Source organism: Populus alba, chromosome 3, assembly GCF_005239225.2.
Source record: "Populus alba chromosome 3, ASM523922v2, whole genome shotgun sequence".
Taxonomy (NCBI): Eukaryota; Viridiplantae; Streptophyta; class Magnoliopsida; order Malpighiales; family Salicaceae; genus Populus; species Populus alba.
Window position 1 is genome coordinate 11,247,714 of NC_133286.1, and position 69,011 is coordinate 11,316,724.

Sequence of the window (69,011 nt, forward strand, 5' to 3'; positions counted from 1 at the left end):
AATCGTAGCCATGGTGTTAAATTTGTTGACTTTGTGGGTAAAGTAGCTCCAGTAAGGAGTCGCAATGACAAGCAACTTGTTTCCCATGATTCTAAGAGCAACAACTATAATTACAAACATACTTTCTCTGTTGAAATCTCTCCAATTTGCCGTGAGGATTTAGTCTGCTTGCCTCCAAGGGTTGCTGTTAGCTTGGGGAATCTAGGTCCTCTTGTGATCTGCTCAAAAGTGACAAATAGCATTGCTTTGTTAGATCCTTTCACCCTGAGACACTGCTTCTTGGATGCTGACCAGTACTGGAGAACACCCTTTAAGTCTCTTCTCACTAGCAGGCAACTTGTGGAGTATATTGTATTTGATGTGGACTTTGTTTCCCCCGAAGTTAATATTGGCGGGTCTAGATATGCTCTCGCTGATGCCACTGTTGCTCGCATGTCAGATTTTGGGAAGAATGATACCATGTTCAACATAAAAACGCACCTGGGGCATATTTTGAAGCCTGGTGATTATGCTCTTGGTTATGATTTACATGGAGCTAACAGTAATGACATGGAGCTTGACAAGTACAAAAATCTAGTCATTCCAGAAGCAATTTTGGTAAAGAAAAGCTATGAAGAGAAGCGCCAGAGGAAACGAGGGAAGCCTCGTTCCTGGAAGCTAAAGTCCCTCAATATGGAGGTTGATGACACGAGAGCTCGAGGTGACCAAGAGAAGGTGAACTCAGAGTATGAACAGTTCCTGAGAGATCTAGAAGAGAACCCGGAGTTGAGGTTCAATGTATCATTGTATCGTAACAAAGAATATCAGCCTTCTGAGATGGCATCTATGACTGATGGGGAAGATATACCTTCCATTCCGCTGGAGGAGTTGCTTGCTGATCTTGAGATAAATGACGCGGAAGATGAGGATGAAAGCATGAGGGAATGAATATTAAGTTTTGTTTATTTTTCTGGTTGGCTTGAAATCATCTTTTCATCAAGTAGATTTAAACTGTGCTAATCATGTCTTTGCTTTCACGTAATGTAGTTCTCTCAACAAATGATGCTTTGTAATTTGTTGTGTTTGTTAATTAGGGAATTTTTTGCTGTATTGACTATGCTTATGCTGAAATGATAGCAGAAGGGAGAATTTTTGGCTGTATTAACCTTTATTGTTTGAATTAGCCGATGATGCAAAACTGTTGCCTGATTTCTATTATTTTTAGTGGCAAATGGCTTAACCACATCTCGATAACCTGCTATGTTCTCTTTGTATTTCTATAGATTGTCTATGGAATGGAAGAATTCAGCTGAAAAATTTGGATTTCTCAGTCACGGTGGCACTTCGATGACAGTGGTTTGTGAAAAAACGATTCATCAACAAATCAGAATTTCTGCATTGATATGCTTTCTTAGTTTCTTACTGTCATTACAACATCTGCAGTGAAGGCTTCCTTCTCTGGATGCAACAGCCTAAGAATGTTGCCTTTAGTTTGAAAAACATGCTTGTTTGTTGCTGTCATTGCATATTAGCTTCAACGTTGCTGGAAAATCAGCCTGGATAACCTTGCTATTTACCTTTCCGTGTTAAAAAAAATTATCACCACCTTAGACTTAGATTTTAGTTTCTGCCTAGCCCTGTCTTAAAAAAAAAATGACAGATTAACTCTTTCATGCCCATAAATAAATGGCAAGAGCTTGAATTGAATCCACTGTAAAACTTTCTTTGAAATAGGATCTAGCAGTCCCCAGAATCAAGACAAGTCCATTACAAGAGCTTATAGCCCTATACATGAGAAGCGTCTTGGTTTTCTTTAGCATCGTTGATGCTCCAAAAATACTGAATCACTGTGATAGGACAACTCTCTGTCAGGTCCCATTTCCTATTTTTTGTGTGATAGGATGGACGAGTCAAAGCTTTTGCAAGTTCTCAATCTTAGAAACAATCTTTTGTTAGAAATAATTGATTGTTGGAGGCAGTGACAATATTTAGGCAACAACACTTTTACCAGTGACATTCCGAATTCACTACGAAACTACAGTTACCTTCAATCTTTGAGCCTTGAAAAGAACATCATTTCTGGTGGCATACCTTTGTCACTTGAAAATTGATCACAGTTACAAACCCTTGACTTTGCTGAAAATCAAGTAGCTGGTATTGATCCCTCATGGCTTGGAGAAAGGTTGTCTAATTTGAAGGTTATCATGCTATGGTCAAATAATCTTTATGCCTCCATCCCTGAAGAACTCTGTTATATAACTTGTTTACAAGTTTTAGACCTTTCTCACAACAAACTGTTCGGAAGCATACCTGGATGTGTTTAAGAAATCCAGTGCCATGATGACCAATGAGTAATTCTTCTGAAGAACACATACAATCTGATTTATACTACACTAGCAAGTATGAGGATGTATTGCTGGTTATGAAAGGGAAAATAAGCTATCATGGCACTCCCTTGTTGTTGTTGTACTCATCTTGCAGTTTCTCTTGAACCCACAAGTACAACCCATTGTCCCATATTCAAATTATATTTTTCAAAATAATAATAACAATAACACAACATTTACTCTTCTTTTATAATTATTTCTCTTACATTTGCGTTCCTAATACACCTCTTAAAATTATGGTTCATTATCAAATCCTAATGGACAATCACAAAATTTCATTTCGAGTATGGTTTATTTTCTTATGAATGTCAAGGAATGAAGCTATAAATTTTTTAAAGGAAGGAAACCGGTTTTGGCCATTAACGTGGATAAATTTTTCTATTTTGTCAATTTTGCCGAATCTGTCAGCAGAGGTGGCAGCTTGACCTCCTATAAGATTTGTTACTCATATTTGGAGATTTAAAGTTCCAAATTAAGTAAGGTCAAACTCGTTGGAAAGCTAACATCTCAAACTACAACTTCTATGAAGAAGACTTTCCCAGATTCTATTATTTTCGTGAATCTTATCGTGAATCAAGACGACGAATCTATCTAGTTTTCATTAATGGTTGAAATGTATCTCCAATTATCTCCAATCACCCATTTCCTCCTCTGATACATCCCTACCCATGCCATGTACATGGTAACCTTTCTCATTATGATTTCCTAAGGCCGTTTACACTAATTTAATAAATTCTTGTAAGGTGATTTAAGATCACCTCAAGAATATGCATGTTATTATACTTCCACAATTTCCTTCATCTTATAATTGTCCCTCAAGCATGCCTTAGACCATACGTATTGCCTAGGAACTCCTTTTCACTTTACCTAACTTACAAAACTGATTTACAAGTTCTCATATCATAAAATTATTTGGTCTCTTTATTAGTAAACTTTTTAAGACACCGAACTCATTCATTATCATTATATGAAATTTCAAAACTCCTCCTTCCCTTTCTAAACTTGTCTTGGCCGAACTTGGCTCAAAGGAAACTAAGTGTTCCTTCTCCTCTCTATGTGATAATTTTTTTTTTCTAGTTATTTTTCACCTCATAACAGCACATCCCAAGCAATTTGACAAAGAAAATCATAAGTTATACTCTTCTCATTTATTTACCTAATAGTTGGCCACCTTGTATCTCTGACCCATTCATTTTTCTTCGTTGTTCTTGCGTCATTTCACATTCAAGGTAACCTATAACACTTTAATTGATTCAATTCTAGACAATTTTGCATTTTTCTAAAATTGTGTTTAATTCAAGAAATTTGTACAATTTCAAACTGAATTTAAACTTAATTCGTAAGATTGAGTTTATGATTCCTTACTTGATGATAATCTAAATTCCACTCATTAATTGATTGAGAAATTTTAGCCCGTTTCTCTTACATGCAGCCAACCCCCACTCTTTTTTCTTCCTAATTTTTACACTTGTTTCTTGCCAATTCTCTTGTCAAGTGGTGTTTTCTCCTACCAATTTATTTATAGTTGTAAAATTTTCTTATGTTTTTGGTCTCTCCTTCTCTCAATTTAGATAGAAAATATGAAATTCTCCCCCCTTTTCTTAGTGTTGCTACCGGTGTTAAAGGAGAAAGAAATAGGGGTATTTATAGTCCATATTCCTTCTTAATTACACTGCGGCCTCAATTCTATTATTTTTCATAATTTGAGCCACCCTTTTTATGCCTTTCAAAATTAATAAATTTTTTGTAATTGTATTATTTCTATATTTATTTATCATTTCTATATTCTATCAATTTTTTTTGTATAATTTATTCTCAGGATTTCACGTACTAAAACTCAACTTACAAAATACAAATGTTGACAAGAGGAAAAAAAACACACTACCAAAGTTGCAACTTGAAAACTACCTGCGACAAGAAAATTAAAATGATGGGCAAAAAAAGAAGAAGAAAGCCAACTCTTAAATTTGCAAGTCAAAACGCAAGTAGTGATGGGCCTAAGAACCGTAAACCGTTATCGAGTTTAAAGAAAACAAAAGAAAGGAGCCCAGGAAAACATATAAATTTATGGGCCCAAAAGCCTCACCAGGAGACGCCACCGTTTGAAAACGGACGGTTATAAGCTTTATGGCCACTCCAATTAGGGTTTAAGGGAGGTTTTTATGTTTCTCAGTTGATTTTCTTTCAATCCTGTCAGTTTATTGCATAGAAGGCAAGAAGCCTTGCTGCGGGTGCGTATGGTTTCTGTTGGTTCAAAAGCTTTAGCATCAAGAAGAGACAGGACTTGCTGTAATTTGGTGGAAGATAACTTGATGGGCAGGGAGGATAAATCATATAATCAGGGCAGAAAGAAAAAGGGTATGGGCAGGAAGGCCAAGAATGACAGTTTTGGTTTTGATGCTGATAATTCCAACAAAAGTGTTTCTGGGCGGGCGACTGATGGAGCTGCGAAACCCAAAAAGTCATCAAAATATCAAAATACTTTCTCAGAGCCACAACCATCAATTGTAAGGTATGGTACCTTCTGCTTTACGTTTGTTTTATTTTTTTTGGCAATCTCTTTTCATTTCTCATGTTTTTTTTTTTGTCTTTTTTTACCGTTATGAGACTGTATCTGAGTAGTGGAATTTGCTTGTAGGAAACAGGTTGATCCTGAAACAACCAAATATTTTTCAGAGATTGTAAATCTGTTTGAAAGTGATGGCGTTGATTTGGAGGAGCGTCCGGTTATATGTGGCAATGCTCTTGAAGAAGCTAGAGGCAAAGAATTTGAGCTGGCAACTGATTATTATATAAGCCACACTCTGCAAATCCTACTCGAGGGCTGTAATGTGGACCATCTTTGCGATTTCCTCCGAGGCTGTGCAAAGGTCTTTCCTTTAATTTCAATGGATAGGTCCGGTTCGCATGTTGCTGAGACAGCTCTCAAGTCCTTAGCTATGCATCTTCAGGACGACGAGGCTTATTCTGTTATTGAAGAGACTCTAACTAATATATGCAAGGTATTAATTAGGTGACATTTTTACATTTATAACTTGATGCATTTAGATTCTTGTACCGGCAAACATGCTTCCTCTTTGTTCTTACTGTTTATCAATGTTGTGCGCATTTAGTTGTGGGTTTTCTCAACAATTATGGCTTTCACAGAGTGAATATTATTGTTCAGCTAAATGGCAAAAAATTGCCGATATCTTCTCCATAGTAGAAGTAAATGACTAAGTAGAGTATGGCTTTTAATGACACTTACTTTCCCTTTCAATATGATTTGATCTTTGTCAGGTAACTATAACCAATTCTGTAATAATGATATGTAATCGCTTTGGATCTCACGTTATTTTCTTTAATATATGATTTGATCCTTGTCAGGTAATTGTAGCTAGTCCTGTTGATATGATGTGTAACTGCTATGGATCTCATGTTTTCCGAAGTCTTCTTTGTCTTTGTGGAGGAGTGCCATTAGATTCCCCAGTGTTCCATCGAGCAAAACCATCAATGATTCTGGCAGAGCGTTTGAACCTCAGCATTTCTTCTGCCCCTGGGAACAATTTATCACATCATCATCAAGGATTTCCTGGTTTACTCAAGTTTCTTGTATCAGGAATGTTGAATTGTAGTGAAGAAGATGTGAAATACCTTCTAGTTGATCAGTACAGCAGTTTGGTTTTCCAGGCATGTTGGAAAGTTTCCCCTTGAATCTCCTTGTGCTGTATCTTTTTACACGAATTATTAATGCTGTATCAAAATAAGAAGATTAAGTGACTATTACTTGATTTAGGAGTTCTCAGCTGAGACGTACAGTCTCCAGAAGATTTGTCTGAGTTGTAAAAATTACCTTGCCAGTGTTCAACTAACTTTCTTAAGCTTAGAAAGCTATTCTTCTTTCTACTTTCGTTGTGTTCAGAGACTCTGTCACCCCCATGCCCTTTAGACACACTGCCACCTCCCATGATGAGTTGGTGTTAAGGAAGTTTGTCTTGTGTTTTTTGCACTTTGTTAAGTGACTTGAGCCCTGCAAATTCGTGTTTGCTGGTTTAATTTATTCATATGATTTAATTGTCTTAATAAAGTTCATGCTATTTAATTGGCATTTTGCTCTTGGCAGACAGCTTTGAAGTTATTTGCTGGGCATGATCAACAGTTGTTACAGATAATTCCGGTCCTACTCGACTGCAGAAAAGAAAATTTAACAGAAGGAAACTTCATAGAAATGACAGCAGTCGGTGACATTGTAGAATTAATGAAAGAAGCTGCGTATAGCCACCTAATGGAGGTGAGTAACATATTTAATTTTTAATGTGGTAAATCAGTGTGGTCCATTAATTAGACACATGCATCCTATGTATCATGTCATATTCTCAATTGCATCTGTATCAATGGGATTACTTGTTTTTACATTGTGCTCCTGGTGTGCCTGATTAAGGTGCATTTATTTCTACACTTTTCAAGTTTGAATCATAATGAAAAGATTCTACTAGAAACTCATCCTCATTATTTGTTTTTTACTGATACTAATAAACTTTCCATGATAACCAAATTGTTATACTAAAGATTTATCTTCTAGGTGCAATTTTTATCAAGTTCCCTGTAAACAATTTTAAAATGTCTAGTATCTGCAGGTGTCCTCTTATGAAATTGCTCTGCTGCTGTGAGTCCTGAAATACCATCAATTTTCTTATTTTTTTGTTTATATTATTCTACTATCTGGTTGGTGACACACTTAACCCCACCTGTCACTTATCTGAGTAAGCTATTCCATGGTAACAATAACATTTCTGCTTCCATAGGATTGCAAGTTCTGTTCATTGGGTTTTTTATTTTGTAAATAATTTTTTTAATGCTGTAATAAATGCTTAAGGACCAGTTATGTGAAGGGGTTCAGAATTTTGGATAATCACACATTATCGTCAAGGTTGTATGCTGTAATATGTGAACTTTTTTATTGTGCTGTTTCTCTCTAGATAGTAGCTATTTGTAAATTTGATTATTTTAAGTTTCCCAAATCTACAGGTAATCCTGGCAGTGAGTCCTGAAAGCTTGTATGATGAAATGTTCACAAAGATTTTCAGGAAATCTCTATTTGAGCTTTCATCCCATCAGTGTGGCAATTTTGTTGTTCAAGCCTTGGTTTCTCATGCAAGAGATCGGGAACAAGTATGTGTTATGAGATTGCATCTCTCTCAACTCAGCATGTAGTTCTTACTTCTCATCTTTTGAATGTTTGGCAAAATCTCAGCACACCTTACTTTTTTGCATCAAGATTAGGTTGTAATATTATGAGAAGTTCTTTTTCATGAGTTCAAGTTATTCTGGTATATGAACAGTGTCTTTGAGTTCTGATGCAGTATTTTTATCTTCTTGACTACTAGATGGAGTTTATCTGGGAGAAACTTGGTCCAAAATTTAGGGATCTTCTTGAAATGGGGAAGTCAGGAGTTATTGCATCTCTTATTGCTACAAGTCAAAGGCTTCACACACATGAACATGAGGTTTTTTACTCAAACACTATTTCTTGTTTGACATTTTTTATTTTGATACATGCATGTGTTAAGATCCTGCAATAATTATAGGAAATAAAAATTAAATATTTTGTCAAGTTGTTGAAAGCAATTTAGTAGATTTTTACACTTCCATATATTTAAAAAGAAAAGGAAAGAATCAAGATTATTATACATACACATACATAATCTAACAACGGCAGTCATTCATTCCTGTTGCTTGTTTGTAGGTCTGTAAGGCCCTTGCTGATGCAGTATGTTTGCCAAATGAGTCTCCTAGATCTGTTGTTGATCGAATATTGTTTCTTGAAAGTTACTTTGCTTGTGTGGAAAAATCCAATTGGAAGTGGCCAAGTGGTGCCAAGATCCATGTTATGGGCTCTCTGATTCTGCAGGCAGTTTTTAAATTTCAAAATGTAAGTTGTTTTTTGCCTCATTTCTGCATTTGTAATTGCTCAAGTCCATTACCATGCTGCAACTGATTGCCGCAAATATGTTTTATGTTTTGCTTTTATGAGCAAAAGAATAAAAATGACAGGGAAACAAAGCCATTGCTAGCTGTGCAATCTTAATGCTAAGGATCCACCATTTGCCTCTCAAATTTGATCTGTATTTTATGTGCGTGCAAGCATGTTGTGTGCTTGTGGTGTACTTCGACATTTAACATACATCTACAAATTTTACAGAACTGGGTCTCTAATTCTTGTCCTGCTCTCAAACTCAACCAGTAAACTTCCCTTTTTTCTCACAGCCACCACCACCACCGGCACTCACAAATTCTACATCCACATGCTCCATCATAGTTTAATGATTAGAAAGTGGTTGCGTTACCATTCATGCACAGTTGCTTCTGTGCTTTAGTTCTATTGATCTTGAGCTGGAGACTTGGCATAGATAGATTTACTAACGGACTTGGTTTTTTTGCCTTTGTTAATTAGTTTTGCTTTGAACTTCCAATCTTGAACCATCGGATCTGTTTCTCCTAATCCACCTTGATGTATTAGTTCATGGAATTCAATCTAATACAAATACAATCATAGTTTAATGATTAGAAAGTGGTTGCGTTACCATTCATGCACAGTTGCTTCTGTGCTTTAGTTCTATTGATCTTGAGCTGGAGACTTGGCATAGATAGATTTACTAACGGACTTGGTTTTTTTGCCTTTGTTAATTAGTTTTGCTTTGAACTTCCAATCTTGAACCATCGGATCTGTTTCTCCTAATCCACCTTGATATTTTAGTTCATGCAATTCAATCTAATACAAATACAATCGGTTTATTACTAATCTGCCTGTCCTTCTGTTAGAATTCATGAATCTGAGTATGCTGGTTTGAATCTTTGAAAATTTGAAATACCTGTTCTTGAATTTTCAAGGAAATATTTTTGTTTGTTTGTAATTGATTCTTGTAAAAAAGCCTCTGGCTGGGCAAACAGGAAAGTGAGTGTGGTGTTCTCTGCTCTGGTGTGGTTTATTTTCTTTACCAACTTAGAAGTCTGGCAGATTTGACATTGTTGTGGCTATTTAGGATTCAAGTTAGCTCAAAGCCTGTGAGGTTTGTCTTTCTTTAATTGCTTAGTTTTCTTATCGGCCCTTTGCTCGCTGAACTTTTATTCAGATTGTCTGTTCTTTGTTCTGTGCTTCAAAACAATTAAGTGTGTATTCTTTTATCAATACTTGCTGTAGCGTATAGTTAAGCTTATTTATTTGGGTACTTAACAGATCATTCTAACCAGGGGGAGGGTGGTAACTATATCCCCTGTAGGAAGAGGTATGTGAGGAACCAAACAATAAAGAAATTTCTGATGGTATGAAGTTGGGCAGGGTTAGGCATTGTCTGTCCCGGCCTACCCTGTTCTTTACCTTCCCCATGTTGTTTTGGCTCATGCTTTCATATTCTTGACTATATTCACACCCACATGCATTCATATGTGCATTGATATCTCTCATCAAAAACTTCTTCTGGAACTAGGTATATTAAAATCTCAAATGTGCTTATGATCTGGCTACTTAGAAGTTCATTACTGCAATTAATATTTGTATTTATCTTAGTTTATCATGGCCTGCTAGGAACTTCCAACGTGCTCAGTTAACTTAATTGGCTTCTAATGGAGATATTTGGCAATCTTTTCATTCCTTGTTTTAATGTTTCATATTTGGTATTTTTGCAGCAACTCATACAGCCTTATATAATGAGTCTCACATCCATGGAAGTTGACCATGTCCTTGAAGCTGCAAAGGATGTAGGGGGAGCTCGTACAATCGAAGCATTTCTAGATTCCGATGCATCTGGAAAACAAAAGCACAGGCTAATTAATAAGTATGTCATGCTACGGTATTGGTTGTTTTCTCCTTTTCAGGAGTTTTAATTTCTTCTTAGTTCCTTTATTTTTGGTTGAACAATAATTGAAGGAGTTGCTTTAGGAAAAAAAGGGTAACTTTGGGGTCAAAGTTTTATATTTTCCAGTCTAACCATGATAGAATTAGTTTCCAATTTTTGTAATTATTTTTCCCCTCGCGCCTTCTAGTGCTGTTGTTTTTCCTTTATTTTGGGAATGAAGTTAAACTAAGTACAGCCATTTTACCCTTGGGTGCCGTGTAATGCAAAGTCAATCTTGAGTGTACTAATTTCTTTGAAAATATCTGGTTTATATCTCAGTTTTTTGACTATCAAGGATTCAGAGATCAATCTTAGTTGGGAATCCAATATAGAACCCTTATTTTTCATCAATTCTGAATACTGAATTTTCTACTTAGCTGGTTATTCATTTCATTTCATTTTCTCTCTTTTTCCTTTTGTTTGATGTTGATTACTCTCTACTTCTGAAGGTTACGGGGACATTTTGGAGAGCTTGCAATGCACTCTTCCGGTTCATTTACTGTTGAAAAGTGCTTTAGTGCCAGTAATTTGTCACTAAGAGAAGCTATAGCATCAGACTTGTTATCTGTGCAAAATGAGCTTCCCAAGACCAAGCAAGGCCCTTACCTCTTGAGAAAATTAGATATTGATGGGTAAGCTACATGAAGTATTTTTGTTTTGAATATTGAGCTCCTAAGGTGATCAGTTCTCATATGAAATCTACTTGCCTTTTGCATTTGTTCAAGGGTAGTAAAAGCCATGATAAGATTTTTCTGGTTTGTCCTCACTTCAGTCAGGACCCTGTATTGTGATCTGAAATTAATTTACATGGGCAGTATGCAATAGGGAAAACAAGATGGATAGTTGATACTTATGAAGCATTTGGCATTTGTTGGCTGGTTTTGATGGTTGACTATTGTGTTTGATACTGGTTTCTTTTTGCCTTTTCTTTACTGTGTCAGATATGCTAACCGGCCTGATCAGTGGAGATCAAGACAGGCTTCAAAACAATCAACTTACAAAGAATTTTATGCTGCATTTGGATCTGGTGAGGCCAAGTCATCAAAAAGTGACTCCTTCCTTGCTGATACTTCCAAGAGCACATCACTCGCAATAGGAGTAAAGAATGTGAGGAAAGAGATTGATCATCATTTGGCCTCATCAGAGAAATATGCAAAGCATGCTGTGGTTGATGATGTCATGAAAGTAAAAAACAAGAAGCACGAGAAGGGTCATGGCGGTGCCTCTGATGAGAAAGCAACAGGGAGTGTAAATCAGAAACCTTTTCTGTCTGTTGACCTGAAGAAAAGCAAACGACACGGACAAGAGGAGCGATCAAAGGCTTCAAGAAAGAAGTTAAAAGTTTGATGGTATGAATTCTCTAATTCTGACACTTTTGTAAGGCCTCGCTTGATATAGTGTAGCAATTTAGTTGCAAAGATTGTTGAGTACTGGAGTGGAGGTGCAAGTTCTGTTACTTAATAGTATTTTTTATCTTGCTCTTAGCTTCAAATTTTGTCAGTATTGAGAGTATTTTGTTTTAGACTGGAATGTGTGAATCATAGACCTTTTCAAATAACAGATGAAATTATCATTTACTTTTACATATAAGAAATTGACGGGTTTACATATTACTGCAAAACTTAATTGTCTGTGCCTACGGTAGCAAAAAATTGTAAAATCGATACGAACTGCAATTACATTTGGTGGCTATTGTCAAAAACTCTAGTCTACATAAAAAGGGTGTTAAAGAATGAATGGAACACACGCAAACAGAAAAAAAAAAAAAAGAGCAGCTACACTCAATGCTGTCGCTTTGAATCTTCTGGTTTGTGATTCTTTCAGTCGCCTGGTTGAGGCTTGCACCTGGGACAAAAAAACAGGGTATTTAAATCAATTACCGGAAAACTGCAAATGGTGGAACAGGTCTTGAAACTGTTTGTTCTCGTGAGTTACTTGTTCTGTATGGGACTTGAATTGCTTGGAGGTATTCTTCTGAAGCTTGAAACAATTTTCTTAAATGGGTTCTTATTTGCTTGCAAATCTCTGAAAGCTTGTGAAGTTGAAGCCTTGTTTGATACTGAAGTGGTAGATGGTGGTGCCAAAGAACGACCCTCTGCTTGAGCTTTGTTTAACCAGGCGGATAGAAGTAGTGAAAGAAGAAGAGCAAGAGCAGCAAGCGCTCTAGAGCATGACTTCATTTTGTTGGTGGTTTGCTCTTTGTTATGCTACCTACTTGGTGAGTGAAGTGACAATGATTTCTGGTATGATATGATAGAATGAGACCATGTAGTAGTTCATATAAGTAGAAGTGATTTATAGCAAACTTGCTGATTTTTTCTTTCAAATTACCAGTAAAAATCCAAATTGGGATCTGATAACAGTGGGATCATGTGCTTTTCTTTGACTGTTACATGTTTAGTGACTCTGACCTGATTTTGGTGGTTTTGTAAAGCATGTGTAAGAAGGTCATGTGATTTATCACGTGATCTCAACACTAGTCCTTTTGGGGAAGCTAAAAGGATCAGTATTATATTGTGTGATCTCAACACTAGTGCTTCAGCCTCCAACTCCAAGGACAGTGACAATAGCAGAGTGTTGGATCTACAAATCTTAGAAACATGTTTGGTAACAGCTGTTCCTCGCACATAATTCAGCTGCAAATGCTCCAACGTTGTCGTCAGTTGCAAAAGCTTCATCATTCAATGGCGATGCTTTGCCAGCCATGCCCAGAATTTTGTTTAATCGAACACGTCTTAAATTTATCTTCATGATGTTGCGTCTGTACCCATTCTATTCTTGTTTTCTTAAGAGTGATTGCGTAAACAATTTTTTTAAATAATAAGAATAATAATGTGAGGAGATGATCTTTTCTATTTATAGGATAAACCCAACCCATGAGTATATAGAGTGAGTGTTTTATTCTTTTGTTTTAAAAATGTTTTTTATTTTTTATTTAAATATTTTTTCGTTTTTTTAAATTTTTTTAATATACTGATATTAAAAATAATTTTTTTAAAAATAAATTAAAAATATTATTTTAAAATATTTTTAAATAAAAAAATATTTTAAAAAACAATTACAATCTCAATTATTTTTTGGATTTTATAATACTCCTGCCATTTCTTTTGAAAGTCCATGCTAAGAATCCATTTCATCTCGTATTGACATCATCAAATGATAAAGATAGTTTGCTATTGAGTTTAAATATTTTTTAAAAAAATATTTTTATATTCTAATATTAAAATTGAATTTTAAAAAATAAAAACTATTATTTTAATATATTTTTAAATAAAAATATTTTAAAAATTAATTATTATTACATTCTCAAATACACTATGGAAGACTTGTAAAACACAGCACAACATGTTGCAATTACAAATTTTGCTCTTTTTTTTTTTTTGGATAAAGAAAATAATGAGAATATTGCGGCTTTTACACCTACATGTCTCTAAAGAAACTATCACCGATCACCACTTTTTGGTCGGAGGCTAAACTTAGGGTGGCTCGAGGGATTTGATTCTGCCTGGACGGGGACGAATCCAAGGGAAGCAGGCCGTTCTCTGATAATGGTAAAATTTGGTCCCTTTTCTTTATAGAATTTTGATTTAATCCTTGAGAATATGAAATATACGATCCTTCTCTCTTGAAGATCTATTTACAGCTTTAGCCCTCCAAAATATAAAATTGACTCCTCCAATAAAAATGTCACATCCTCCCCCTCTCCAATGCCAATGATCCTGGATTTGCTCCAATCTTGGAAACCAACAACAAATGTGAAACTTGAAATCCGAGATCGACAGAATGTTCTTCTTATTAATCCAATTAACCCCTTAAATACTAGGCATTTCCGAGTAATTATCTATTTATGTAAAAGCGAGAATTATTACATAACTATTCATATAAATTTTTTCATGTAGATAAAAAAAAATTAAAAAAAATAAATAAGCATCACTAGAAGAATACAAATTATTCCACTATACTAAAAAAAACCTTGAAAAACTTAATGGAGTTTCATTGTTTACATGAACAATGCAACTCTTTTTTTTTTTTTTGGTTAATTCACTCTTTTTTTTTTGGTTTCATTTTTTTTTTAATTTCATCTTAACATGCTTTTTTAACAATATTTCAGGTTGTTTTTAAATCGATCAATTTAACTGAATTGCATTGAAGCAACTCCTAAAAAGTTAAATTTAAAACCCACGCCAGGTAAGAAGTTAGGTCGAAATATTTTTTTAATGTTAAATGCATGTTTTTTCTTCTTGATTTCATCATCTGGATCAGGAGGTTTTTTTTCCTGTTATTTTTTTTTTAATTTCATCCTTATATTTTTTCAGTTGGTTATGTTGCTTTCAAACCGGTTATTATGACTGGGTCATATTGGGCTAAATTTCATATATTTTAATTTTAAACTTAGGCTACGTAAAGAGTCTGATCAGGAGATTTCAAAGTTGAATCGTATAACAAAGTTTAATAACAATGCAAAATAATTCTATATGATTTGGATTTTTTTTGTTATATTTAAAGATTTTTTTTATCCAACTCACAACAGAGCGACTGCATATAAACAAGTAATTATCATTTATATAAAATATTTTCTAACTCTAATTCTGTATCACATTATTGGTGACTTTTTATTTTTATTTTTTATTTTTTATTTATATACTTTCAAGTTATATTTTTATGTTATGATAAAGATTTATATTGAGATTAAATTTCTATTTGATGATTTATTAAATAAGTCTTTCATGTTCATAAATAAAAAATTATATCTAAAACTATCATTTACAACTATAAAAAAAACTAAATCCCATAGAAAAGTCACTATAAACCCCTTTATTGTATATTGTTCATTGGAATAGTATTGTGTAATTTTTTTATATAGTCCTTTAAGTTTTTTTTTCCAGTAATTATTTTTTTTCTTCAAATTCATTTTTAAAATTGTGAGAAATGGAATTTCAGACTCATGGTTCATTTTAATTAGCTTCCTATAGGTTTCTTGAAATGTTGAAAGAATATTCTAAGGTTAAATTTTTATTTGAATTAGCAAGATATGATTCAATTTTATCGATAAAAAATTTAAACTCCGGAGACCAAAATTTACAATTAAGAAAATGCAACCCATTTTTCTTCCATTTTATTATTCATGAGACATGCATTCTTTTAATTTTGGTCCCTAAAGTTTTTTTATTTTTTCATGTTTGATCCATTTTTTTGAGTTTTTTGCATTTTGATCCAAGCTTTATTTTATTCACGTTTCGCTCTTTTATTTAAAAGAGGAGAGAGTAACTGAAAAACAAGAGGAGTTAAAAAGTGAATCATTGTCCACATTATACTAATAAATAAATTATTTTTTTATATCAACGAGCTTCATATAATAAGAAAAGTTTTATCGAAGTGTTTTTTTTGTTATCTTACCGCAAAAAATAAATTGAGCCTCAATATTATTTTTTTAATTAGGATAATCTTTTAGTTTTTCAAAATATTAAAGGTCGTTTAAGGGTTAGATATAGATTTATTTAAGTTTATAAACTTTTGGTAGGTGTTTTCATGTGAAAAGGGGAGGTTATAATGGGTTTATGGATCAAGGGGTTAGACCTTGATTTTCTAGCATCTTCATGTGGCTGAAAAGTATCCAGTCAACGACATATTATTTGTCTTTTTTTTTTCTTCTAAAAAAAGATGGGAAGTTACATAACCAAGTATACTGGCCCACCCGCATACGCTTTTTGGTGGCCTTTAATTTTTTCCTTCATTTAAAAATATAAATAAAATATATTTATTAAAAATATATTTGGTGTGTTTGTTAAATACCATCCATGTTTTAAAAAAAAATAAAATTAATTTGATAGTTTTGAGCGTGTAAGTATTTTTATTACAATATAATTAAATAAAAAAATATTTTTAAAAAAATTATTAAAATTGAGTCTATGACAAATTAACCTAAGTATTTTTAAGTCAATTCAAAACAACATTATATCTATATTTTAAAGAAAAATAAAACAACTTATGAGGTTCACAAGGTCGTGTTTAGATCCATCAAGTTAACCGAATCACATTAAATCAACTCTTAAAAGATTTAATTTGAAACTTGAATTAAATAAAAAGCTAGATTAGATGGCACCCGAGTTAACTTGCCGAGTCAGAAGGTTAATAATATTGCCAAAACGTTCACCACATAGAAAGGCAAACAGTGCATTAATCTTATGTTTTTATATTTATTTGCATACAAAATATTGTAATAATATTTTATATATTTATTTTAAACATGTTTTTATGGTTATGGTAATAATTTTATTTATCTAAAATATAAATATCCTAGTGAAAAAAAAAGAGATGTAAATATGATAGATGAGTTTTAATTAGTGAGATATTTTTTATTCTTATTTTAAATAATCCAGTTTTTGTTTTATAGTAGTTATCATTGCTTTTCATTTTTATTAAATAAATAAATAAAATAATGCAATGAAGTTATATTTTTCTGAAATAAAAAAATAATAATCAGAAAAGAAGGGGTTATATAAGAAAGTTATCTTGTTTCAATGAAATTCAAATTACTTTTCTTCTTATATAAAAAAAATATTATCATCTAATTAAATTATAAATATTTGACACAATGTTTGATATCCTACTATGAATTTATCTCTCAACTTCATGACTTAATCTTTAGTTAACATTAACAATTTTTTTAATATTTATTTGCACATGTGATCCTTAATTTATTTTATTAAATATATCCATCAATTTGTTTTTTTAAAATTGATGTTAAAAATGCATGGGCAACAACTACACATTCTTTTTTATTTTTTTTGTAGTTAAAAAAACTTTAACTATGACAGCATAGCGTGGATCCGTTAGCTGGCTTACTCTAAAATCGAAACTCTAAGTAATAAATCCACAAAGCGTATAAGCTATATATATATATATATATAAACTTAATTATAAACTCTACTTTTTTTTAAATATAACTCAGTGATAATGATATATTTGAATAAGCTTATTATACGAGTCTGTGTATTTAATGGAATTTTATAGATATTTATCTCAAAATTTAAACTCATTCAATCAGAGAATAAAGCATATTTTCGTAATCGACGAATCAATTCTTTAAACTTTCCTTGCGTAAGTGTTTGTTTTTTAAATATATTAAAATATTTTTAAAAATATTTAATTTTGATATTAATATATTAAAATAATTTTAAAATATAAAAAAATTAATTTTTATAAAAATGTCTGTAAATCACAAAAATAAACTGCCAATTGTTTGTTACTGTTTCGGTGGTTTCCGTCATTTGATTCTCATAATCAAAGTTTTAAAAAGAAGAAGTTAGGTAACATTTCAATCCATCTCTTCTTCCTTCCTTCTCTTTTACTGTATACTATTATTATTATTATTATCAGATTATTTTGAGCTAGGTAGTTACGTAGGTAAGTTTCTGATTTGATCCCTCTTTTCTACTTCGGTCAATTATTGAACTAATAATCTATCTCCCTTCTTATTCTTTTATATATATATATATATTTTTTTTTTTCTTCTTTTTTATAATATTAACAGTAGTTTTTTCTATGATTCATTCTAGTTTTTACCCGATCAGTGGAAGTAGTTGATGATCTTATTAATTTAATTAATTTTCTTTTAACAGTATCCAGTTGCGGAACTTGAAACCAATTATATTAATTTATTATTGGAGGAGGAGGAGGAGGAGTAGGTAAGCTGATTCATGGCTGAGAAATCTTGTGTCAAGCGACTCCAGAAGGAATATAGAGCTCTCTGTAAAGTATATAATCCATTTTATCCTATTTTCCAATATCATCGTAGTGAAATAATAATGCGGCTAGAGCTAGAGTAAAGATTGGTACTGTCAATTGCTACCCATTTTTTATAAAAATGTTAGTTTGTCAATCTAGGGTTTTCATTTCTTTTGGAAACAGTGTCTCTCTTGTCATAGATGATTAGCTTTGTTTTCATACGCTGCTTTGTTTTGCATCTTTTTTTCGTTTAAGATCACATGGTTTTGATGTTTCGCTTACTGGGTTTTTAGTGATGGTTGAAATGCTTGAATGTCTCTGTAGTACCAATTGCCAACACTTAACTGCTCGATGAAACTTCATTTCACTTTTTTTTTTTTTTAATTTGACAATGATTTTTGTTGTTGTATAACAATGAATTTGCAGGAACCAGTCTCTCATGTTGTTGCCTGTCCTTCCCCAAGTGATATTCTCGAATGGCGTAAATTCTTATTTATCCTTGTTTCTTTCCTCTTTTGATTTTTTTCAAATGAAAATGTACATGTTTTTTTTTTTTTTTTTTTAATTCCTCTTAGCCTTTTCCACGATCTACTTGTGCTTACGAGTGGTGAACTAGAGTTATTGCTGTCTATATTTAGGATAAAGGAAATACAATAACCAATCATTTGTCTAGACTTGCTTCAAATGTAACTGAAGATTTGGCAGATATTGTAAGCAACACATGAAACACTGATTTTTGTGTCTTTGTACTCCTTCAAACTCAAAAGGTTATGTGGAAAAGTTGATGCAAAACACTTGTGAATGCTTTCCAGTTCATTACTGATTTGCTTGACTAGTTCAAAATCATGGAGTTGTAAATGCATGAAGATAATGTTAAAGGTTCCAGAAAGTTGCTCTTCATTCTTAAGATGAAGGGGTACAGATTTTACAGCCTTATCCAGTGATGTGGTGAGGTGTCATTTCTCCTACTGCAAGTATAGTTTGGTATTTGGAAGAATCCCACTATGAAATATCGCATTGTTATTTGGAATGGAGATGAGTTGATGACAGAAGGAAAGTGAAGAGATTACTTTCTCATGAAAACTTTAGCATTGTTACCAGATGATTTGAGATATGGTTCTTTCATTCATAGCACATAGTGACTCTGTTCTTAACTTCATTTTTGCTCTTTGTGTTTTGTTTTTATTTTGCTCTCTGTTGCCTTTTGTGATCATAATATTACCAATTTACTGATGTGTTTTGTTGCTATTGATGTTATGTAACTATTTTCAGATTATGTGTTGGAGGAATTGAAGGAACGCCTTTTGCAGGTTTGCTAATTATGTCATTGATGCATACAGAAACAGTGTGATTATCTTGCTCCCGAGTAAAATGTGGTGTCACTTGTTTTGTTATTCTAATTGGAAATTCTGACTTCCTTTTGATAAGGTGGATTTTTACTATGGAAAAATCAAGTTTCCTCCCGAGTATCCCTATAAACCTCCTGGAATCACGTAATGTGCTTTCTTGCTACTTAACTGTTTCCTGAATATCATCTTTTCAGTGTCTCTCTCATTTATTTATAGGATTGGGCTTCATTCTAATTTTTTTTGTGATGTTCATCTTTGTAGCATGATCACTCCCAATGGCCGATTCATGACTCAAAAGAAAATATGCTTATCCATGAGTGATTGTAAGTTCTTTAAGCTGCTATGCTTAGAAAAATTTTACTTTTGGCCATCTTGATAATTGGTTTTGCTTACCTTGATCTTATTGCTTTCCAGTTCATCCAGAGAGTTGGAACCCCATGTGGTCTGTATCAAGGTAAAACAGATGAAGGTTTATTAACTCTCTAAATAATAAAGAAACGGTTATTTTTTATCCTTGGTCTAACATTCTTCCTCATCACTGCAGCATACTTACGGGGCTTCTTTCTTTCATGGTGAGATAATTGTGGCTCTGAACTCCCTGAATACTTTAAACTTAGTAATTTGTTAGGACTGCTTCTTGCTTCAGAATCTATTTTGTTAATAATTACCAAATCTGCTTAATTAACTTGTAGCTAACCCATTTTTGTTTCGGCTTTCTTCCATTTAACTTGTTTGGGAAGTGTTCCGGGTGGGTAGCTGGCATTATCTTGTTGTTACCATAATTATGGTATGTTTCATGACAGGTGTTAAAACTATGTATTCGTTCCTCGGGAACCTGTAATTTGAGGCATTTTTAAGTTTTTATATTATTACTTTCCCTGGAGTACATTCTCAAACGAGGATGCATCTTTGCTATGCAGACTGACAACACTCCTACCACAGGAAGTGTGAACACTACTGCTGCTGAGAAGCGACACCTAGCAAAGGATTCTCTTGCTTTCAATTGTAAGAAGTAAGTACAGTGCACCACCTTTCCTATGTTTCCTTATAAATAAATAAATAAAAAAGAAACCCTTCTCCAATCACCACCTCAATAAATAAAGCTTCCTCTATCTGAGGATCCATTACCCCAATCACAAAGCATTTCTCTGCCCATTTTGCATACCTGGTTTATATATTGAGGTGGATTTGGATTATGATTGCTGGAATGGTGTAGATTTGGGATTGAGGCTCTGTTGTTGTTGCCCTTTATGCATACGTGTCTTTGATTTTGCATTTAAGCCATTGTCAGAATGTGCCCTCTTTTTTAACACCATGATTGTTACCTGTTCCTGCGAAGGCAGCTAGGATTCAATGTTTATCACTCATTTAAAGTTATGTTACTTTTCTCATGCCTCCTTAGCTTGCTTGAAAGTAGGATCTATCAATTTGTTTGAGTTCAAGAATTAAGCAATTAGTTATTTAAATTCCAATAAGATCTAATGCATGTCTCCATGACAGCACGGCATTCAAGAAATTGTTTCCCGAGTATGTAGAGAAGTACAAGCAGGAGCGACACGCCAGGCAGCTTGTTTCAGAGCAAGTGTCAGCACAGGTCCCACAAGAAGATAAATGCAGACTGAAGTTGGAAAAACTTGGTGATTCTTCAGTAGAAGATGCAAAGGGAGTAGATACCCCGAAGGATGCAAGAAGAAACAGGAAGCAGCCATTCCCAACCTGGATGATGTTGTTACTGGTTTCAATCTTTGGTGTTGTGATGGCACTGCCTCTACTTCAACTTTGAAATCTAGACCGGACAAAGGAAATTTTAGAAGGGTTAGTGGAAATTTTTGTCATGTCTACCAGAATCTTGTATAGAGAGGTCAATGCTGAGGATGCCCACTTGGGTCTCTTGACTGTCGCTAATATTACTGTTGGTGGTTTGTTATAGTGCTTGAAGTTTGCGTACTTCTGATGCTATTATAATGCCAATTTTGTTGGCGTTTGTGTTTGGCATGCCAGATTGGAGGTCAATGTTTTCTTGCTGTTTTGAAGTTCTTCTCATTGTCGCTTGAAAAACATCATCAATGCCATACGAAGTTCTGTTTCTCAGTCCAAAGTGAAACATTCTTGTATGCGCACTTGATTATCTATGATTCGTATTGATTCTGATTTGGCCAGAACTGTTGAATTACCATATTGTTCCTTTTGTTCTTCGTATGTGATGCTAACACTCTTAAATCTAACGATTCTTAGGATCTATGAGGGAAAAAGGTTTGCCTAGTAGCAAAATGTTGGGAATAATTTGAGCAAATGATACAAAGCATCCATCCATGATTCTGAGATATCTACACTAGATATTGCAGTCATGCTCAACCCAAAGAAACGTCTTTTTAGAAATCTAGGAGAGCCCAAATCACTCCGTGACGTGCGCCAGACATGGATACTTGACACCCCCCAAACCCCACAAAAGCATAAAAGGATTCTTTATATTTTCTTTCTCAAACGTAACAATTGCTTGTTTTTTTATACTATCATTATTGAATTTGTGGGATGAGCCTCTATCTCAACTTGCGTAATCTGTACTAGTGCTAAAAAGACTTGTTGGCTGGCTCCTCGACTGCTTCCACTGTCGTGCATATTGCCAGCTCTTCCAAGCTCATAGTCAAGGCTATGAATCAAGGGTGTTTGGTCCTCAAGTACGATAGCTGCGAGCAACAACCATTTACTTTGTGACGTTCCATCGCTGCCTGCCTTACTGAGCACGTTTAGAATTGTTAGGAAAGTAATCATCGGAATGATTCCATCTTATTACCTTCCTTTTCTCAAGGATTTGGTAGCTGCCCAGATTTTCTGCTGATTTTGAGTACTACTTTTGGTTAGGACCTCGGTGAATTCTCCAGCCAGCTTACCCACCTGTCCTTTCCGAGCTAATTATCAGCAGGAGGTTGCATTGCCATTTCAACCACCAAAAAGCTCTTGTTTCTTCTGTAAATACAACTTAATGAAGTGTCAGCCGGGCAGGTGGCCTTACCCTTCTTCAGTTCCTTTTCATTAGCATCTTCTCTGTGCTGCATCTATTTCCCTGCGCTGCCTCTCCTTACTAAAGAAATAACTCTAGGTGGACAATTATGCACTTCATCTTCTGTCTCTTGATATCGTTTAACTGCTTAGCTTCATGCCATCACCCTCTTTTACAAAATAAATTGATGGCTCACCTCTTTTGCTGGATGTTCTTTTTGTGATGCCTTTGATTGTGTTTGTGTAATTTAACCTTGAAAGGTTTGGTTTACGTTACTGACTCCAAAGATTTCCAGGCAAACATGAATAACTCTCCAATGTACCAAAACTACGAGGCGAGCGATCATGGTGCTTACGAGTTTGATCCTCAAGTTGACTTTACACAGGTAAGCAGCCTGTCTTGGCTTTTAACTAGTTCTCACCTTAGTTTCTAAACATAGAACTGAAACTAGTTATCAATTCGTGGAGTGTTTCAGATTTAGTGAGAAAGACAATACTTGTCTTCATGTCATTTGTATCCTTATCTCTAGTTTTGTAGTGAATCAAGTTCTATGATGTGATATTGGATCATAAAGGCGAGTGTCTCCGTGCTATAGCTCTTAATTGATCCACAAAACTGAACTTCTCATTAGCTGAACAAACTGTTTTAAGCATCTCCGAGCAGCTGTTTAGCATTGAACAGACAAGAGAGACTTTCTTAGAGCGCCTTCTAGTTTTTACTTTAACGTTACATGTTTACAACCATGATCAGTTCTTGGAAGAAGCAAGACAACATGCAAGAGAAATGAATCTACAGTCAATTTTACCACATCCAGAATCTGGAAAGGAAAGAGTGGAAGAAGAGAAAAAGAGCAAGAGGTCCTGGAAACAATCTCTCCTCAAATGGTGGAATGCTGAGAAGAAGACCAAGACCATCGTAGAACCAGCAAACAGCTCTAACATTTCAAATCCAAGAAAGGGTCATGTCTCCGGTCCTATATATGGAAGTGGCAGAGGAGATGAAGCCAGGCATCGGCGACAGACATCCGGGCCGCTGACTAATCTTTTCAACCGTTCCAAGAGCGTGGAGAACAAGAACCGTTATGTGTGTCTTGACCAACTTAACAATCCCCATGGTGTCAAGGCCTATGGACCTGTTTACCTGGTAACTTAGCATTCCGGCGACAAAAGCTTTGCACTGAAACTTCTTCACTCTCCGTAGTGAAGTAGCTCCTGGTTCGAAGGATGGTGACACCAAGTGTATTTGATCATTCGGAGAGGCAGAAACAACTAATATCTGGAATCCAAGTAAACAGCTTTAATTTGTGTACAGTGGATTATTTATAATAGAAAGAGATCGAGACCAGGACAACTTGTTAGTTTTATTCTATTATCTGTCTCCTTCTTTTTGCTTGCTTGTTTTTTTAGTCAAGACTGTGCAACCCAGATAAATATTGAAGTAAAAAACTTTCCAAGTAGCCAATTGAGCTGTCTGCCATGTATTAGCTTGTGTTTATCCAAATTGCATGGAAAAATAAAAAAAGAATCAATATCAACATGTGAAGATAATTTAAAATAAAAAAATAATTAAATTTTCAGCAGCTACAAACACTCGTAGATTGACCGTAGAGGTAGAAGTTTATCAATTTGAACGATACCCAGATGGCTTCCTTCTCATACTTTTTGAACTTCTTTCCACCTCCCAAGTGTCAACTTGAAGGAATTTCGACGGAAAGAAAAGGAGACCCAAAGGAAAAGAATTGCAAAATAAAGCAAAAGATGGGCACCTAAAAAGGACAGAAACCCAACTTATGTGGGGGTGATGCCCATCTGGCATATTTTTTGGATGCCAACTATTTGCGGTCAATATTTAGTTTCGGTGATGTTTGAAGTGACTATAATAATAATTTTTTTAAAATAGTTTTTATTTGAAAATATATTAAAATTATTTTTTTATATTTTTTAAAAATTATTTTTAAAATTAATACATTAAAATAATATAAAAATATATATAAAAAAAAAGTTGAAGCAAAGAAAAAAATAAAAAAAATTTAACTTTTTTTAAAAAACTCTTTTGAAATAAAAATAAATAAATAATGCAACATCCAATTCAATTTTTCAGTTCAAAATAGAGGTTGAAATTGTATTTGAGTCCGTTTTAAAAATATTTTTAATTTTAGAAAATATTAAATTAATATTTGTTTTTTTAGTAATAATTCATGAATGCCAACCATTTGGAGTGTTTCAACCAAATCAACTATTTTAGACTCTCTGATATTATAGTTGAAATTATATTTAAATATATATTAAAAATATGTTTAATTTGAAAAGTTATTAAATTGATGTTTTTTTAGTGTTTTTTAATAGTTTTGATATCAATAATAAAAAAATATTATAAAATTATTTTGATGTATTTTTAATTTAAAAAACACTCTAAATTTCAATACCAAATACATTTAGCCCCGCTTGGGATTGTTGTTTGACTATACCAAATACATTTTGCCTTTATTTGCTATTACTCCAAATATAAATTGATCAAAATTTATTTTTTCTTTTAAATAATTTATTTATATATTTACATTGTTTTGATATATTAATATAAAAATATTAAATAAAAAATAATTGTTATCATCCTCCCAATAAACCACACATTGTGAACAGAAAAAACAAAATCATCTGAAAAACAGAAGTTTTAGGAATCTTAAACATGTGATCGATATCTGTCTTGTTAATTTCAGCGAAAGCATTTTGAAAGACGAGTCCATATGAATTTTTGGTGAGATCTTACTATGCTTTTGCACTGCCTCGTACCTAGCTATCATATCCACAAACAGGGTTTTGGACAGATGATTGGCAAAGAAACCAGAAACACTCACTCAATGGATAGTTGATGATCTGTTCAAGCTAAAGAATGACGCTGCTTTGGTCAAAGGAGATTGGTAGCATCTTGCAATTCGCTGTTCATGGGCTCAACAACTCTATGCAATTTAGAGAACAGTAATACAAGTGGTTGTTCTAAGATGAGTTTGAAGGGAAGCTTCAACATCTCTGGAACCTTGCCCAACACTTGATGCAACCCAGTTCTGTGCAATATATTGATGATTTCATCTAAAATACATTCAACCCATGATGGCATGTGGATCATAAAGCTTAAACAAGGAACAAATGTACTAACAGCTCTATAACAGATGAATCAGCATTGGAACAGAGAATTTACAGAATTACATCTTCTGTAGAAAGAGATGCGGTGGTTCATCTGTTTAAGCAGAGAAGCCTGGTTGTAGACACAATTTTTGTGTACCTGAAATTAAATAAGCACACGTGTACAAATATATAATTTTATTAAATATATGAATGGGTACAACCTCTATGTAATATATTCTATCAAAAGAATATGGCAATCCTCTGATTCTTCCCTTGGATTTGATGTATGGTGACTTGATTTATTTGAGTAATCAAGCCAAGATTTGTGCTTTGCAAGAACACGAATTTGGGCGTGTATTGCGAAGCGAGATGTTGTGATTTGATGCTTTGAAGAGTACCTTGATTTGTCTTCAAAGTGTTGTTGAAGAACTCTTATGGGGCGTTTTGGCTTGATCCAACAGAGCTTCGTTCTTGTTAAACTTCAAGCGTAGATGAAGGAGGCTTGAGAACTCTTTGAGAGAGAGCTTCCTTGCTTGAAGAGAGAGAGAGAGAGAGAGAGTCTTTCAAGAAAATTTGTATCTCCTCTGGAATCTCCTCCCTTTAGGTTGAGGCCCTCTATTTATAGAGATCTGTAGGGGCTCTCAGGTCCTTTTCCAATGCCACGTGGCATAATTTTATTGGTTGGTCTTTATTGACGGAATCTTGACTTTATGACAAGATATCTTGAATATCTCATCTCAAGTGTCAACTTTTCATTGGCCAAGAAATATTTGAAGGCTCATTTGTTTTCCATGTCATTTATTTCAATTTTATTTTATCCTTTATTTTAAAGAATAAAATAACACGTGGTGAAATTTGATTGGTGGAAAATTTGTGTTTCTACAGATGCCCCCTCGAGACAAGTTCACTTACTTTTGGAACAAGTGGGTATGTCTCGAAAAATATGGCTGTGAGGGTTTTATATTTCCGACTAAAATTTGATTTGATCATATTAGATTTTCACAATAAACAGATAAATCTTATTGTGAAAATAAAATATAATAATCAAAAAAAATTGAAAATTTATGGATCAATCTTGATTGAGATTTATCAGATAAACATGATAGAATATTCAGGTCCAATTGCTCATTTGAAACTGCTGCATATGCAGGGCTAGACAAAATTTATCTTTATACCCGAATAGCAACAAACACTTTGACCGGGCTGCATGATTTTTTTCTTTTCACTGAAAATGGTCACTGTAGCATCTTGTTTTAAAAGATCTCGTTATTCTGAATCCAATAACGCAATCTGTTTGTGATTCCGAGTAGCGGTTAACAAGTTATGAATGATGAAAGTTGCAACTCCCTTTTCTCAATGCTTTGGGAACCGTGCCCCCATCCTTAATTAATTTCAACCTTTTGGAAGAATGTCCAGAGAGCAAAATAACTTTGCAACGTAAATTGCTTTGTGTAATTGACTTTCTTTCTAAATAAATTGTCCAACGTGAATTAATTACTAAGAAAGAGACCAACACAATTTCTTGTACTGGAAGCCGACTTTGCTTGCTCTCACAGAATAAGAAAAGACTTTGTTTTAGATTAGGAAAGAGTCACTGAGGTGGCTATAAAAGAACATTACATTGCTCTTTTCTTGTTACCCACCACGCAGCACTTCATGTTGCTTTTTTTTTTTTATTAACCGCGTAGCATCCACCAAGTAACCAAACGTCTTGCTTCAAAATCAATATCTAACTTGATGCTTTGCGAAGATTGTGTCAATATCTACGGGCAGAATTGGTGATATCATTAAACCGAGTGTGGTACTGCTCAAGTTTGGATTTAATTAACGGTGCAGCCTCAACCTAGCAATACTTCTGTTTCTTCACTAACAGTGCAGCCTCCACTTAGCAGCTCAGCATCATCGACGGTCTTAGCAGGTAGGCATAAACTCTTCAGTATTTGTTTTACAACCGCAAGTCCTTTATATATATATATATATATATATATATATATATATATTCAGGACACAATTCTGAGTTTGTGCAGGTGAAGTGAGCTTTAAACTTCTAACCAAAGCTCATGATGATAGTAATTCAAACTCCTCTCTTTTATAAAATGCATTTGCATCGTCTTCCTATTTTTTGACCGCATGGAGAAGAGTGAAATTATGCATGGCCTAGAATAAAAGCAAAAAAAAAGGAGTGATTGCTCAGCGAAATATTTCCAACAATTTGCCTAGTCTTAAGAGCTGACATGGAAAACTTGACAATCCGCAGTCCTCTATTCGTTGAATTACATAGTGACGCAGTGAAACTGCATTCGGCCATGTGTTATTTTATCTGCCATGGTTGAATTACATGGAGACGCAGAGACGGTGACTGCTCAGTGACTAGAAAGCAACTATTTTCTTTATGTTGACAGTAAAGGTGAACTCTAGATGCCGCAGCGACAACAACAGTTTTTTTTTTTTGAACTTCACCTTAGCAGGCTCCGGACAAGTTGTTTCAAGACTGTTGTTATCTAGATGAAAGAAATCCTTTCAAATCCTTGGAGCACTGCAGAGTTTCTTGATGGCACATCCAAAGAGAGAGCTTGTACTGGATTGGCATATTGTTGACATGCGTGTGTTAACCAAAAGCAACCCTTATCTGTTTCTGCAACTGCATGATGGATGGTGCAAACTTGTTATTGAAATAGACTTGACTAAGCCTGATTGAGTTATTGGTGTGCCTACCTGTTTCCATTAATTAACATCTATTCTTATTGCAGGGTTGCAGGTTTCTTTGGGTGATCTGAATTCTCTTGCCGTAATACTTTACAAGCATTGGTGCTTGACGAGTTGCTCCTTAAAGGTCACGGTTGCTGTTTTTTTTTTTTCATCAATTTTGGCCAATCATATATTTCTTAACATTGGAGCATCACTTTTCTTTGGCTCTTGATCAAGGTAAGTTCTTATTCTCTACCTTTTTTTTTTTCAAATATGCATCTAATTCATGCATTTTTATATGTCTTCCTTTTCTTTTTAGATGGTGCTTTTCAGGAATTCTTCTTCTTCTACTAAAAGATTCTTAGTGATTGATGAGAAGTATCGTCGGACAAGCCTTCACGTATATGAACCTGCCATTGGTCCATTTGCTAAGAAGCGGTCTTCCGAAAGCATCAAGCATTTGACTTCCTGGTCATTGGAGACTTCTTATGAACTTTATGGTCATGGTGGTTTGCCTCAATCAGTTTTACAACTTCAATCCTCCTTTCCACATTCAACAACTTTTCTAGCTGATCTGCCGTCATTAGACTATCATAAACGTGATGGAAATGCTACTTGCAAGGATTATTTCCCAATCTCCGATGCACTTGAGTATACTCCCAAGTATTGGAATGGACAGAAGATATTTTGAAACATTACGAGCCAATCCTCGAGAGGGCACATATTCGAGACACTATTTTTGCATCCCTTTTTACCTATGACTGGCAGATGAATGTTATCCTTTCTTTTTATAACCATTGGAATCCTGCTACCAACACGCTATCTACCCCGAATGGCGAGGAGTCTATATCTCTTTGGAGCTAAAATCATGTAGCGGCCTTCCTATTTTTGGCACTTTTATGATGAAGTCATCCCTTCTGCTGATGAACTTAATGAAGCTGACAAGAAAGGACGTTCTTTTCTTCCAAAGAGCTGCAAGTACCTATTCATCGCCTTTCATAAAGAATGTCAGACTATTGATGGTGACCATGTAATGACCCTTCAAGATTGGGTAGATTTCTGGTTTCGAGATGACTTGAGATACAAGGTACCTTTTTCTGTGGGCAAGTCTAGCGGATCCAATAAGACTAACTATCCTTCTGGCTCAATTGATAAGTCTCGTGTTCGCTTCAGCAAATTCATTCATCCTTTTAAGGAGCTTAATGTCCCTTCTCATATTCAGGATGAAGTTTATTTAGCGGCTTTTCTTTCATGTTGGCTATGCAAATTTGTATTTCCTAGCAAGGATGTTGGTTTCATTCGTCCTAGTACTTTCAAAGTAGCATCCATGATGGCAGCTGGAAGGCAATTCTCTCTTGCGATACCAGTTCTAGCAAGTATCTTCAAAGGTCTAAAGGAAGTCCAGTCTGCATTGAGTGTGACCGCACGAGACATCCCTTTTCCTATTCATTTTCTCAGCAGTTGGCTTGCAGAAAAAATTTGGCACCCATCAAACAACAATTAGTCCTACCAAGTTAGTTGGGATGACGAAATATGCCGGTGTGGGGTTGGCAAAACATTTCAATGAATCTCAAGCTCATGCTCTTTTCAGAGATCCCAAGAGAGTCATATTTCCTGCATTACTTCCCCTGGCTAAAGTTGGGGTCTTATATGATGATGGCAACTTGTCAATCCTCGAGAGTGACTACTTTATGTGTATTCGATCCGGCTATTTGACTCTTCGTTATGATGATACTTTTATTTTTGAATCTTACTGTCCTGATAGATTCAGTAGACAATTTGGGTTTTGCCAACATATTCCCCGTGACTTTGGAGGGAGAACTGGAGTCCCAACCTTGGAGGATGTATCTCAACTTTGGCATAGTTTTTACCAAACTCAAAACTCATTCCCAGTGCAAGCTTCCGTTGCCCCCAAATGATAAACTTCCTTTGGTAACTAAACGTTACATGGATTGGTGGACTCCAAGGTGGTCCAAAGTTTGTTCTCCAGAGATGAAAGATCATTCTTAAAAGTCCTGCTAATGTTGCCATAGTATCACGAAGGACAAAAGAAAAGAAGAATGACCCTCTTTTAACCAAAAAGAAACGATCTTCTCCTACCTATAAAAGAGACAAGCGGGTAGTTGATGTTGATTTAGGCAAGGAAGATGGTACACGAACATCTGCCCACATAAATAGGACACCACTTGTGATTCCTAGTGTAAAGAGAGTGAGTACTTCAAAAGATCATCTTAATAAGAAATCCTCTAACTCCTCAGGGACAAAGGAAAGGAGTGCACAATCCTTTTCTCCACAATTGGTAAATAAAATACTCGTCTCCTTTTTTTTTATATATGCCTTATTAATTCCCCTTTTTTTTTTATTGAGATGCTCATAAGGATATGCATGTAGCAGGAGGAGGAAGATAATGTTGAAGCGATCTTAAATGTTGATGATAGTGAGCATGAAAACAGTGATCATCATTGGAAACGTTTAAAACGTACAAAAAAAGTGTTCAATCCTTGCAGCTCGGGTTTTCTTCATGGAGTCCCTAGTGCATCAATCATGCCAGACAATATTGATGAACTGGTTTGACACTTTCCCTCTTTTTTTTTTTTTTTTTAATTCATGTTATTTGTCATATATTAACCCCCTTTTTGATATGTATGTCTCAGCTTGGTCAACAAGACTTGGGGAATGACTTTGATATGTATATTGGGCCAGAAATGAGTGTTGCTTCTGTTGCTAGCCCTAACCCTTTCAATATTTTAGCTGCTGGGATTGGAAACTCTCAACCTTCATTCAGTTTACCACATGAGCAGCCTAAACCACCTCAACCGATCTTTAATATAGCGACCAACTTGCATAATCTTGGACCTACTACTGCCTTTGAGTCTTCAGGAGTCACTAGGTATTGTGCTGATGACATAATAGGAGAGATAAGATCTGAATTTGCTGTCAAGTGTTGGGAGAGCATCAAAAATAAGATTGCTCGTACACCGATCCATTATATTCCTAACCTGGCTGGTGAAGTTGAGAAGATCCTCCTCACCATTGAAGATATAAAGGTTGATTGCTCTTCTATCAGAAGAATGGTGACCGAGGTGATTGAGGATGCTAAAAAGTTTATTCACTTAGAGTCTTCATTATCTCCTATGATGACATCAGAGCAACGAGCCTTAAATGTTGAAAAGCTTGAAGTGCAACTTAAAAATTCAGAAGCTTTTGAAGAGGAGGCATCTACATCCATTTCTATTACTCATGCTGAGATAACAAAAATAACAGGACAATTGATGGAGTTGCAGAGCAAGAAGACTGAGTTAGAGTCATCTCTCAAGGCGTGTGATGCAAAACTTTCTGAGAGACAAATCATCACCTCCGGCATTCGAGTAGAGATCACCACACTATCCTCTTCCCCTGTGATAAGTGAAACTGACGCAGTCATTCTTCAAAAATTAAAAGGATTGTTGGAGACCAAACAAAAGGAGATGGAAGAACATAACTGGAAACCGTAGTATGATAATGGTTTATTATGCTTTGGAAATTTTTTTGTTTTGGTAACATCGGCTTATGACTTTCTATTGAGGCTACATACTTTATGTAATAGAATTCTTCTTTCCATTAATAAAGTCTATATTTTGCCTTTGCTTGTGTCTTGTTACCTAGATTTCCATGTTACGATTGTGTTTTGAGGTTTATTTGTCCCTCTTCTCTACGTGAACAATCATATTAGTTCAAACAACTTTAAAGGGATGGTGTGACTGTACTTAGAATAATTTCTAAGTTGCCTACGTACCTTTATGGATAAAGGATCAAGTCACAACGTAGTTCAAAACCTTTTTTTTTTTTTTTTTGCATGACTGTACTTGGAATGAATTCCAAGTTGCCTACGTACCTTTGTGGATAAAAAGGATCAAGTCATAACGTAGTTCACATTTTTTTTTTGTCTTTTTTTTTTTTTTTGTGCCTTTCACAATTTTAGCTCGTGCGGGCCAGGAGCTACATCAGATTTCAAGCATAGTATCTTTTCAAGAATTTGCATTGATAGGCCCAATCCTCAATCCATTCTCATCAACAATCTTGTAAGCTCCATTGGTGTAGACTTCTTGAACCACATAAGGGCCATCCCATTTGGAGAGGAACTTGCTGCCCATGCGTTTTGACATGATTATCGGGCGTCGTACTGCCAAGACAAGATCCCTTCCTGAAAGGAGCGTGGTGTCGCACCTTCTTGTTGAAAGCTCTACAAAGTCGTGCTTTGATAACATTCTAGTTTGTTGTTGTGCCTCAAGACGTTTTTCATCTAAAGCTTCAAGCTCTTCAAGGCGTAGGCGAACATTGTCTTCATTGGAAAGTCCTTCTTGGATCGCAATTCTTAAAGATGGAATTTGACATTCTAGTGGAAGAACAGCTTCAACCCCATATACCAGGGAGTATGGAGTAGCTTGAGTTGGTGTTCGGAATGTAGTACGATAAGCCCATAGCGCCTCCCCAATTCTCTCATGCCAGTCCTTCTTCGAGCGATTCACCACCTTCTTGAGAATGTTGCATAAAGTCTTGTTAAAGGCTTCCGCCAAACCATTAGCCGGAGCATTGTACATAGAAGAGTTATGTTGTTTGAAACTGAACTGTGCACACAACTTGTTCATGGCTGTATTGTAGAATTCCTTTCCATTATCGGTTATGATGTGTCTTGGTACCCCATAACGGTAAATGATGTTTGTTCGGATGAAGCTTACAACTGTCTCTTTCTTGACCTCTCTTAATGCTACAGCTTCTGCCCACTTAGAGAAGTAATCTGTTGCAGCCAATATGTAAAGATGCCCCTCGGAGCTTTTCGGCAATGGTCCTACCACATCAAGTCCCCAAGCATCAAAGGGCCAAGAGGCAACTGTCGGGTGTAAAGGCTCGGGTGGGCTGGTGGATCAAATTAGCATGCAATTGACAACTTTGACATTTTCTAGCATAGTCTATGCAATCCTTCACCATTGTTGGCCAGTAATATCCCATTCTTTTTGATCCGGAAGTGAAGTTTAGGGCCTGATTGGTGTGCTCCACAAATCCTTGAGTGAGTTTCTTCTAGTGCTTTTGTTGCTTCTTCTTCTCCGAGACAGCGCAAAAAAATTCCGTCAAAAGAGCGTCGATAAAGAGTGCCTTGGAAGTATATGAAGCGAGAAGCTCTCCGCCTCACCTCTGTCTTATGGCGTAAGTCTTTAGGTAGTTTTCCATGTCTCAAAATAATCGATAAGCGGCTGACGCCAGTCTTCTCTTTCAATCTCGTAGACAGAAACCACGCCCACTTGTTCTTTCTCTTCTATGTCATGGCTTAGTGGTGGAACGACCCATCTTTGACATACAGGGACTTTTATCTCCTCACTACATGATGCTAGTGTTTGACGCCAGATTTGCCAAGGCATCGGCTTGCTTATTCTCTTTTCGTGGTACATGTTCTAAAGTGACACAATCAAGTGATGTTATCAGTTTAAGTGCATACTTGTGATATGGGATGAATTCTGGCTTCCTGACTTCATATAGTGAGAGGAGTTGTCTGATGACTAATTGAGAATCACCAAAAACTTTAAGGCGAGACATTTTATATTCACTGCCATTTCCAACCCAAGAATCAAAGCTTGATATTCAGCCATGTTATTAGAACAACATTTGGTAAGTGAAAAGGAGAAAGGCAAGACCTCCCCTTCTGGTGTGATGAATATAACCCCAGCACCGGCTCCATCTTGTCGTGCTGCGCCATCAAAGACATTTTCCATGGTTCTGATAGTTCAATAAACAGAACATCCTCATCGGGTAGGTCTTCAGAAAACTTCCATTCATCGGGAATAGGATGATCAGCCAGAAAATCAGCTAGTGCTTGCCCCTTGATAGCTTTTTGTGAGACGTAGACAATTTCAAATTCTTGAAGCAATAAAGCCCATTTTGCCAATCTTCCTGATAATACTGGTCTTGAGATGATGTACTTGAGGGGGTCAGCTTGGAGAGATTAATCTTACTGAATGCGCTTGGAGGTAATGCCTTAACTTCTTTATTGCAAACATCAATGCTAGACATGTCTTCTCTATTGGGGAATAATTCAGTTCAGCCCCATTTAATGTCCTACTAAGGTAGTAGAGAGCACTTTCCTTGCCTTCATCATTTTGTTGTGCCAACAACACTCCTAAGGAACGTATTTGAGCCGCAATATAGAGGATAAGTGGACGTCCCTGTACCGCGTGCTCGAAGGACAGGTGGGTTCAACAAGTATTCTTTTATCTTGTTGAAGGCATTAGTACAAGCTTTATCCCAATAGAATGATGTATCCTTCTTCATTAAGTGGGTGAATGGTTGACATCGGCCCGCTAAGTTAGAAATAAATCTCCGTATATAGGCCAACTTTCCTTGGAGACTCTTCAACTCATGGATGTTTCTTGGCTCCGGCATTTTTAGAATGGCCTCGATCTTAGACTGATCAATCTCAATTCCTCGATGTCGAACTATAAACCCTAGGAATTTTCCTGAGGACACACCAAATGCACATTTTAATGGGTTCATTTTTAGTTGGAATCGACGTAACCGTTCAAACACCAAACGAAGATCCTGCATATGATTTTTCCTTTTCTTTTGATTTCACCACGAGGTCATCAACATAGCATTCAAACATATTGGTGAAGCATATCGTCAAAAATCTTCTGCATCGCCCTTTGATAAGTGGCACCTGCATTCTTTAAGCCAAAAGGCATAACTTTATAACAATATATCCCTTTTGGAGTTCGAAAAGCCGTCTTCTCCTCATCTGCGGGTGCCATTCGAATTTGATTATAGCCAGATGAACCGTCCATGAAGGTTAATCTCCCATGACCCGTGGTAGCATCTACCATGATCTCAGTAATTGGAAGTGGAAAGTCATCTTTGGGACAAGCATTGTTAAGATCTCGAAAATCCACACAAACACGCATTTGGCCATTCTTTCTTTTTTACTGGCACGATATTTGAAATCCACGTAGGATACTTGACCTCACGAATGAAACCTGCTTGGATAAGTTTATTGACTTCAGCCTCAATCTGTGATATGAGTTCAGGACGAAAGCGACGCTGAGTTTGTTTTACAGGTCTAGCCCCATGTTTCACTGCTAGTTGGTGTACAACAACCCTTGGGTCTAAACCTGGCATTTCATCATAGGACCAAGCAAAGATATCTCGATATTCCATCAGAAGTTCCATGTAATTCGCTTCCTCTTCAGGTGATAAGTTTGCATTGATGAAGGTTGGTCGTGGGTTTTCAACAGTTCCTAAGTTAACCTCTTTAAGTTCGTCCATTGTAGGCTTATTTTCTGATTCAAGGGAAGATGGAGCTTCCTCAACATCTTCTTCGACGACAAACTTATCATTATCATCTTCTTCAATAGTGATGTGATTTGAAGTGAGACTCATTATTTCATCTTCTTCTTCTTCATTAGAGGGGTTTGTTATCACTATTGTGCGTGTTTTTCCTTTCAATGTCTCTTCAGCACTCACTACCCATTCACATTGTCTCTTCATGCGTGAAGGTATTTTGCTACGAAGAACCTTTGAATCACCCATCAAACTTGTCTCTTTTGACATGGATTGTCCAAGTCTTGCAAAGACTGGTGTGCGTTTTAGCACCCTTCCATTATTTTGGGTTCCAATCCTAGTAAAAACAGGAGCACGACTTGTAGTTCCACCAAGACGATCCCAGACTGAAGCTCTAAGAGGTGTCGACTGACTTTGTTGTTTGTCCTTCACTTCTTTCGCACTTATGTACCGTGAGGCTTCTTTATTAATATGAAAATACAGTGGTGTGGAAGACTCATATCCAAGACCAGCCCTCAAAGTTTTGCCAGAAGTTTTCTTCTCTCTCCATGCCTTTCTAGTCCTTGCAGAATCTTGTTTATCTTCAAGTTGAGTTGTATCACCATCCTTTGATATCTCGTTGATGTCCTCACGACTATAGCCAGCCCTTGCTAAAAGCTTGTAAGCGTTGGGATCAAAGCCATTTGACCGTTTATCAGGGAGTCCTGTAAGATTTATCACCACCGACTCAGTTTGATGAACAAACCCTTTTAGTAAAGGTTTTGAAACCTTGTTCAAGGCGAGATTAGTAGCTGGCAAGGTCAAGTTTTCAAGCTCTTTATTGATCTTTTCTTCATCCTTTGCAAAAGAAGACTGACCCTCTTTTCTTGCTGATACTGGAATATATCGGAGTGCCGCGGCTTTACGTGGTGGTTTATTGTCAACAAAGTTTTCTACCACCTTTTCTTTTCCTTTATTCTTTGTTGGCTGAGACACCCCTTCATTTGCAGATGACTTATGCCCTTTTGAGCTTTTAGAGTCAATTATTCCCTCTCCTAAGTGGTCAGGTGGTGATCGTAGTTCTTCCATCATATTTGACTTGAAATAGAATTTTGCGTCTGCAAAGTGAGCTTCAGCTATAGTGAAGGGATCGGTGTCTGCCATTATCTTTCTTACTTGTCCATCTCGGCAATACTTAAAACATTGGTGGAGTGTTGAGGATATGATACCATTTTCATGTATCCATGGTCGCCCAAGCAACATATTGTAGGTAGTTTTGGCATCTATGACATGGAAAAGTGCATTGGATTCATATCTTCCATGTGCATCGCAAGTCTTATCTTTCCTATAGCATTTTGCCCTCCTTGATTAAAACCTTGAATCATCAGATGACTTGGGAAGAGTTCATCCATAGGAATCCCTAGCTCTCTCATGGTCTTAAGAGGTAGTATATTGACCGCCGAGCCATCATCCACCAAGATGCGATTCACTATCTTTTCATCAACATATCCTTTAATGAAAAGAGGTCGGTTATGGAGTTTTGATCCAAGCAACAAGTCTTCATCGTTGAAGGATATCTCTGTTGTGCATACACCGTGAGATAAGTTTGAAGAGTCATCATGACTTTTCTTCATGACATAATCAATAGGCGTTTTCTCTTCATCAACATGATAGCAAGCAACAGGTACATTTTCAATTCTTTTCATTTCTGTTGGCATGTACTCATTCAATGTAACAGGCTTTCTTATACTTCGAGCTGAAAAACCCTCCTTTCTAACTAGTATGGATTTTTGCTGAGTCTTTTGGCGTATCGGCTCACCAATTAGCTTCCTCACCATTGAGCTCCTCATTCTTGTTGGCTTTGTCATTTGTATGTGTTTCCTCCTTCCTCTTCTACGTGTGACTAAAGTCCATCCTTCATCATCATAATTTTCAGACCATTTAGGCTTCAAGTCGTCAACTTGAGGTGTAAGGGTTATACATGGAGTTTGACTTGAGGATGCAGTGAAGCTCATCGGGAAAAATAGCATCAAGTCTTATAGGTTCATAGGAGCCAAAACTTATTGTAGAGAGTGAATGACATGGTCCTAAATTGACCGTGGTTGTGATATTAGAGGCTGCTATTTCATCATCAAAAACGATATCTCCATTCTCGTGTAACCTCATGATCTTGTCTTTCAACACAAAACACTTCTCTACGGGATGACTAATTAAGCGATGATATTTGCAATAATTTGGATTATCTACTTGGTTTTGCTTCTTCAGGGCGTTTCACCTCCGGCAACTCAATGATATTTGCCTCAAGCAGATCATCCAGCATCCTAGATATGTCTGAGTCAGGGAATGGATACACTTTTTCTTGTCGCTCTTTCAATGATGGTTTCTTTTCTTTCACCCTTTTTGAAAAGTAGTCGGCGTTGCATGATCATCCCTCTTAACTCCAGTTGGTACCCTTACAGCAGTCGAGTTAACTACTAAAGATTGCTTTCCCTCGACCTTCAGAGTGCTCTTTCCGAATCTACGACCTTCAGGCTTATTTCTTTTAGGCTCTTGCATAGGTAACAATGAACTTTCAGCCGCCGCAATGCTAAGTTCCATATCATGTGCACGAGTAGCCAATTCTTCAAAAGACTTTGGTTTGATGCCTTGTAGGATATATCGTAGTCCCCAATGCATCCCTTGAATACACATGTCTAGCGCAGAAGTTTCGGTGAGTCGATCTCTACAGTTGAGGCTAAGGTTTTCTCCACCGATGAATGTAGTCGATGACAGGCTCTTCCTTCCACTGACGTGCATTAGTGAGTTCAATCATGCTAACCACACGACGAGTGCTGTAAAAGCGGTTAAGAAACTCACGCTCCAACTGCTCCCAAGTATCAATCGAGCAAGATTCCAAGTCAGTGTACCAGTCAAAGGCATTACCTTTCAAGGAACGAACAAACTGTTTTACCATGAGATCACCATTAGTCCCGGCATTGTTGCAAGTCTCCACAAAGTGAGCTATATGTTGTCGAGGATTTCCCTTGCCATCGAACTGTTGAAACTTTGGTGGTTGGTAACTTAGAGGCATCTTTAACAGGTCGATTCTTTGGGTGTACGGCTTCGCATATGAATATGAGGGTTGAATTGAGCTTTCCACCTGGTCTGTGATGGCTTCCTTGATGAGTTCTTTCAGTTGATTTTGGTGAAGATGCCATCAGTAATACCACGTATATTCTTCACAGCTCCGATTGCAGACTCCTCGATGACATCTAGTTGATCTACTTGAAAAGCCTTGGTAGTTGAGGTTTGGCCTCTTTCGTTCAAGCTCTCAAGTTTGTTCATCAACTTTGCTATCTCGTGGTCTTTTGCCTTGAGTGAAGTCGAAAGCCCCCTCGACGAGTTTTGTCAAGTTAGCCACTTGATCTTCTAAAGATGTTGTCTCGGTCATCATCACTGACATGGTGCTAGAACCCGAAGCCTTACTTGGTGATCGACACGGAGAAGTTTCCATAGGTGAATTGTCAAAGTCGCCTTGAGTGCTGAAGACAATTTCGCGCGCCTCACTTGACTTTTGTAGTGGAGTTGCTTGTGGCTTCATCTTTGAGGCGACATCTTGTGCCCCTCTTGCATTCGAAGTTGATATCAACTTGAGAATCGGCCTAGTTCGTGCATACAACTCGACGATGGATTTTGTTTTCAATGGCGGGGTTGAAGGATCTTCAATAGTGTGTTGGGGACCTGAATCAATGGCCTTGTTGCTCTTCGAAGCGACAATGGTGATCATGTTCCTCGTAGTTGCCATTGAGAGTTTTGTTGAAAATTCTTTCTTTGAAGGGAAGAGATGAAAGGTAGAGATTCCCCAGTGGAGTCGCCAGAAATTTGTAGACACAATTTTGTGTGTACCTGAAATTAAATAAGCACACGTGTACAAATATATAATTTTATTAAATATATGAATGGGTACAACCTCTATGTAATATATTCTATCAAAAGAATATGGCAATCCTCTGATTCTTCCCTTGGATTTGATGTATGGTGACTTGATTTATTTGAGTAATCAAGCCAAGATTTGTGCTTTGCAAGAACACGAATTTGGGCGTGTATTGCGAAGCGAGATGTTGTGATTTGATGCTTTGAAGAGTACCTTGATTTGTCTTCAAAGTGTTGTTGAAGAACTCTTATGGGGCGTTTTGGCTTGATCCAACAGAGCTTCGTTCTTGTTAAACTTCAAGCGTAGATGAAGGAGGCTTGAGAACTCTTTGAGAGAGAGCTTCCTTGCTTGAAGAGAGAGAGAGAGAGAGAGAGTCTTCAAGAAAATTTGTATCTCCTCTGGAATCTCCTCCCTTTAGGTTGAGGCCCTCTATTTATAGAGATCTGTAGGGGCTCTCAGGTCCTTTTCCAATGCCACGTGGCATAATTTTATTGGTTGGTCTTTATTGACGGAATCTTGACTTTATGACAAGATATCTTGAATATCTCATCTCAAGTGTCAACTTTTCATTGGCCAAGAAATATTTGAAGGCTCATTTGTTTTCCATGTCATTTATTTCAATTTTATTTTATCCTTTATTTTAAAGAATAAAATAACACGTGGTGAAATTTGATTGGTGGAAAATTTGTGTTTCTACACTGGTAGGTACTCTTCTAATCTAATATATTCATTTCAAACAAATGTTGTGAAACTCTGTTGCAAGATCAGAGTTACCAGCAAGAACTTGTACAACAGGCTAATTAAACCTTGCATTTCAGCGTCAAGAATCACAAGACACTGAGCTAATCAACTAAAGAAGTCTCATTTACCTTCAATAAGAAGCACCGATTCTCAAAGATGGTAGAACCCAATGATGCCGAGATAATGCTGTATCTTCAGGCATCTATAGCTAACTTCAAGACCTCGATTAAATTAGTCCAATGATTAAACATCAACAGGACCATTGGAACAATTAGGAGGTACCCTCTTCTCCCTGCTCAAGAGTCTCTTCAATGACCTCAGCCGCGCAGGCGGTGGCAACTTGGGCTCCTGATCCTCAGCAAGACTATCTGTAATATGCACAGGAACATCAATAACAAGCGACTCGTCATGCCCCCCACCAGCTGAAGATGACGATGATGATGATGGTGCAGAAGAAGCTGAAGAAGGTCCTTCTTCCAAGGAACCACCACCAGTGCTTACTTGAGTCTGATCCCCCAAAACAACACGTTTGTAGGAAAATCTGGAGATTCCATTGAATACCTGAAATCAAAATTTCCTCTGGAGACTGGAATATTCAGCTCCAAATCATTGAGGTTATTGTTACCACTAGAGCCTTGAGCTTGTGGTGCTACTGAGCTTCTACAGAGAGGACAAGTAGAATGAGACTGGAACACATGTCAATACAATCATGATGGAATCCATGGTTGCATTTAGGCAACAACCTGGCCTTCTCTCCCTCGACAACATCAGATAAGCAAACAGCACATTCTAGTCCATCCGGGAAATCTTTAGACTGGAAAATCACTACTGGTAAGGATCTTCGTATGGAGAGGTCTAGCCCTCTTCTCACCGGGTCTTGACCAGGGGTAAAGACAAAGCGGCGGCGTTGGCGGCGGCGAGATTGTTGAGGTTGAGTGGGCTCTTCAACGCGCCACCAAAACCATTTTGCATAAAGATGAAGAACGATAACAAAAACCACCACCAAGAATAGAACTATAATTGCTATAATCATAATCTTGCCTGCTATTTCAACTGTTGCTGAGTCATCTAATCTTCCCATGGCGGATAACAAAATGTAACACCAAAGACTCAAACTATATGACTGAAGATGAGCAGAGGAGCAAACCCAGTCGAGAATTACAAGAGAAATAGTGAAAGAACGCTTCAAAACTCAAATGGGTTTTCTTTGTTTTGTTGTGGCCATGAATGAATGTGTGTATAAAAGCAGACTAAGGAGAGTAAGAGAAAATGCGTTCGATAAGAATGGTAAATCAGAATTGAAAGACTGCTGGCTTGGACTTTTGAAGAAGAACAGAAGAAGTAGACGACGATGCTTGGGTCTGAATTTTGAACATTAAGACTTTTAAATTTAAGCAAACAAATGCAGACCAAAGTCTCTTTACCCTACACGACCAAAAGAGTGTCCCTTTCTTTACTCACAGAAAGTTGCGTCTGGTATTGTAGGAGGTGGTGCCGTGCTCCATCTTTTTGACCTTTCTTCTGCTCTCTTTACGCCCTTCAAGTTGAAAACTTTGATTTTGCATTCCTGTGCTTCCCTTCTCCTTTGAACTTAATAAACAATTAGCATTCCTTAATAAAGTCCTGCCAAACTACTGTTCAACAGGATCTTGCCTTAATTTGAAATTGTAATTGGATTAAAAATTCAAAACTCAAAATTATTCAATCATTATTACTCACCACTGCTGCTAATCAACTTCTTATTTTTTCCTAGAATGGTAATGGTGTAATTTGACAAGTCCAATCCTTTTCTGGTGTACGTATGCCAATGGTTCCTTCTATTCTATACGCAGCCGCATTATACTTTGAAATAAAAGTAGGTAATTGAACAGTACAACAAGGAGTCTCAAACCTCCATGCATCTTAATAGCACAATTGAGATTATTAAGGTAAAAATGCTTTAGTTTTAAAAAATATATTAAAATAATTATTATACAGAAACATTTTTAAAAAGCATCCAAAGTAAAAAGCTAGCACACTTCAAAACTGGGAATTAATCACCGATCCCATTTTCCTGTACTAGAACTCTTTCTTCTTGTTTTGTTTTTATATATTTAAATTTCTGGTGCAAACTTACGGAGAAAGATGGGTAAATCACAAATTCAAAGGGTTATTAATTGGTTGGTATCATGGCACTTTCTTGGAAATGCCCTCGTCGAGAAACACGGGAATCTGACTGACTATGTAATAACCCTTTTATTTTACGCAGACCTTGCATCTTCGTTGCATTGTCTGTGCGACAAGTTGATTTGCCACAATAAATTGTGCCCTTTTCATTTCCACTCGCCATCTTCCTTCTAATTTCCTTGCGTCCATAATTTTCCCAAATCAACGAAGACCACCAACCTTAAAATCAGGTCATGGAGGTGGCTTGCCGCCAAAGACTTGGTCTCCGTGAGGTTGTCTGAACGCATGCTAGACGCGAACCCCTTCTCTGAGCAAGAGTTTAACAACGAATTGAATACCTAGTGTCTGCTGCCATCAGGGACCGAGCCGGCCATGCGACTCAAGCAATTGAAACCTTTGAGCCAGTCAAAATGGCCCTGCTTGTTAAGTTTTTGGTCACCAAAGCTAATTAATGCGTGGAGCCCTATCGCAGTTATTGCCTCGTTAACATTAGTTAACCTAAAAGCATCGTTGTTAAATGATCAAGAAGATGTTCCGGGGGTTGACTGGTCATCCAGCCATGGTTCAACTATGCTTTCGTCTAGTGTTTGGTACATGTTGTTGGGTTTTCTTTTGGAAAACGTCACGTATATTGTGAAAACTCAAGAAATCATCTTGGAAAATTATACAGCTGTTTCGGAAAAAAAAATGCTACTTTTTCTTCTCTCAGGGCATCGGAGAACCCCCCGTGACCAGATGCCTTGTGAGAAAACAGAAGGCATTGATGCATTGCGAATATAATTTTGAAAGCTTGACCTAAATGGGATCAAGGTTAAGATCTCTTCACATGGGTTATTAAACACTTTTCAAACACAAATTTCAAGAAATGCAGTACCTAATCCCCGGATTGTTCGTCCAAATAAGATGCTAATCACCACCTGCTTTCAACAATGTCGTCAATGAAATTTGACTTTATTTTCATCCCCTTCTTTTGCTTCAATTGCAATGATTACTATTGGCTTAGTTTGTGTTTAGAAATATTTAAGAGATTGTTTTTTTAAATTCGTTTTTTATATAGAAATATATTAAAATAATATATTTTTTATTTTTTAAAAATTATTTTTGATATTAGTATATTAAAATAATATAAAAACACTAAAAAATATTAATTTAAAATTAAAAATAAAAAAAAATTAAATTTTTTTAAAAATATTTTTGAAACATAAAAATAAATCATAGTTTTTCATTGGATAAATGTTCCGTTTGCACACTGATTTTTTTTTTAGCGTAAACAAATAATGTTCATGCAAAGGTGGCAATTTTTTTTAAAAAATCCATCAATCAAGTTATAGTAGTTTAATTATAAAATAAAAAAAAATAAAGAAATAGCAATATTGCAAAATCTTCATATCAAGACAACAAAAACAAACAACCAAGATAGATCTTAAATAAAGTCAATTCAAAGGGATCAAATTGAAGAATAAAAAGTTGAGGGACTGAAATAAAAAAATATGCATGAATTTCCCATTAACTGTGCAAATCAGTCCATGATTCTGAGGGAAAAAATGGACTGAACATTTCTTTAAGTTTCAAATTCAATTCTAGAAGCTCTAATTATTATAAATTAATTAAATTGAATTTTTTTTTTGCAAAATCAAAAATTAATCAAGTGGTGTAACATTTCCCTTACACCTCAAGATCTCCATACATGCTCATGGAAAAAAAAAACTGAGAGATCAATCACAAAACCAAATCAATTATGAAGGATCAATTTAGAAAACAAAGAAATTAAGGGATGAAATTATACAAAATTTCAGCGGCTACAAAAAAGAAGCAGTAGCATTGTCCCCTCGCAATGTACCGTGAAAGCATGAGAGCTATTAGGGTTTTTTTTTGTTTTTTTTTTTTTTTTTTATCATATATTCATATTAATACTTGTTGTGCCACCTCACATCACCAATCCTTCGATAATGTCCGTTGTTTTTTTTTTTAGTAATTTACAATAACTCCGTTGAGGATGGTAAAATTATAGAGATCATTTTTAAAGCTTGAAGATTTAATAGAATCCTCATTTGTTTTTTTTTTTAAATTACAAAACCTCTCTTTTAAATCCAAAATGACCATAATTAAGATATATATGTACATTAAATCTTATAAATTTAAAAAATTAAAGAAAGCATATAAAATAAAGGAGACAATTACAAGTATATTAACATTGTTAATTTCACTATTTAAGTGTGGTCAATTTTTTTTGTTTCTTTCTTAATATTCATTTTCTAATCTTGTAAATTGTTTAATTTAACTATATTGTTTATAATTAATAATTAAGGACGTTTTTGGTACAAAATAAAGTTTCTATCAAATATTCAAATATTTTAATAGTGTTTGATTGTTTGTAATTTCACAATACTTAACAAAATTGTAATTTAGCCCCACCCTTCCTTTTTTTTTTCAAAAGAGACGCGTTAATTGAAAATAACTTCATTGGTCTACAAGCACCTAACACTGCTTTCTCCATCCATTAAAAAAATGAGCAATAATTTGAGAATCACATTGAAGTCAATATAAGTTACATAATATTAAAACGTAAAAACAATAAAAAATATATAAAATATAAAATTTTAAACAATTAATTATTGATTAATATATTTGACTCAATTGGATGGAGTACGGAATAATTGGTATTTTATAAATTACTTTAGTTATTTCCACTTGGGGTGGTCCACATAAGTCAAACTTTGCAGAAGCTGAGCAAAACCAGGCGTGTGTCTAATGTACACGCAATTGTTTATTCTGGTGTTTTTAAAAAATCTTGATTTTTATTTTTTATTTTAAATTATTATTTTTATATTTTTACATTATATTTAATGTGCTGATATTAAAAATAAATTTTAAAATATAAAAAATATTATCATAATATATTTCTAAATAAAAAATACTAAAAAAAAGACCAAACCCTCCTTTTCGGCGCCATAGTCCTCCATCAACAAGTGTGATTAATCTATTATAATTTCTTAATCAGAGAAGAACAAAGTGAGGAAGATGTTTTATTTTCTAGTAAAGTTTTTTTATTTTGAAGTAAATAAATAAAAATACCAACCTCGAAAATCATGCGGTGGCCTATCACTTGATTTTGCCCATCCTTACCAGCCACGTCATCAAGCCAATCCTCACTCATGTCATTGCCACCATTTTGGGCTTTCCATTGATACCTAAAACTGGAGTAAAAAAGAAATCATCATTCTGTTTGTCTTATGTTTCAATGGTGTTTTTAAATTTTTTACATTTTGAATTATATTTTTATATTATTTTGATGGGTTAATATTAAAAATAAATTATAAGGAATAAAAAAATTATTCTAATTTATTTTCGAATAAAAAATTCCTCGAAAAACAATCTCCACGTATGCATGAACAGTCTGACGTGTTAAAGACAAAATGATGGATTATGAATGATAAGTGTCGTGAACTCGTGATCATGGGCACTGATGGTTTTTTCATAAGCGTTTGAAAGCAGAAACACAGACGTGCTTGAAGGGCACACCGATTTCGCCTTTTAAGAAAGTTCCGGGAAGAAAGAGGAGCCTCACATGCAGGCCAGTTCGCGTAATAATCTCCTCAATTATTGTTCCTTTTTTTAATTTATATATATTTTTTGTTTTTTTTTGTATTTGATCATGAATGACTAAATAGTTTTTAATAAATGATCCATTACTTCTTTTGATTTAGACTTTCTTAAGAATTGTTTTTAATTTTTAAAAAAAATATTTTTAAAATATAAAAATAAACAATCCTAAAGTTATTTAAGGTGAGAGGCTCTAGATAAAGAGAGGCAAGCACTTGCGTAGCTTGGGGCCTCAGTCTTGGGGTTTGGTTTATTGTTTGGCAGTATAATTACAGTTATTTTTTAAATAATTTTTTATATTAAAATATATATTAATAATATTTTTTTTATTTTTTTAAAAATTATTTTTGATATAGCACATCAAAATAATTTAAAAATTACTAAAAATATATTAATTTGAGGTTAATAAAAAAATAAAAAAAAATTCAAATTTTTTCAAAAATATTTTTTAAAACGCATAAATAAATAGTCCCGTTCATTTTGAACTTGCATTTGCAGTAAAATTAAATTTTTGATTCATAAAAAAATTATTTTTTAATCAATTTATTATAATTAGATAGCCATTAATGAGTAGCCTGAATAAGTGAATAGTAATTCTCCACTTCGGGAATATTATTTTCTAAGTAAAAAAATGTCAAGTTTTTTTGTTTGTTTATAGTAAATAATTAAAGCAAAATAAAAAAAAAAAATAATTATGGTAATTATTAAAATTAACTTTCATCAATTTTGGCTTTAAAAATAAGTATAAAATTGAATTGAATGAAAGATGTTCCACGTATATTGCACAGCAGCTCATTTGTCTTCTCAAGTACTGTTTTCTGGTTTCATTTGCCTCTTGTTTCCCCTCTTTTCTTCTGTTCTTTAGCATAGGTTTTTTTTTTTTAGTATTTTAGTTTCAAAATATTTTTGAAAAAAATATTATAAATTTAATACTTATTGTTTAATGGAACTCATTGATAATAAAAATGAGGTTTTTTTTTTTTTTACTTTGATGTGGACAGCCAATTGTTTTCTCTCTTCTCTCTTATTAATTTTTTTTCGGCAAAAACACATAATTCTCCAACTAAAAGAATCAAAATAGAAATTGAAAAACATCTCAAAGCATTTTTTCCCCTAAAAGATGTTGGATGAACAATGCAAGGTAAATTTTTGTTGCCACCCCCCCCCCTTTCAATTTTTATCCCCTTATTTTTTTATTTTATTTTTATAAACAACAAAACCATTTTCATTTTTTTTTTCAAAATCTAGCATCAATTATAAAAATGTTGTTTAACACCTCCATAACATGATAGAAAGTAAATTAAAATAAATTATCAAGTCTAATCCCAATTAATACAATATAAAAAGATGAAATAAAAAGAAGTTAGATGAAGAAAAAAAAAAAAAAAGCTTAAAAAAAAAAACTATTACAATCCATAGTATTTTCACTCACATGCATAATGCTACAATGCATGTACAATGAAAATACTTAGTCATGGGAAAAAAAATTAAATTGGATTTTAAAAATATTTTTATTACATATAAAAATGAGACTCACCATAATTATTATTTTTTTAGATTCGAGGAAACCCCACCCCCCGGAGAATGCATTTTGTGGGCCTAGGTAAGTGAGTAAAACCCTGACTGTCCCAAACTCTTACAAGAGATGCACGCCCTGACTCGAACTCGAGACTTGCTGTACAGATCTCAAGCCCTTTGTCATTACGCTACACCCCTTGAGGGTGATTCACCATAAAAATTGTTCATGGGTTTAAGCTTTATACAAGATAGAAAAATACATCCCCAAGAGGTGTGGTGAGGTTTTACTTGCTTACTTGGGCCCACAAAGTGCGCTTTCCAGGGGGTAGGGTTTTCTCGAATAAAAAAAAAAGATAGAAAAATACAAAATCCTAAAAATTCAACCAAAACACTTATTTAATAGTTTTTTTTATAAGAATGTTTGAAAGTGTGATAGCAGTTGTCTTTTAAAGTATTTTTTTTTTATAAATACATCAAAATAATATATTTTTTTTTATTTAAAAAAATTATTTCTTACATCAGCATATCAAAATGATCTGAAAACACCAAAAAAATAATTAATTTAAAGTAAATAAAAAATAAAAAAAATAAATTTATTTAAAAATAATTTTAAAACAGAAAAATAAATAGATTTTATATTTCATATACCGAACCCTTTTTTGACCAGGAAAATCAAAGTTACTGATGTGTGCAAAAATCAAGTTTAGATTTCGAGACCTACAACACAACACCACACACAGGCATGGTTTTTGTGGCTTATTCTAAATTTACCCAAAAGCACGATGCCAAGGCCCATAAACGTGGAAACTGGATCAGCCTATAAATCTAAAAATATCAACGTGGGCTGCTGCTATCTTCTCTTCTGCAACAGACAGCCACCACCCTTTCTCTACGTGTGGCTCTCCCGCTCTGTCTCCTCCACTTCTTTCAAGATTCTGCGTCTTACCCTCCTCCTTCCCTTTCTTTTAAAATAAAACTACACTCCCGTTTTCACCCTCCCTGACATTTTATCATATAAGAGTAGAAGATTTTGAGCCTGCCTCTCAACACCTTCATGTATTATAGGTGCCCATTTGAGCTAATTGGTTTTGCTTTTGGATGAATGACCTCTCATCAATGCCTTTACTAGGTTCTTTCTCTTCTCCCCAGCTCTACCTGCATGCCTTTCTTATTAAATCTCCGTCTTTTTTCCTTAGAACTATGGCAAGTTAGCATTTTTTCCGTTTCTAGATAGTTCTACAGTTTTTGCTACAAGATATTCACTCAAAGTTTTGCCACTTCTAACTCTATAACTGTATAATTTACTGTTATAATTCAGGGTTTTGCGGTTAGCAAAGAAGTTTGCTAAATATTGTACGATATTCTCCTGCTTTTTTCTTTCACGTGCTTTTTCATTATTGTCTCTCACCGCTGACTGCCATTTTTTTGTATTGTAACTGTACAAAAGATTGTTGTTAGCATGCAAGTCTCTACCTTTTATTTAGACTTTCTTGGATATTTGGATCTTCATCGCCTATACGCGGTGGACTTGTAGGAGTACTTTTCTTACCACTGAATTTGTTAATGGTTGGTTTCGGTGGGCAGATATTGCTACTGCTCAGGCTTCCTTGCAAAATCATCTGGGCCTACTAAGGGTTCAAACCAATGCTAATTGCAAAGTTTTTTCAAGTCCATTTGCCTTTGGTGATGATAAGAGGCTGTTATCATTAGGGAAATCCATCAAATTCCGTAGAAAGATAAATGTTTTTGAGAGGAGTAAACTTCAGATAAAAGCTGTTGCTACTGTTGAACCGAAGTCTTTGGTTCGCAAGGGAGATGGAAAAAGGAAAACAAGTCTTGAAAATGAACAACTTGCTGCCAATTCGGATACCTTGCCTGCTCAAGTTGAGTCTTCAGGCGAAGACTCGATGGCATTAGATGACAAAGAAAACTTGAGACGGAAAAGGATTTCTAATGCAAATAAAGGGAACACGCCATGGAACAAAGGCAGGAAACATAGTCCTGGTAAGCAATATCTAAATACGTAGTTCTGCATTTGTCATTTTGTTTTCTTCATTTGTTGACTTGTAATCTGGTGATGTTACTTAACGATTTTAATACATGTGCAGAAACCCTTCAGAAGATTAGAGAAAGGACAAGGCTTGCAATGCAGGATCCTAAGGTGATGTCATGTAAGAATAATTTATATATTCCCTTGGCATGGTGTGATAAGTTTACAATCTACTCTATATTTGGATCCAGTTTTCAGATGAAAAACTTTGATACAAGCTTAAGCAAAGGAATTGATGAAGTTTTCTAGGACATTCAATCCCTTTGTCTCTTGATTATTGCCTTAAAAATGCAGGCCTCTGTAGCTAGCCAGCTGAAACTCTTCCTAAAAACCGTAAACAACCCAAAATAATGCTTATTCTCCCGTATCTGGCTGGTCCTCACCAAGTGTCAAGTAGGTCCTTCTTTGACAGTAAATTGTTCAGTTACACTAGTCTATGATATTGTGGTGGAATTAATTGAGTAGCCAGGAGGATTTACTGCAATGACCAATGATCAACGTTGGCCTTGGCACCTGACTTGTTGGTGTGCACAATGTTAAGAAAAACTGTAGTTAGCAACTGGTTGAATCTTTTGACCTTTAATTGATTTGACATTTGTTTCTCTGTTCTTTTGAGTTCACACTTTGTCTCAATCGCTTTACTTATGGTTCATCCAGGATGAACCTGTCCTTTTCCTGACCATTCATAAGTTTAATGATCTTCTTCATCCCACTCACCTTCATGGACAATTTTACTTTTACATTATTGTTTTAGCTAATGTATTGGATACAACATTAATGTATGCATGATATGGCTTCACAGATTACGCATATGATGACTCTATGAATAGGATTGGCATGTTAAATTGTATAATTCACTCAAAATTTGGTTATGCAGATCAAGATGAAGCTAGCCAACCTTGGACACGCGCAGAGGTGGGTAATTCTCTGTTTGCCTCTTTTACTAAAAATTTGATTTAAACTGCCATTTCCGCTGCTAATGCTAATAAAGGTTCCGTCACTTAACTATCTTAATTTACCTTGTAAATTGTTTCTTACTCGGGTAAAAGATTCTGATTGGAAGTTCTAGATGAAAATTGTGCGCACCATTTCTTGTTATCTTACAGCAAAGAGACAAGGGAGAAAATCGGGCGTGGAGTTAGGTTGGGGTGGCAAAAACGCCGGGAGAAGCAGATGGTGCAGGAAAGTTGTTATTTTGAATGGCAGAATTTAATTGCAGAGGCTTCAAGAAGAGGCTATACTGGTGAGGAAGAGCTGCGGTGGGATTCCTACAATATCTTAAGGCAACAGCTTGAGGTTGAATGGGTGGAGAGCGTTCAACAAAGGAAAACATTGCCTAGGCCAAAAGGTAGCAAAAGAGCACCAAAATCCCTTGAACAGAGAAGAAAAATATCAGAAGCCATAGCTGCGAAATGGGCTGATCCTGTGAGTTCTTTCTGGTATTTTTGATGCTATATGTTTCCTCCAATGAATATTGATTCTGAATTCTGATAATGGACCATAAGATTAGTGGTAAATGAAGGGGTGGAAAAAAAAAAGAAAAAAAAAGAGAGGCATGAAACAAAAATCAATTGTGGAATAAGAATTTATGATGTTGCTTGGCCAAGACATATGTCATGTTGTATGACTTAACTGTCTAGTCCTAAAGTATTCCTTCATCAGAAATATTTGGTATGGAGCTGATATACCTGTGAAAAAAATTAGTTGATCTGAACATATGCATATTCTGATATTTCTTGTCTAAATACTCTTCCATTTTTTGCCATCTGCCTTTCTAGTATTACTCATCATTCAGCCAACTCCATGTTCTTCTGGTGATTGCATACTCATCACTCATGAGTTAAGTTTAATTATGACTCCTGATGATATAAATTTCAACTAATTCAACTCTGCAGCTGTGAACTCACACATATTTTATCCCCTATTACAATCAATCAACTTTCTTTGTTCCCACTAGGAATACCGTGAGAGAGTTTACTCTGGCCTTAGTAAATATCATGGCACGCTAGCTGGAGCTGCAAGAAAGCCAAGGCGGATGCCAAGTGGTAGTTCACAGTCTGCTAGACGGGCCTCCTCAAAGAGAAGAACCAGTGATACAGAAAAGGGGTATACTAGAAGCCCAATCCAGCAGTTGAGGCGAAGAAGTAGGACACCATCATATAAGGATCCTTTGGCAAGTTCGAAGTTGGAGATGATAAAGAACATCAGAGCACAAAGAATTGCCACAGAAACCAAGACAAATGAAGCCATTGAACGAGCAAGGTTGGTTTGCTAATGGTTGACTTTGCAAACCTAGTACATGACTTACTATATGAGCACTAACTGAAGTTGAATTTAGTAACCTGCACTATGAATGCTGTACACATCTCAATCCATCATTTTCAGCACTTGTGTTTGGTGCTATTCCACCTAACTAATTAAGTTCATTTGTTCTCGGTCCCTACCGGGAATTGTTACTGAAAAGGAAAGCGGTAGCAGTAATGAAGCTAGATGAATCCATCTTGTTCTGAGTTTCACAACTCTTTCTTTTGGTTGCAATTTGAACTTTCCACCAACATATTAGACTGCTCGCCTTGTAGAGAAACTATAATCATCTTATATGATATCCTACAGGTCTTTAATTGTGGAAGCTGAGAAGGCTGCTAACGCTCTTGAAGCTGCTGCAATGAAGAGCCCCATTGCCCGAGCCTCCCTAACTGAAGCCAGAAAGCTTATTTCTGAAGCAATTCAATCTATTGAATCCGTGGATACAGGGAATGGTGTATCCAGTGATAGCATATCTAATGTGAATGACAGATACCCATCTCTTGCACTAACTGAACTGGTTAGTGAGGATGAGAAGGAAATAAATGCAGGCAATGGAAGCATGGATCAAGTAGAGTCGAGACAAGTAAATGGGACCATGATCATGGAAACAAGTAAAGATGAAGACCTCAATTTCAGTAATTTAGGCTTCCATGATTTACTGAATGGTCAGGGGGGACTTCTCCCTTCAAGCTCCAGTGCATATAGTTTGCCTTCCTCAACCATAGACCATTCGAGTTCAGGAAAGCAACCTGACCAAGTGGAACCAAACGGGAGTCTCACGTCTGAAAAGATTAATCTACCAAATGGATCTAGAGTTCAGTATGTGGAAGAGGAGACACCTTCCAAATCTGTCGCTACTAAGAAATGGGTTCATGGAAGGCTTGTTGAAGGGACGGAAGGAGGATGAGACAGTCCATAGAATTTCTCAAATATGATACATTTATGTCCCTTCTCATCTTCCCCTGTTCTTCAGCTCCTTAATCGTCGGGAGAGGTCAACAATCCTGCTCAACACAAATTGGCTTCCGCAGTTTAACCGAGGGTGATGCGTTAATGACTCTATCATCCGTCATATTTTGTTTATAGCTAGCATGTAATATTTAGAGATGCAAACGATTTTTGATTCACACCGCGCACTTGAAACATTCCTAGTCTCTCTGTAACTGTTCCATGTGAGATTCAAGGTTAGATCTTGTACTAATATTAATATATATGCAGAGGCAGACCAAATTGTATCCAATTGTTCTTTATGCCTCTCAGCTATAATGCGCCTGCCATATGTTTATTTCTCTTGAATTATCTGAGCTAATAAAGTTAGAAAGAAGCTGAAAATATGTACCACGAACGCGTATCATGAACTTCAAATGTGATTCCTTACAAGCTCCAACAATGTTCCCTTCACATGTACATGCGACAATAAGGGAGAGATCGACGGAAGGCGTGGGAACAAAGGTAGCTAGCCTAGCGTTTAGGGCTGTTGGTAGGAGAGGAAGTTTTATCAGAGCGGCGGAGTTGGGAGTTCACAATTTTCTCCACCTTTTCCCTTCCTCCTCCCCTCTATTTATCTCCTCCGCTTCTTCCCTCTGTAAAATCAATCAAGATTTGTTTCGATTAGCTGTTTCTTGGTTAGTTAAAGAACAAGAGATATGAATATATAGCCCAAGTAAATCATTGATGCTTACGTTGATGGTTTCAATGACAGCAGCTCCGTTGGGTGCCATTGCTGTCATTAACCTCAGACTCCTTATCATGAGCAGCTCATCATGCTCCTTGCTGCAAACTCCAAAACCAATCTTTTGAGTCACCGGCCACCAACCGGTCATTTCAAACGTGATCTTGGATTCCTAATACAGAGGGTCCTTATTGTTAAACATCAAAATTTAGATCCAAGGCGTAATTATATAGAAAAATGATAAAAGGGAGGGCTCGTGCTCCTGCTGTATCTGTAATTGTTACCAGATGTCCACTGTAAGACATGCTGTTTTGGCATGTGTCTTTCTTCCTTTCCTTATGTGACGTTTATTACATTAATACAACCTTAAAATAATTTCTGTTTGAACACTCTCTATCAACTGAGTACACTAAAAAAAGGCGGCCTTTCAATCCAGGATTATTTTCACAAAGCCAAAGGATTTGCTGACATCCTTTCAGCTATTGCTCAACCTCTAGTAGAGTAAGAACTCATCTCTTATATTCTGGCTGGTTTGCCAACTTAGTATGATCCTCTTATCACATCTGTCAACACTCGTTTGGATCCAATGCAGCTTGATGAACTCTTTGGCCATCTTCTTACTCATGAACTACGTGTGCATCAAGTTGCCACCTCCATCGATTTCTCTGCAAATCTAGCTGCTCTCTTATAAAAACAATGGTCGCGGTAAATTTTTCTTCCTGTCCTCTCTCTCGTGATATCAATAATCGAGGGCGTGAACGTATTCATAAGAGTTTTTAAGCCCGTTAAAAATAGATTTATCACTCACATCCATAAATGTTTCCTGTTGCTCCCAGAATAATTATGGGAAACTAAAACTGAGAAACATATTTTTTTACCTTCAATTACAATATATATATATATATATTATTGGAGGATAATCCCAATGGGTCTTTACTGACTGATCGAGGTAATTATATCGTTACCATGTCTTGAAGAAGATGAAGTTGAGCTACTAGATGATGACATTCTTAGAGGTAATTACACGATGACTGGATTTTGAACCACTATGTGAGGGATTTGTGGCAGAGGAAATTAGCCATATAGTCGTTCAGAGTTCTTTCTTTGAGTGTTTTTGGTATTGAGGTAGTGTTTTTGGTATTAAGGTAGTTGTTGTGATTATAATTTTGAAAAAAAATATTTTATAAAAAATACTTTTAGTTGAGGTTGGTTTGAAATATAGGTGTTTGGTTAAAACTGTGGTTAAAATTGAGGTTGAAGAAAAAATAGTTTAATGTGTTTGGTTAAGAATGCTTTTGAAATTGAGATTATAAAATAATTTTAAAAAAATATATATTAATATTGATGGTTTTAAATTTAAATATTGTAAAATCAATTATTTCTATTACATCATAAAAAAAATAATACTATAGTTTTCATAATTTTTTAAGCGTGTAATAAAATTAGATAAAATATTATCAGATACAAAATTAATATTATTGTGCGAGTAAATTTAATTCACTCTATACTAGTTTTTCGAGAAAAAAAAATATTGTTCACATCGTAAATGAATTTAATTCTCTAAACTAGTTTTTTTTTTTAAAAAAAAAAAAATTAATACAATTAACACACTAAAAAAAAAAAACAAACAGTGCAAGTGAATTGCACTGTTCACGTGAACAGTGCAATTCACTCGTGAACAGTGCAGTGAATTGCACTGTTCGTTAGTTTTTACAGGCAATGCATGAAAAACAGGTTTTTTATACTTTTCATTTTCAGCGTTTTTTTTATGAAAAAATGAAAAGTATATATTTTATACCACTTGAAAAAATGAAATAAATATTCATTGTACACGATTAGAATCTCATTTCTTAAGTCTCTGGTATGAGCCAAAAATTGGTGAAAATGTTTTAGATGTTTCACCGTTTGTTTTGTTATGCTAATTAAAGAGTGGATTTATTTTTTTATTAAAGCCTTTCAATATTTAACTCATAATATTGATTCCATTCGACCCAACTTAATTATGTATGATTTTATAAGATCTTGGTACTTGATAATTGTAAAAGTTTAATATATTGATAGAATATTCACATTTCATTTGTCTTCAAGTAATCCTTAGTATCTTTAAATAATTTGACTCCATGTTGACTCTATATATATATATATATATATATATATATATATATATATATAGCTGTAGATTAGACTAATTAAAAGTCAATTAATTATTATTATACCATGGAACAATGCAGGAGCACAATGATGAGGCCAGATCCGTAAACAGCTGCAACAAATATTGGGCCGGGCCGGTGGAGCTAAGAGAGTGAGAGAGGCGGGTGTGAAGTCATTATCCGCCACCGACGACTGATGGATATTTGTTTTGCTTCCTCTTTAATTTTCCTCACCCCCATACGCTTTCTCTACCCTCCGCGAGGACCACCACCTTCATCTTTCATCCGATCTCACCTTACTCTCACTCAAGATGACATGTACATAACTTATTCACATTCATCTCAAACCCACTAAACGACACTGCCCCACCGACAATCCCAAAAAGCAAAGCAAGCACCCAATGGAGAGAGATTCGTCAGACGAAGAGGACGATCGCGAGCACCTAATTGAACAAAACGATAGAAAACACCACCAGAACGGCGTCCTCCCCACCTCATCCCCAACACGCCGACGATCCACAACATTCGATGTCGAATCTCGGATACGACAACGTTTCAACTTCAACAAGAGGTACTCTCTGTTGGCTGCTGCTATAGTATTCCTCCCTCTCTTCATTTTATTCCTTTCTTTTTCCACCGACATTCGGAATTTATTTTCGACCCATCTCAAGGTCGGGGATTCCCTCTCTATCCGAATGCGCGAATCCGAACTACGCGCTCTTTATCTGTTGAGAAAGCAGCAGCTCTCTCTCTCCTCTCTCTGGAATTCCACTGGCAATTCCACATTGTTAGAAAAGGATCTCAATTCCGTTTCCTTTGAAGATTTGAAATCTGCATTGCTAAAACAAATTTCTTTAAATAAAGAAATCCAACAGGTTTTATTAGCCCCTCATGAGTCAGGGAATGTGTCGTCATCGTCATCAGATTTGGATTTTAGCAATGCCGGTGGTTTCGTCCAGAGATGTGAAAAAGTGGATCAGAGATTCGCCGACAGAAAAACAATAGAATGGAAACCGAAACCCAATAAATTTTTATTCGCGCTTTGTTTATCTGGGCAGATGAGTAACCATTTGATTTGTTTAGAGAAACACATGTTTTTCGCTGCATTGTTGAATCGGGTCTTGGTTATCCCGAGCTCCAGGTTTGATTATCAGTATAATAGGGTTTTAGATATTGAGCACGTAAACGATTGTTTGGGGAGGAAGGTTGTTGTTACCTTCGAGGAGTTTGTGGAAATTATGAAGAATAAACCCCATATTGATAGGTTCTTTTGTTATTTTTCTGATCCTACTCCATGTTATGTTGATGAAGAACATGTCAAGAAGCTGAAGGGGTTGGGGGTTTCTATGGGGAAACTTGAGTCCCCATGGAAGGAGGATATTAAGAAGCCAAGCAAGCTTGCTGTTAAGGATGTCGAGGGGAAGTTTGTGAGTGATGATAATGTTATTGCTGTGGGAGATGTGTTTTTTGCTGATGTGGAGGAAGAGTGGATTATGCAGCCAGGTGGTCCTATTGCTCATAAATGCAAGACTTTGATTGAACCAACTAGGATAATTATGCTTACTGCGCAGAGGTTTATTCAAACTTTCTTGGGGAGTAACTTCATTGCTCTCCATTTTCGGCGTCATGGATTTTTGAAGTTCTGGTATGTGTTGCTTTTTTCATGCCTGTTCCTTTATGTTTATTGCAGTTGGTGCTTTTTGCCTCTTTGTTTTAGAAGGTATGAACTGTTTTACTCTGTATAGTGTGATAGAGAAGGAGGGGATGGGGGAAAGGAACTCTTACATCTATCTAGTGTCTAATGCCCACTTGATAACTTGTTGTGGTGGTCACAGTCAAAATCTTTAAGCATTTTGCTTTTAAGCATCTGTAAAATTAGATTTTCAATCAGGAGATTCCTTGTAATTTTGAGCCATGAATTTGAAACTGAAGAAAAATAGGGACGAGGCTTTTAAAATGATGATTTGGTTGCAAGTACGGTGCATATGTTGTGTGTTTTTATGCATGAGTACATGTGGCTTTATGCATCAACCTAGTTTTTTTTAATCAATTTGTTACTCTATGCATAAGTTTATAGACATATGGTGGAACTGCTTGAATACAGATTGATTTGTTTATATAAGATCTCATAGACAGTCTTGGAGCATAACACTTAAAATGCAACTGTTCACTTGTTTTAGAGCAACATCTATTTCTTGCTCCAATCAGCATGCATGATCGGATTGGGCTCTAAACATTATGAATGTTTATTTATTAGAATTTATTTTACCTTATCGAGAAGATTTAGACATCATGATGCCTCTAAGAACCCCTGTATATTTTGCCAGCAATGCCAAGAAGCCAAGTTGCTTTTATCCTGTTCCCCAAGCGGCAGATTGCATTGCTCGGGTGGTTGAAAGGGCCAATGCACCTGTGGTATATCTCTCCACAGATGCGGCAGAAAGTGAAACTGGTTTGCTGCAGTCACTAGTTGTGGTGAATGGAAGGACCGTTCCACTTGTTACACGTCCTTCTCGTAATTCAGCTGAAAAGTGGGATGCTTTGTTATACAGACATGGCCTCCAGGAAGATGCGCAGGTAAGACTAAATTTCTTTTCTTCCTGTGCATTTGTTTTAGCATGGGTTAAAGGAGATTTACATCCTGAATTTCATCCATTGCCTGTTTATTTTTACTGATTGTTCCCAAGAGTTTTCTGGGTGTGATAACAATTGAAAATGCTTGGCAATTGATCCCTTTACATTCCTTTCTCTGTTTGATTTTTGGATTCCTCAGAAGGTGATGTTTCACTTAATAAATGATCCAATTTGATCAGTTTTGACAAGGATGGTATTTGATCACGGGCTTCTCCTCCAAGCTTTTGGAGGATACATTAGTAGGCTTGCTTGGACTTTTGAATTTAAATAGCCTATTGATCATGAAGAAAAACTCCACAATTGTGCACGATGCTATCCTTTTTAGGATATTCTACAAATAGATGTGAAAAAAGAAAAGAAAATAAATCACAGTCTACCTGGTTTGAGCTAAATTTGTTTGCTGATTACGAGTTAAACGATCCCTTTTGATTAGCTGTTTGTTTTGCTAAAGTGATCACTGTACTATGCACTACTTCCATATTGTGAATGTATAAAATCTATCATAATTGGTTTTCTGGCATGCTCTAGTTTTATCAGATTTATCTTCTAAAAGACTTACAAATCCTTTAGTGAAAGAGCTATTCATGGATTTTAATGCAGTTCTTGTGGTGGATCAAGTAAATAAGTTTCAGCTTTATTCTGTGCGGTGTGCAGAAGAAGTGCATTTAAATTCTTTTCCACTGGCATATAATTATTCATCGTGCATATGAATGACTCCCTTGTATTTGATTTTGTTAGAGATTAGAGAGAGGCCCGCTTTGGCATCTTATTGAACAATAATGGTGATATTGTTCCTCCATTTGTCTCACTCTTGATTTTTCTCTTTCCTTTTTTTGTTCCCGCTTTATCCTTTTCTTCCTAGACATAATTGAAATGCCCTCAGTTTGGTGCCCTTTTACATTGGAAAATTAAGTTCTCAAAGCATTTGATTGCTCCGTTAATTTGGACAATGTGAAGACATTGTGTGAATTCAACAGTCCCTACGAATCTCACATATGATAATTACATGAGCGTATGCTGTATGTTACATGCTGTCTTTTTTTCCCCTCAAATTGAAAATAATTTATCGGGTTTTCATTTGTAGGTGGAAGCTATGCTGGATAAGACAATATGTGCTATGTCCAGTGTGTTCATTGGAGCCTCTGGATCCACTTTCACTGAGGACATCTTTAGGCTGCGGAAGGGTTGGGAATCAGCATCTTCATGCGATGAGTACCTCTGCCAAGGTGAATTACCTAATTACATTGCAGAAAATGAATGAAGAAGATACAGGAAACTGGTCGTTGGTGCTCTGCCTCTTCAATACACATTAGTTCTTCGTGATAATCTGCCGGTGAGGCTGGTTTGTCATGGATACTCAATAAATCTGGAAATAACTCCTTGGTTGATGCCCAATTCAGTTAGTGGTGCTGAATTTCACCATAGCATGTATTTTAGTGTCCATAATAGGTGTTTGTATCTTGCACATAGCTTTTTCGTTTCATTGTTTCGGTCATGGCTGAGTATTATTTTTGCAATGCACATGGTGTTAAAAACTAGTGACAGCAGTTGAAGAAATCTATTTTCCATTTGTGTTGCCAGTGATGATGCTCCACAGTCTGTCTTCTCCTCTGCCAAGCTTATTCAGATGCTTTCATTAAATCTGTAAACTTTGTATTCAAAGATACAAAGAGGCTTTCTTTGTAGCTTAATGCTCAGTATCTTGGCGGCTTTCTCAAATTATCGATGGATACCACTTAAATTTGCCTGAATTAGACGATCCAATAACCCCTTGACAATGTAATAACAATTGCTTCTTCGTTCTCGTCCATTTCAAAAAAAGAAAAAAAAGTGGTTGCATCCCTTGATCCTCTTGATTAGAGAGTTAACATAATTTAAATTCTTAGGTAGAATAATATTTTATTTAAAATTCTAGGTTCAAAACTCAGTGGAGAATATAAAAAAACCATTTATGAATCTTATTTAATAACTCTAGGATTTGGATGATGCAAGAATATTTCATTATTTTATTTGAATTCATGTTTTTCTTCTTCAGCTAATTGACATATGTGGATGGTCCACGCTAAGACTTTTTTAAAATATTTACTCATTACATCAAATTATTTTAGCTAAATATTTTATCTCTATCTTCCTTTTATATATATATATAAACCCCTAACAATTTTTATATGGGTGTAAACTATATCATTGACCTATAAAACACAGACACACTCATATATTTATTGCTCAGATCATATGATTTGCGATCAGAGTCTATTTACATTCTCGAAGGCTGTCAATAATCTTACAGAAACTCACATCGGCAAAGTTGTTTTGTCTCCCGATTTGATTCTTGATAATGTTTTATTTTATGTGTCCCATATTTCCAATTGAATTTAATTTCGATAAGTAAATTAACCCTTGATTCATCCTGCATCACCGTCTTCCTAAACCAATTCATCGGGGAAGATGATTGGGAAGGGAATTGAGCATTTTCACGTTCCTTTTCGGTCCTATATTGTACATATAATATTTATGAGTGTGTGTATAACACTCAAAATAAAATTTTAAATAATAATTTAACATACATGATTTGAATTCAAATTTAAAGATATATTAATTTCAAATTATATAATATAAACATGATATTTAATATCTAAATATAATTTTAAATTTTAAATCATTCATAAATAGTTAAAACTTACAAATCAATACTAAAAATAATTTTAACTTAAAAGAATTCAATATGAAAAAAATGTCAAAATATTAAGAAAGTAAAAGGTTTTAATAAAAAAAAAATATATAAATCAAATATCATCTCCATCATTAATATAAAAATAATAATCTTGATCTTGTGGTGGTATGTAAAAAAATATAAATCAGTTTCACTAAACTCGACCTCTTCTTCTTTTAAAATCAAAGTAGGCAAAAATATCTCAATAAACTAACAACTTTAATTCTCATCATCAAGAAGGTTAGGGTCTTTATAAATCTACTTATTTAAGCCAGTGTTATCAAAGCTAAAATTTAAAATGTCTCTTGTTTTGCTAAAATTTCTATAAACTAAAAACATAAAAAAAAATCAATATAAACTATATATATTAGTGATAAATTTAATTTTTAAAAATTAATATTAATATTAATATTAATGAAAGTAGTAATAATTATTTTTAATATTATTATTAATATAATAATATTAATATTTTAACGTAGTTGAATGCTCAAATTATAACGAATTGAAGACAAAATCACTTAGTCTCTTATGCTCTAGCTTATTCCACCTTTTTAAATGGATAAATTTACTTCAATTTCTCTCATACTTAGTTGTACTCCAACATTGACTAAAAACTCGAATTGCAAACTTTTGAAGTTCCGGTGTATTATTGTCAAATTGTTCCCACCATGTAACTAGTTAATTTTTTTAATAAATTAGATATTATACATATAAAAATAGATAATAAAATCAAGTTTTGTCAAACTTTTATTTGAAACGGAACAAAAGAAATAAACCTAAAATATCTTGGCCAAAATTGAACGAGAAATCTCTAATGATACGAGATCCTGATCGAGATGAAATTTGTTTTATTTTGTTTTATTTTTTAAAATGATATGAGATATACTAACTATTATGTCCAGAACAGAACACAATTGACAACCCTGCATCAAATTATGTTACATTAAGGGGATGTTTGGCTAGGCAGTCAAATCTGCTTTTCGTTAATTTTTTTTTTTTTGCTTATAATTATTTTTATGTTTTCAGATTGTTTTGATATGTATTTATAAAAAATATTTTTTAAAAAATAAAAAATATTTTTTTTGATGTATTTTTAAACAAAAAATATTTTAAAAAATAACGAGACTCTCAAACACCTCGTAAGTCTCTTTGCCTAAATAGCTGGTCGTGTTTTATACTGTTAGGTGCACATCATGCTTTACCGTAGTTGATATCTTGCCAAGATGTTCTTATGATGAAAAACGAAGCTCATCCCTAAGAAAAATATTTCAGCCATAAAGGTTTGCATTCAACCAAAGTACTGAACATGGAACCAAGGAAATTGAGCTGGCTGCTAATTCAAGAAAAGAGGCCTTATCACACCAGCGACCTGATTATAAACATTCATACTTCTCCACGAGAACCAAATCCTCTTCACCATCACTGCTTCCTCGTGCTTTTGTTTTGCCATTATATTTAAAGATGCATTTGATTTTTCCATGATAATTAATGGTGTTTATTGATATCACATGGCTTATTCATTTCTTTCCTTTTCGAGGATTGCCAGAATAAAAAGATTATTAACTTACATTCCCCCCTCAAACTAGTTGCTGGGATGCACCAGCAGCAAAACTTCATGTGAATATTATCAGGGGCATCAATGATCAGGCATCTGAAAATCCTGAAAGATATTATCACCATTTTTAACTAGGAAAAGAGAATAAAAAAAAGTATAACTACATACAGAATGCCATAATGAACTGTCACGAAGGCATTACAGAGTCCCAGAAAACAAAACACTAGGCTAAACCATGTCATTTTTACATTACTGGACCAAGCTTTTAACTATCGTATCATGTGTTTAAGAGTCTAAGACTGTTCAATAAACTTGAAAGTAGAATAAACAAGAAGTGCGAGGAGGTGGGGGTGGGGGTGGCTATCAATCTACGACAAAAATGCAAGAAATCAATGTTTTTGCAGCAAATTTCAAGGCATGTAGTCTTGTGTATCTGGGTTGTCAGCTCTTGGTGTTTCTCCTTGTTCGTTTCCGATAGTTCTCTTGCTCATGTTAGCTCTCTGCACTAAACGAACCAATGCTTGAACCACTTCTGACATTGGAGGTCGAAACTCTGGCTCAGGCTGCCACAAAAACAATGATAATAAGCATCAGAACTTAAATTCATACAATATTTAGCACTCTCCCCGTTCCCCTTCTAGAACTGCAGTAATGCCCAAAACTTGCCAAGCTGCGAATCTAAACTCCCAATAACTATGTTTCGGTAAAAACCGCAATATGGTACTAAGCTTCAAAACCCCCTTCCCTCAAATAAACCTCACCAAAGTTCCCTCTTTCAAGTAATACATCACCTGGACACAGAGAGCAATAACATCAGCAAACCGGGAAAGAGATTTGACAGGGTAGAGCCCTTTGAGTTCTGGATCAACCATTTTGGATAAGGAATCAATGTCATGGAGCTGAGGAGTTGCCCAGCGAACCAAAGATTGCTCAGATCTAGGCCTTGAGCTGTTAACAATTAACATTGCAATGAGATTAGGAACTAACTGATTTTTATCCCATCTTTAGTTATAATTATGTTGGTAAATAGGATAATCAGCGTGATTATGGCAATGAGATCATCTCTCTCATCATATTGTTTATGTTAGCATTTCACCTGTCAAATGGTTTACGTCCAGTTAGAAGCTCCAACATGACCGCACCAAAACTGTAAACATCACTCTTTAGAGTATAATGACCGGACATAGCTACCTCAGGTGCACTGTATCCAGAACCTGCATTATAGTTCAAAACCTGCATGTTGTGAAAAACAGAGGACTCAGAAAAAAGTTTAAGCAAATAGCTGTGAGTGTTAGAGATTAGTCTAGCCTCTAGACTAAGATATGGGTACAAATAGACCAGATAAACACAAGAAGCTTTTCACCACCAATTAAGTGGTTGTGAATTCACTCACTGGAATCCAGGAAAATCTTGCAAATTTGATAACATGAAATAAATGATTCCTCAAATGCAACATCCAGAAAGTGAAATAAGCTAACTAGCTACAATGAAACCACTTGTATTTTGCTGGGTAGTTCTTACATAATAGATCCTGCAAGAAACCCAGAATACTAGATGTTGCACCATCTCAAATTATGCTACTAACCACATCATGCAACATCCAGAAAGTGAAATAAGCTAACTAGCTACAATGAAACCACTTGTATTTTGCTGGGTAGTTCTTACATAATAGATCCTGCAAGAAACCCAGAATACTAGATGTTGCACCATCTCAAATTAAAATAAGCTAACTAGCTACAATGAAACCACTTGTATTTTGCTGGGTAGTTCTTACATAATAGATCCTGCAAGAAACCCAGAATACTAGATGTTGCACCATCTCAAATTATGCTACTAACCACATCATGGATTTTGGAACCAAGTTCTCTTTTGGAGAGCTTGACCAGATTAGCAATCAAAAGAAGAGAGGTTAAAGCATAAGTGAGAAGTATTCATCACCCTATCCGGTCATAAATTGCAGATGAATTTCATAAAAAAAAAAATATATACACAAAGAAAAGAAATGTGTGCAAATTATGACAGATGGAAAACCTTGGTAATCTTCGCCTCAAGTGAACTTCAAACGTAAAAGCTAAGACAATGACAAAAGCTCAGGCAACGAAGTTCTTCACAATTTACATCAAAGAAACACTATCTATGGACTATCTGAAAAATTTAAAAGAAGGTTCATGATCAACCTGGTCTGCATTATGGAGACTGCTTGCCAGGCCAGCATCCGAGAGATGTGGATTAAGCTCTGTGTCCAATAATATATTCGCTGACTTGATATTCTTATGAATAATAGATGGCGAACAAACTTCATGCAGGTACCTGAAGAAAACCCTTTGAGTATCAGGAAGCTCGTTACTAATATCATAGATAAGTTACCACTGATTTATGAAGGTCTCGGTTGCAAAGGTTGGACTCTTTCCCTATCTTTTGGTAAGTTCTAGATTTCAACATCAAAATTCTTAAACAAAAGTCTAGGCCATGTCCTGCATCTTAGAAAGAGTGAGGACTGTTCATGTGGAGTAGAAACAGATATGCCAAAGCAACTTCTTCATATGCAAAGGTTTTAGATGCTCAGAAAATGAGTTGATAAAAAGTTCACCTTGTTTTGCTGGCCTCAGGTTTTTACATTATTAAAATTCATACAATGGAACTAAATAGTTAATGATTATCATTTTTGTTGAATCATTCAAGTGGCGATAACCCAATCCCTTTGCCTCAATATTTGAATAATAAAGCAGATGATAGATAACGGGGAAGAGAATGGAGGACGTGTTCACATTTTTTTTTGGCACAATTTGATGTTAGTGAGAAACAATTAGAACTATAAAATTCCTTTTCTGAACTTACTCCAATGCCCGAGCAGTCCCCAGAGCTATCTTGACACGGGAATTCCATATCAAAGGTTTGCTGTATTCATCTGATAGATGCAAGAAGTCATGCAGTGAGCCATTTTTATGGAACTCATAGACCAGCAGATGCTGTCCATGCTCGGAACAATAACCCACTAGTTCTGTCACGTTTGGATGATGCAACAAGGAAATGCTTGAAACCATCTCCATAAAATCATCAGACATGTGGCTGGGCAGAATGCCTGAATCTAGTTTCTTCACAGCAACCTACAGTGTTGTCGAAGCAGAAGTTACAACTTAATAAGGTATAGGGACAGCGTGCATGTTAAAGAGAAATTTTCTTAAGGAAACATGTGCACAAAATTTCTTCCTATACGAACACTAGTCATCACTCTATCCAGACTCTTACACATCTTTCCACAAATACCTTAATTATCTCAGTGGGCATGTCATTCATAATAGAGAATGGAAAGCCCAGCAGAAAGTATAAAATGGAGCAGACATGTCCAAGAAGACTATGTTTTATCCTTTTAACTGAAATAGCCAAATTGATTTGAAAGACGAGGAAAGTATACCTTCCCATCATCAAACTCAGCTCGATAAACACGTCCAAAAGACCCCTCACCAAGAAGATGGTCAACACTGAAGCTGCCAGTAGCCATCTGCAGGTCTGCTACTGAGTATGATGTCACGTTTACAGGAGCAGCAACAGGTTTCTTGACAACAACGGGCTTTGGTGAAAATTCCTGCTCGTCAAATGACTTGTGACGATCAATAGGTGGAGGTCTAAGATTTGTTGAGGCTGGGGTGTCAAATGTCTTTGTATTTACCATGGAAGAATTTTGCATAGACTTCATTTCTGCAGTACAATTTCAAAGACAAGATCACAAGACAAAGGTCATATTAAGATAAAGAAAGGGGGAAGATGAAGAAAAATGTCAAGCATGATGGTTTCTGAAACCAAGAAGCTAATGACATGGACCTCAAGCTACACTGAAGTAGTGAAGCTCAACATGGCACTGCTTTTGTCAAGTTATGGGACTTGAACTTTTCAAGTCAACCAAGTTCATTTGGAGCTAACCACAGGGTAGTGCCTGTGTCACAACTCAGATATGCTAAGGTTTTCACTAGAGAATTTTGTACCTGATAAAAGAAAAGGGACGCTTTAAAATTTGAAAGTATTTTATTTATGTGTTTTCCATTTGAGCTATGATTTCCTAGACATTTAAAATATATTCCTGAATCACTGATTTTCAAATTTTGAGTTCTAATTCTGTCAAATTATCAGAAAAAAAAGTGAACAGATTGCAAAGCATACTAATAAATCATAATTGTTTGTGGATAATTTGCAAAGCCATCCTCCTCACTTCCAGTCTGTAAAGTAACAAACAAGAATGCCCATTAAGCAATCTAATGCAGTTGTGCAAAAAGGTAAAATGATGCAACCAAAACTTGTGCTGTACTGACTTGCTGTACTGTTGTATTGCTAGTGGACTTGCACATGATTCATCAATGATGCTCAACAGAAAGAAAGGTGCTTGTAAGAAAGGGTCTACCTTTATCATTTGTTGAAGAAAGAGGAGCAAATGGCTGATTATCAAGCATTTCTAGATCTAAGGAGGACCTCCTGGATCTTCTCTTCACCAAAAAGAATGCTACTATCCCCCCAACAACAAATATGGATATGATTATTCCTGCTATGCCACCACCCCCTATTCCTGATTTCTTGCTGCCACCACCAGCACCACTGCCTGATGGGCTGTCATTGCCACCAGATTTATGGCTCGGGCCTTTGGGGGTTGGAGGTGTGCCAGGAGGAGGAGGGGGTGCAGGTCCTGAGTTCCAATTGTTACCATCCTTCCTGTCAAGATTATTCAGATTATAATATGGACGCACTTTTTTCTTATGAAACAATAGGACAATAATGACAATTTCCATAATGCTGCAAATAGAAAATGCTTACTGTAGATTAATGCTGTTTAACTGGCTAGGGATCCAACCTGTAAAACGATTATTTCCAACATTCCTGAAAACCATAAATCTGAATATTATAAGCTGCAATGCAATTTCTTAATAGCAAACAGATAGAAGACAATGCTCCTGGTGAATTTAACAGAAACGCTGGTTACCCACAGATTTTCAAGAGGAAGACTTGCAAGGGCATTGATAGAGCCAGTAAATTGGTTGTTTTGCAAATACCTGCCAAAGGACAAATTAAGCAAAAGGGGCCACAACAATATATGAAGTTCTGCTATCAGAGAAGGCCATTTTGAAACTTACATTGATCTCATACTTGAAAGTGAGCTAAAACTCTGAGGTAGATCACCTGTCAGGGAGTTGAATGACAAATCCCTATAGTGGCATAGAGAAATGATTATTACTGTGTTTTCTTTTTTTCTTCCATAAAACTAGATAGATATATTTAACATGATAAATTACTGAACAAAATTCAATTTGATCTACTTGTTGAGGAAAAAATGGCACTTCCATAAATTTTCAGCCGCAGACATTATAGAGGATAATAAGAAAAGCAGTAATCGAAACTAACAATGTTGTCTTTAGTAGAAACATAATATGCATCTGCAGAAGTTTTCTTGTTGCGTTACTGACAGTGAAGTGCTTTAGCATCAACCCTAATTTTTTAAGCAGGTCGAGAAAGTAGAAGAATAACAAAAGATTTGTTGCACTATAGCAATCTGTCAAAGCAACAGAGAAACCATGCAACACCCTTCTAATGTAGGCAGCCAAGTAAAATTATTTTCTTAATTAATAAGAAAGTCTGAGAAGATCGCACAATGTGGAGAGAGAAGGAAGTTGTCCGAACACATCTCCCAACTGATTCTGAAGCTGATTGTGACCAAGATTTCTACATTCTCAAAGAAAAAAGAAAAGGAATTAGCTTTGCACCTTTAATAAGTTGAAATTGAGAATTATTGACTGGAAATTACTTACAAGTATTTAAGAGAAGGCAATTGAGAAATGGAATACGGGATTCCTCCGCTAAATTGATTATTAGCAAGATTTCTGAGTACAGGAGAACATCAAATGTAAATCATCACAAAATCAGAAAAAGGCAGGAATAACTCAACTAAGAAAGAAATGAAGAATAAAGCATACAATTGCTGCAAGTTTGGAGGAAGTTGATCAGGTATGTTGCCTGCAAGATTATTATAACTCATGTCTCTGCAGAGCTCATTAAATCACATGTCAAGACATAGAAATGTATAGGATTGGGACAGACTAAATATATAGGATAAGAAACCTCACAGGTTTGTTACTGCTGTCAAACTGGTGAGCTGGTATCCCAATGACCCAGAAAGTCCAAGACTGGGTAATTTACTGAAAATATAAGAAAAAACACAGTGTAAGTAAAAGAATCAGCGTCAATAGCTTTCTATAGGATAAAATATCAGAAAGAACAGAAGATTACATTTCTGTAACTCGTGTGCCTGAGCAAACAATGCCTTTCCAGTTTTGCCCACATGGATCACCATTTGTGCTCCATTGTGTTAGCTGCCCTGGTGAACTCAAACTGCTGTACATGACCCCTAGAGCAGAGGCTGCATGAAAACAGGTAACAAATTAGGATAGATGTATCACTCAGTAGAGAGAGAATCATCAACCATATTTCTTGCCAACTAAAAATTTTCCTGTAGCGATTCGTACTTTTCAAATCACAGGATGGTGACAGTATTGCAGTACTTGATCGTATAACATGTAGAATTGGAGCTCAACATG

At 35.5% G+C, this 69,011-nt stretch overlaps 9 protein-coding genes and 1 long non-coding RNA gene across 13 annotated transcripts in view; 7 read left to right on the top strand and 3 right to left on the bottom strand.

Moving 5' to 3' along the window:
* LOC118038061 (uncharacterized) overlaps positions 1-1,144 on the top strand; it is a 3,730-nt gene extending 2,586 nt beyond the window's left edge. The window contains exon 2 of the mRNA XM_035044336.2: positions 1-1,144. This exon is cut by the window's left edge and continues 611 nt beyond it. Within this exon, the coding sequence (XP_034900227.1) occupies positions 1-927 (927 nt within the window). The 3' untranslated portion in view covers positions 928-1,144.
* A 3,355-nt stretch (positions 1,145-4,499) lies between these two features.
* LOC118038062 (pumilio homolog 23) lies at positions 4,500-13,078 on the top strand. 3 transcript variants are annotated; one of them, XR_012169443.1, is made up of 13 exons: positions 4,500-4,878; positions 5,005-5,368; positions 5,733-6,039; positions 6,473-6,636; positions 7,374-7,517; positions 7,733-7,852; positions 8,092-8,277; positions 10,032-10,180; positions 10,690-10,872; positions 11,182-11,589; positions 12,065-12,206; positions 12,306-12,458; positions 12,675-13,078. XR_012169443.1 is itself a non-coding variant. In XM_073408276.1 (11 exons), exons 1-10 carry the CDS (start codon positions 4,604-4,606, stop codon positions 11,585-11,587), a joined length of 2,298 nt encoding a protein of 765 aa, XP_073264377.1. In that variant the 5' UTR covers positions 4,500-4,603; the 3' UTR covers positions 11,588-11,589; positions 12,273-13,078. The 3 variants fall into 3 exon arrangements, 1 of the variants encoding a protein (XP_073264377.1); XR_012169442.1 differs by having other exon boundaries at positions 12,306-13,078; XM_073408276.1 differs by lacking the exon at positions 12,065-12,206 and having other exon boundaries at positions 12,273-13,078.
* A 4,457-nt stretch (positions 13,079-17,535) lies between these two features.
* On the top strand, positions 17,536-21,479 carry LOC118038064 (ubiquitin-conjugating enzyme E2 34-like). The gene is made up of 9 exons (XM_073408293.1): positions 17,536-17,647; positions 17,863-17,997; positions 18,395-18,469; positions 19,397-19,461; positions 19,579-19,640; positions 19,732-19,771; positions 19,862-19,889; positions 20,238-20,329; positions 20,818-21,479. Exons 2-9 carry the CDS (start codon positions 17,941-17,943, stop codon positions 21,098-21,100), a joined length of 702 nt encoding a protein of 233 aa, XP_073264394.1. The 5' UTR covers positions 17,536-17,647; positions 17,863-17,940; the 3' UTR covers positions 21,101-21,479.
* A 131-nt stretch (positions 21,480-21,610) lies between these two features.
* Positions 21,611-23,775, top strand: LOC118038063 (uncharacterized). 2 transcript variants are annotated; one of them, XM_035044342.2, is made up of 3 exons: positions 21,611-22,320; positions 22,614-22,703; positions 23,069-23,775. In XM_035044342.2, the coding sequence occupies exons 2-3, from the start codon at positions 22,620-22,622 to the stop codon at positions 23,468-23,470; spliced, it is 486 nt and encodes a 161-aa protein (XP_034900233.1). In that variant the 5' UTR covers positions 21,611-22,320; positions 22,614-22,619; the 3' UTR covers positions 23,471-23,775. The 2 variants fall into 2 exon arrangements, with proteins under 2 accessions (XP_034900233.1, XP_034900232.1); XM_035044341.2 differs by having other exon boundaries at positions 21,611-22,417; positions 23,069-23,774.
* LOC140955425 (uncharacterized) lies at positions 22,921-24,090 on the bottom strand. Its single transcript, XR_012169450.1, has 2 exons — positions 23,977-24,090; positions 22,921-23,593 (listed from the first exon to the last, which is right to left on the bottom strand). It is a non-coding gene; the product is annotated as an uncharacterized lncRNA (long non-coding RNA).
* Positions 24,091-29,161: 5,071 nt separating this feature from the next.
* LOC118037898 (uncharacterized) lies at positions 29,162-31,622 on the top strand. Its single transcript, XM_073408362.1, has 5 exons — positions 29,162-29,504; positions 29,587-29,972; positions 30,128-30,427; positions 30,523-30,696; positions 30,783-31,622. Exons 1-5 carry the CDS (start codon positions 29,162-29,164, stop codon positions 31,620-31,622), a joined length of 2,043 nt encoding a protein of 680 aa, XP_073264463.1.
* Positions 31,623-40,031: 8,409 nt separating this feature from the next.
* On the bottom strand, positions 40,032-41,770 carry LOC118038065 (RING-H2 finger protein ATL3-like). The gene is given in 3 exon segments (XM_073407998.1): positions 40,032-40,578; positions 40,581-40,760; positions 40,763-41,770. Coding segments are annotated over 3 exon segments (834 nt in total). The 5' UTR covers positions 41,148-41,770; the 3' UTR covers positions 40,032-40,309.
* A 6,441-nt stretch (positions 41,771-48,211) lies between these two features.
* Positions 48,212-52,949, top strand: LOC118038066 (uncharacterized). The gene is made up of 7 exons (XM_035044344.2): positions 48,212-48,482; positions 48,938-49,357; positions 49,462-49,514; positions 50,281-50,318; positions 50,510-50,828; positions 51,361-51,665; positions 52,017-52,949. The coding sequence occupies exons 1-7, from the start codon at positions 48,452-48,454 to the stop codon at positions 52,615-52,617; spliced, it is 1,767 nt and encodes a 588-aa protein (XP_034900235.1). The 5' UTR covers positions 48,212-48,451; the 3' UTR covers positions 52,618-52,949.
* A 2,762-nt stretch (positions 52,950-55,711) lies between these two features.
* LOC118037909 (O-fucosyltransferase 36) lies at positions 55,712-59,745 on the top strand. The gene is made up of 3 exons (XM_035044070.2): positions 55,712-57,176; positions 57,859-58,108; positions 59,250-59,745. The coding sequence occupies exons 1-3, from the start codon at positions 55,933-55,935 to the stop codon at positions 59,424-59,426; spliced, it is 1,671 nt and encodes a 556-aa protein (XP_034899961.1). The 5' UTR covers positions 55,712-55,932; the 3' UTR covers positions 59,427-59,745.
* Positions 59,746-62,530: 2,785 nt separating this feature from the next.
* Positions 62,531-69,011, bottom strand: part of LOC118037911 (protein STRUBBELIG-RECEPTOR FAMILY 6) — an 8,314-nt gene continuing 1,833 nt past the window's right edge. The window contains exons 2-16 of the mRNA XM_035044072.2: positions 68,704-68,833; positions 68,541-68,612; positions 68,391-68,456; positions 68,226-68,297; positions 68,068-68,139; positions 67,554-67,625; positions 67,407-67,472; positions 67,237-67,299; positions 66,830-67,134; positions 65,849-66,132; positions 65,272-65,540; positions 64,611-64,743; positions 63,530-63,666; positions 63,225-63,381; positions 62,531-62,996 (exon numbers count right to left, since the gene is read on the bottom strand). Of these exons, the coding sequence (XP_034899963.1) occupies positions 62,844-62,996; positions 63,225-63,381; positions 63,530-63,666; positions 64,611-64,743; positions 65,272-65,540; positions 65,849-66,132; positions 66,830-67,134; positions 67,237-67,299; positions 67,407-67,472; positions 67,554-67,625; positions 68,068-68,139; positions 68,226-68,297; positions 68,391-68,456; positions 68,541-68,612; positions 68,704-68,833 (2,051 nt within the window). The 3' untranslated portion in view covers positions 62,531-62,843. The remainder of the gene's footprint in view (positions 62,997-63,224; positions 63,382-63,529; positions 63,667-64,610; positions 64,744-65,271; positions 65,541-65,848; positions 66,133-66,829; positions 67,135-67,236; positions 67,300-67,406; positions 67,473-67,553; positions 67,626-68,067; positions 68,140-68,225; positions 68,298-68,390; positions 68,457-68,540; positions 68,613-68,703; positions 68,834-69,011) is intronic.

What these genes read in the sequence shown, in the direction of transcription:
- LOC118038062 (XM_073408276.1), top strand. Translation starts at nt 4,604, where the DNA reads ATGGTTTCTGTTGGTTCAAAAGCTTTAGCATCAAGAAGAGACAGGACT. An exon ending in CAGTTTGGTTTTCCAGGCAT is followed by an intron (nt 6,040 to 6,472) that starts GTTGGAAAGTTT and finishes CTTGGCAGACAG; the next exon opens with CTTTGAAGTTATTTGCTGGG. An exon ending in CAGTTTTTAAATTTCAAAAT is followed by an intron (nt 8,278 to 10,031) that starts GTAAGTTGTTTT and finishes GTATTTTTGCAG; the next exon opens with CAACTCATACAGCCTTATAT.
- LOC118038064 (XM_073408293.1), top strand. Translation starts at nt 17,941, where the DNA reads ATGGCTGAGAAATCTTGTGTCAAGCGACTCCAGAAGGAATATAGAGCT. An exon ending in ATGCTTATCCATGAGTGATT is followed by an intron (nt 19,641 to 19,731) that starts GTAAGTTCTTTA and finishes ATTGCTTTCCAG; the next exon opens with TTCATCCAGAGAGTTGGAAC. An exon ending in CTTGCTTTCAATTGTAAGAA is followed by an intron (nt 20,330 to 20,817) that starts GTAAGTACAGTG and finishes TCTCCATGACAG; the next exon opens with CACGGCATTCAAGAAATTGT.
- LOC118038063 (XM_035044342.2), top strand. Translation starts at nt 22,620, where the DNA reads ATGAATAACTCTCCAATGTACCAAAACTACGAGGCGAGCGATCATGGT. An exon ending in CTCAAGTTGACTTTACACAG is followed by an intron (nt 22,704 to 23,068) that starts GTAAGCAGCCTG and finishes AACCATGATCAG; the next exon opens with TTCTTGGAAGAAGCAAGACA.
- LOC118037898 (XM_073408362.1), top strand. Translation starts at nt 29,162, where the DNA reads ATGACCCTTCAAGATTGGGTAGATTTCTGGTTTCGAGATGACTTGAGA. An exon ending in GAGTCCCAACCTTGGAGGAT is followed by an intron (nt 29,973 to 30,127) that starts GTATCTCAACTT and finishes CAGAGATGAAAG; the next exon opens with ATCATTCTTAAAAGTCCTGC. An exon ending in AATCCTTTTCTCCACAATTG is followed by an intron (nt 30,428 to 30,522) that starts GTAAATAAAATA and finishes TGCATGTAGCAG; the next exon opens with GAGGAGGAAGATAATGTTGA.
- LOC118038066 (XM_035044344.2), top strand. Translation starts at nt 48,452, where the DNA reads ATGAATGACCTCTCATCAATGCCTTTACTAG. An exon ending in AGGCAGGAAACATAGTCCTG is followed by an intron (nt 49,358 to 49,461) that starts GTAAGCAATATC and finishes ATACATGTGCAG; the next exon opens with AAACCCTTCAGAAGATTAGA. An exon ending in AACCTTGGACACGCGCAGAG is followed by an intron (nt 50,319 to 50,509) that starts GTGGGTAATTCT and finishes GTTATCTTACAG; the next exon opens with CAAAGAGACAAGGGAGAAAA.
- LOC118037909 (XM_035044070.2), top strand. Translation starts at nt 55,933, where the DNA reads ATGGAGAGAGATTCGTCAGACGAAGAGGACGATCGCGAGCACCTAATT. An exon ending in CATGGATTTTTGAAGTTCTG is followed by an intron (nt 57,177 to 57,858) that starts GTATGTGTTGCT and finishes ATATTTTGCCAG; the next exon opens with CAATGCCAAGAAGCCAAGTT. An exon ending in GCCTCCAGGAAGATGCGCAG is followed by an intron (nt 58,109 to 59,249) that starts GTAAGACTAAAT and finishes TTTCATTTGTAG; the next exon opens with GTGGAAGCTATGCTGGATAA.